Here is a 67,193-nt window from a genome sequence, read left to right as displayed (position 1 = left end):
GCAACTGCCGCTGATACAATATCTCAATAGTTGTGCAATGTTCATTGTGTATTAGATGTGCAATTTTCGTTGTGTATATGAAACTTGTGTATATGGACTGATGTATTTTCTTTTTGTCATAACTTTTTGAGGACGCACGCATTATTATACAACAGGGTCTAGAATGGACATCCTTGTCGCACACCTATATTATATTAATACATTTTCGTTTTGTGCCGGAAATACACGTGTAAAGCATGTATGAACAGAAAGGATGTATGGCACAACTAACTGAATTTGTAAAATGAACGCACTCTAAAATACTGGTACTGTATTCCTTGCTATTTAGAAATCAATTTATTCTGTGTAATGCCATAAATAGACTTGTCCTTACATGTGAGTACCATGTACATAACGTAACAATGACAAAGTTATGCAAGAGAACAAATAGTGTAGAATTGTAAAAGACAAAATACATAAAAAGTCTAGATACATAATTATGACACAAACATACGTAATTATAACAAGTATAAAATGACACCCCAATGTTTTATGATGAATTTTGTTTCTTTTGACACAAAGGTTCCACTATGCATAGAAATTATGCATTAGAAGTCATTAATTGTGGAGAAGTCACATACAATATATTACAAAAAACAATACACATTATGTTGTTTTATTGTTCAGTAATTGGTATTCATAATGTTGTAGGTCAATGTGGGAAAACTGGAGTCATTAATCACGAAGGCACACAGTATAATCTTTAGGTCGTTTTTACCTACAACGCGTGCTAAAAAAGGCCGAATGAATATCCAGAATCTGATTTAAACTGCGTAAAAAATTAAGATATTTTTCAAAGCTCAAGACAAATTTATTTGCGTCGTGACCATCAGTTTTGATGCAAGGACTTCTTTACATTCTATAAGTGTGTAATTATTTTGTCAACTTTGTATTAATATTTGTAATACCTAATAAATCGTTGAGCAAAATAGTAGACCTAGGCGCCTCTTATGTAGGAAAATGTTGTGAAAAATGTAAATAAATATGTGTAGCCAAATGTAAATCTGGAACCCCACATTTTTTCGTCATATGATAGGACAGTACTTAGACATTATTGATTAAATTGTTATTGTTGAGAAAGGGAGGAATATATAATGACTTTAAGAATTAATATTGTCTATGTTAACTACAAATTGAATTATATGCATGTACGGGTAAACATGTACGGGTAAACTGGACACATAGAATGTTTATGTCCAGTTTACCCGTACATGTTTACCCGTACATGCATATAATTCAATTTGTAGTTAACATAGACAATATTAATTCTTAAAGTCATTATACATTCCTCCCTTTCTCAACAGTAACAATTTAATCAATAATGTCTAAGTACTGTCCTATCATAGTCATTTTTTCCCTCTTATCGCTTGTTTTTCTTTTCTTCAGTTTTTATTTGTACACATTTGTAGATCGTTTTCTTCCTGTTTTCATGGTTAGCCCTTGTATCAGGATTTTGATGTTACTGAACTGTCCCTATTTTTTATACTTTTGTTTTATTTTTCGAATATATAGTTGGTTTACTTTTAATGCTACTTTGACTGCAAACATTATAATTTATTTTCAGAATAATATGTTATTTCGGTATATTCCTCTGCGCACTTATAGCGCACGCCAATGAAGGACCTAGACTTTGAGTCAAGGTTGTTATAGAGTTAACAGGTGAAGGTTTTTCAAAGGCACCCGAAGATGTGATGAAATGCGAGAAATGTGCTTCCATTACGGAATGGTTTAAATTGGAGACCTGTGTTGAAAAAAGTCCGTGATGACATCTGCAGATGGGTATACAAATGGGAACAGACTGTCTGTATCGTAGGGAAATACAAAATGTACAACATGACGAAAAAAGGTGGGGTTGCAGACTTTTACTTACCAATGCATATTTATTCACATTTTGCACAACATTGTCCAACAAAAGGGGTACCAAATGCCGAGATCTGCATTTTATGAGAACTATTACTTACAATACATGTACAATACCCTAATATTGTTTTTTATCCTGAAATTAAGGAGGTAGACCTAGAGTAAGGGAAATAACTCTTGAAATCAGTGATATGTTTGTATCATATTCAATTTCACCAAAGCCTATCAGGCTTTAATTTTAAACAGAACGAAATCAGTCCAAGTAACTTCGATGCTTACATGAAATTGATGTAGAATAAAAATGCTGAATACAAACATAACAATGATTTGTAAGAGTTGTGTTCTTTACTCTATGCCTATCTCCTTAAAAGAGATGCATATGTTTTTAAATAACAAAAAAATAGTTCACATTTTGACCCACCGAATCGATGTTATATTGTTACGCCGAATGCATGGGGATATTCACTTTAATAATCATGGGCGTGGCCTAAAAATGTACATGAACAACCTAAATACATAACAGCTGTTCGACACATCTGTATAATATGTAGAATATGATTGTGGAATACATGTAAACATAACTATATTCCACTCTTCTGTTGTACATAAAGTGATTTGTGTAGTAATCAATCAATTTTAAGTTTTAAATAATCAAAACCTTTCATCCATAACGTAAGTTGTACCTTTGTAACACCGGTTTGAGCGACTTAAAGTATTTTTGTTTTTTTTATAACTTTTTTGCGCAATTATTGAAAAATTGCTTATGTGGTGCTTATGTACGTATAATTGTTTCTAAACATCCAGTTCTATCCAACTGAAACAGTACAAAATCTGTACAAGATCTGCATAATATATATAAAACAGTACAAACTTCTAAATTTACATGTATATTTTCGGCGGTCATTGACCTAACACTGACAAAGTCCTGACACTTTTTCGGCATAAATGTTCTTTTCTTATACTACTATGTATCGACTGACATAGGACTATGAAACTAATTCATGATTTATATCGAAGGAAAGGTTATTGGCGGTTTTTTTTGGAGATGTTTTTTTCCCAAATATATCTGAACTTCTTCCACGATCGCGATCACGATGCTAATACAGCAGTATCGAAACAATATGCCTGCTTAGTCTCAGATAAAATTTTCTACCTAAACACAAACTACGTAGATGGATAAAATAACCTATTCATAAGGACGTATGCACTTGCCAATTTATTTCTGTTGTAGAGATTTGATTTGCATTATATCTATATCTATATCTATATCTATATCTATATCTATATATATATATATATATATATATATTAATATATATATATATATATATATATATATATATACAAGAATCAGTATATATATATATACAAGAAAACAAATAAAAGATAATTTCAACGTCAATACATGTGCTTTGACTAGGTCAGTGAATGTCACTCGGATATAGCACAGAACCCGTACGCGTGCAGGCAGTAGTTTAAAAGTTTGGGCCTTTATACATGTACAAAGTCTTTGAACTATGCTGACAATCATTTAACACAAGGCGTATATCTATGGTAAATATTTCAATTAATGTGTAGAACATCGTTTCAAAGGCAATCCTTCACGATGTAACACGTCAATTTAACAGCCCTCGATGGATGTTCTCAATTCCAAAACAAACTGTTTTGTAATTAATTCCGGTCCGGAAGTATTGTCAAAAAGTGACAACATTTTTTCAATGTCGTGAAAAAGTTTGATGTTCTAGAAAATTTATGTTCGGGAGTGTTGTACCACCCTTAGAAACATATGTCTATTTCAGGTAAGTGAGATAAAGGTCCAGAGTGTCATTACCGAATAGACCAACTTCGTATGTAAATCTGGTGATTAACATAAAATTCACGCAGTAAATTGCCTCGTTTAAGATTTCCGTCGAGAAATGCTATATTTTTAGTAGCTATGTGATAATGATAAACCGGTTGGGACAATTGTAAATATTTATATGTATAAAAAGCTTGAAATATCATTTCCTCTTCAGAACGTCCTCTGTCAGAATTCATAATGACATGGAATTACGACACACAGGTTCATGATACGTATAAACAGAAGACTTAATATTTGCAAGCCACACAACAGTGCGTGACGGATCCAGGGGGTGCAAGGGTTTTTCACCCCTACGTTTTCTTGCAAATTTTGTCACTTTCATGAGTAAAATTGACAAAAAATGGTAAATGATTTTAGGAACACCAATTGGCACTCATCCTTTTCAAAGTGTCTAGATTCGCCCATGGAATAAATCTTACATGGGCATTTACTGTGGTTTTGCTTTTTCGGAAATTGAAAAATTGAGGCATTATAACAGTAGTTGGATAACATATTTTTTGAAATTAACACATCAATTTTCATACAGAGAAGAATAACTTCATACAATATAAGTAAGAGCTACAACAAAATTACCGAACACTAATCCGATTCATAATCAAGTCGAGTGCAAAATAAATCTGGCAAAATATTACACCATCGGAGCAGCTGGTACCGCAATGGTCGTGACTTGGTTCAGACATTTCAAAAGAAGTGGTGAGTTAAATCTAGGTTTTACAGCGCGCTAATCCTCCCTCTTCCATTGCGGCGTGAATATAAACGATATTACTTAGAGTCATAGTTTTCGCTAAAAACGGATTGACTTTTAGCGCAAAGAAAATACTCAAAGATGCACAAGGTTAGAATTTTAAAAACGCCGTGTGTGCATTTTTTATCTCTCGTTTTGAATAGTGTTGGCAATTCGGTTGACATAGTAATTACTTCCTCCAGATGATGACATGAATGCCGCATTAATACTATATTGGTTTGCGATTATGCTTTAACTTATAAAAATAATCTTGTGAAAAATTGACACAAAATGTTGGTTAAATAGGAAAGACCACTTAAGTTTTTTTATTTACCGGACTTGAAAACTTTTCTCAAACACTGTTATACAAAATCAATAAGAGCGTCTTTTTGTGGTTAGCGACCACTAGGTTGGTGCCACTGCTGGTGGACCAAAGTTCTCCGAGGGTATACGCTAGCTCTGTAATTAGACCTGTCTAACTGATTAATATCATAGATTATATACCTAAATTTTAAGTACTTGTATTGTAAAATTCAAAATCGGTTTAAAACCGAAACTTCATCCCGGCCTGTACTTATTGCATCTTGCAGAAATTTCCAGAGAATTGTTTGGAATTCATTTTGGTACTAAAATTACAATATTAGATAAAGATCTTCCTAATTATTGGGTTCTAATGCTGCTGATAGTGGTTACTCAATGAAACACATACACAGCATATATCAGAATGTCCAATATTACGTGTAATATGAATGGTATTTGTATTTTATTATATTCCAATTGTATTCGATATGCTTTTTACCTGCAATTTTATCAGAGTTATAGAAAAACCTTGGAACAACTTTGTCTTGGGACTGAGTGCTGATTGTTTCAAACTGTCCTTGTATCTATAATTTATTATAATATAAATATGCAACTAACTAACCTGACATTAATTGGTTAATTTAATCAAATGACTGCTCTCTTCTATAAGAGAATATTCCCCTACCAAAACAGAAGTGATAGAATGGACAGAAGTTGTATTATAGCCCCCCCCTCCAATTAAAAAAAAAACTAAAAAAAAAAACAAAAACAAACAAAACAAACAAACAAAAAAAAAACAAAAAAACAAAAAAACAAAACAAAAAAACCAAAAAAAAAAAAAAACCAAAAAAAAAAAAAAAAAAGAAAGAAAGAGAAATATCCAATAATGATAAAGGTCTTATTAAAATCGGTCACTCCGTATTGATAAGCTACTAAAGTGACTGAAGCTTCGACCAATCAGATCACTTGAAATTGTAGATTCGAGAGTAACACAAGATTTGAAGAAATTCTCAAGTTAAGAAAAGGTGGCCTGATTATTGTGACGAATTTTTACAATGACGACGCTGAAAGGGAGAGCCGTTTTGCCTCCCGCATGTTCCTACATACATGTAATATAGCGGAACGCGTGCTGCTTTTTTGCCAACATTACAATCCTTCCAACAAAAATTAGTCCTGAACATTTAGCTGTTATGTGTATGATTAATCATAAATAAAGTTTCTACTTCAAGTTTAAAATGCCACTTTGTTCTGATGACGTTGACTTCGGAATGAATCACGTGGAAAGCTAATGGTGCTTTTTCATTTTTGAGACTAAAGTACTGTACATATCACAACCCATTTATATCAGTGGGACGAATAACTTATCAATCAAATGACACATTTATTTATGACATTTTTTTAGTTTGTTTTCGCTTTGTCATTATGTCCTTTAAGACTGAAACTGCAATCTAAAACATTTGTTTCTACTTTTAGCTTTTTATTGGCTATTAATCAAAATAAATATTTTAGTTGACTTTCACAAAAAAAAATTGGACAAACATTCAACAAAATTATTATGTAGCACAAAACGATGATTACACGACATTTTCAAAAGTGAAGTGCTATAAATTTAATAATGTGAGCTTTACAAATTTTTATATCGAACCAGTTACAATAATGAAGACATCGTACAAATTTCTAAATTTACATCGATTCAAAAACAAATATTTATGTGGATCGTCTCTGTCTCACGTTTTAAGGTTTTGTCGTTGTATATTCAAATTGCGAAGTCTCTGAACTGTCCTCCTGTTTTGCTGCTCATAATTTATTTTGTAGATATCTACCAATAGTCAATGGTGCCCAACAGTCATACAAAGTTTTCAGAATGAGCTCAAAATATAACAGCCATATTAGTGTGAAATGTACTTTGACCTTGGATTTGTTCATTTTACTTTCAGCAAAGTCATCGATGCTTTCGTTTTCTTTGAAATATTTTGTTATCTAATGAATAATATATGTCTGCTCATAAATCTTATATTCTTTGATATGTCATGAATTGACTACCGTAACTACTACTCGTTAATCTTTTTAGATAAATTAAAGGCATTGTACGGGGTGACCTTGACGCACTCCATAAAAGCTCCATTTAAATGGCTAAACAAGTTATTGTTTGTAACTTCAAAATTATTCATACTCACATCAACTTCATAAAATGGTAATTTATAAGTATTTGTGATTTATATTAAGAAAGAAAAAGATAATTTGATGTACAGCATTCGTCTGAATATTTGTTCAAAAGGAATGGAGAAAAGAAAGGAACATTTGATTCGTAAAATCGTATTCCTATAATATTTTTTAGATTCGTAGACTTTAGTGTTTTAATGTTACAGTAAAATAAAAATTGTTTAATATTCAATGAAATAAAAATATATATAGCATGCATAGTTTATTGTCTACTGCGAACGGAATTTCTGTTTTACAAATAATTTGTACTAATTACAAGTTTTATTTTACTGTAGGCAACACTTTCAACAGATCAACACCTTAAAGCCTAGAGGTGTTATTTTATCTGTGCTTGTCGGAACTATAAGAGTTGTACTGTACTTTTCCTTTACTTTATTCTCATAAACTATAAACAGTTAAAGAGAAAAGATACACATATTGATAATATTACATAAAGTGCATGTGTACACAAATGTACATGTAATGAAATTAACCTGGAGGTACAACCTTCGTTAAAATTATCTTCACAAATTTAGCTATATTTCTAAGTATATCAATACCCTGTAAGGAAAGAAAAGTTTTGCAAATTTCAAAGTATTTGCATTTGAATGGCAATAAACTGGTAAGAATTGTTTTCTATCTTTTTCGAAAAATTTACATATCATAACATAATGGTACTCATCACCAATATCATGTGAAGTACACAGTGTACAAAATCGATCTTGTCTGGGAATACCTTGGCATCTTCCTGCCTCAATTGGTAGACGATGGCATCCAAATCTAATTTTACAAAGATATTACATCAAATAACTGGGTAATTCTACCAAATATTTTTCAAAACAAAAATCAGATTTATACAAACAATAACAAATAGTTTTTGTTGAAATAGATAAATTTGCTGCCCACGTTTGAGTAGATTGATCTTTCAAACGTTGCAAAATGCACTTTTCTATCCAAAGAGGATGATAAAAATTTTATGATCTCCAAACATTTGATAAGAGCCACAATGATAAAATAAATTTCTTTATAAATGAAATCCACTTATTCTCGAAGCCATAATCACTTGAATATACAAAGAGTAATTCATACAATATCGTAGAAATTTTATTTTCGTCACCATTTAGTTAACGATACCAAAACTTAATCATTCTTATTTGAACTGTCAGAATATTTGAATATCTTCCTAATTCACCATAAACAATATTGCTTGGTGTTGACGGCTTCCATTTTAAAATAATTTTACAAAAGCGCAGATGCACCAAGTTCCAAATCCTCAAAGCCCCAAATTTCAGAACCATATACTAATATAGGTAAAACAGCTTTATCAAACATATCAAATTGACATTCAAAAGACAAGTTATGGCGTCTGCATCTCTGCAGAAAAGTAAACATAGCTTAAGTAACTTGTTCCTTCAAATACTGTCTAGTAGTATAAAAGTTTCCACTCCTGGCAAAAAACACTCCTAGATATTTATAATTTTGACTACTTCTACTCCTTTCAAGTTAAAACTTATATAATTTTTTATTCTATCTCTTGCAAATATCAATATTTTGGTCTTGTTTATATTAAATTTAAGCTTCCATTGGTCACAATAACTTTCACAAATATCAAGCATAAGTTGTAAGTCACTATCAGATTCGCTAATAAAATAGTATCATCAGCATATAATAAAAGAAGAATTTTTATATATACATTTATTGACAATTGAAGAATATATCTATGACCGTTAATTTTTTTCATCATTTTGACAAAACTATTATTCGGTTAATAGGGCAAGTAACAAGGTCAATGAAGTCCATAAATTATGTGACCTAATTAAAGAAACTTAATCATTTTCTGACAAGTTACACTGAAAAAAAGCAGTACATATTGCAAACCAACCCATCGTTAAACAAGAAGACACATGTTTTACAATTAAGAATATTCATATGAATTTCAGGCTATTCACCTTTTCAATCTAATCCCAGTAAATTCTATATTATATACAAGATAAGCTTATATACGAGAAATTATAAAATACAAGTAGATTGTATGATATGGACAACATTGTCAACCGAGTTGTTGTCACTAGACCTTTATTTAGGAGATGCAATGTAACTGTAATATATTTGAAATTTTGGAGACGTCAAATGTTGATTTGATTGCGTTGAATTAAGTTATTTTTAGTTATTTATTGCGTTGAATTGAACTTACATTATTTTAAGTTATTTATTGCGTTGAATTAAGTTGGCAGTAAACGTAATTTGCGATTGTCAAATCCTTTAAAGATGCCTTCAAATCTTTAATGACAATACAGTCGTCACCATTATATTGCAACTATCCAATCATTTTAAAAATAATAGAAATAAGATCATTCTACGTAAACATACAAAAGTTAATAACTTACATTGTTTCATTAGAATTGAAAATATATACTCTTCTGATGCACAGGTTTAGATTATGTTTGAAGTGTATGCAAAACAGCTTCAGAAAAATGTAATGGTTTCAAATCATTAACACAAGCAGCGTTAGAACAAAGCAAACAGCTTGATAGAGTGTCAAATATTATTTTGAAGCGACAAAAAAAAAAAAAAATGATAACATTCACGACACATTTTAAGTTGTTTATACCGATAAGATACACCAGACAAACTAACAATCGAATAAAAAAATGTAAATAAGCAAACAAAGTTTTATGCTATTGAGTGTATGAAGCCAAATCACCGTTTCCTATTAATCCAACAGTTTAAAAAAAACGCAAACTCCAGAATTATCAGTATACACGTATTTTATACGCATATCTGTACAATACTGTTATTGCTATGATTTAATCCAGCATTAACGCCTTTACATATTTTAAACTACCTAAGGATATGTTTGAACAATACACTAGGTGTTGTCTAAAGTAATGGCGAACTTTTCATTTAAGTTCGTGTTTTTGATAAAATGTTTCCTGGTAATATTTTACATTTGTTTTTCATTCTTCAAATCATGCTTGTCCTCTAGGCAATGATAAACAATGGAATCACATTCCTACATTTTACTAAATTATCCGCCCTTTCACTTACTACTAGTCTAATTCATTTTTTGGTTGCTTCAAATATTGTAAACATGGGTTATTGATTACTTCACATTGTGCTGTTTGTTTAACGTGTAGTTAATTGGAAGTCTAAGGGTGGGTGTTGTTTGCGGAACTGGACATTTACCCTTTCGGAGGACCTGTCGGGTTTGCAAGTGCTTTAATTTGTAGTTTTATATGTATTTGTGTATTTTTTTGTTTGCTACATTGTTTATTGAATCGTCTGTGTTTCCTGTTTTTCAAGTTACGGTCATGCACGTGGAGTCTGACTTCTAAGAATTGTCTTTCTACGTTTGACGTTTTGGTATGCTTTTGTCGATATTTAGGAAAACTAACATCCAATGTTATTTTATATTGTGATATATAGAATAAAGTAAGCATTTTCTATAATCAGCTTTTTCCAATTTTTCAATTCTTATTCATTTCATAGATAAAGATGATTGGTTGATTCTATACTGTAACAAGTTATGTGTTCCTAGGCAACCTCGTTGGATGCATCTCTTGTGACATTTCACGGTATATTTCAAAATCATTTGTATGGTTCAAAAAGTGTTTTAAAATATTACAATGAGAACACGACGGAACCAAGCAAATTCTGTCAGCGATAACAATCTTAGAGAAAAGAAATCTGGATATGGAATTTGCATACTTGAACCAGACATCAGTGTTTTTTCTTCAAATTAGATCAAGCAGTTTCATTTTGTCATGAAATTTTTTGAGGAAGACATAAGGTTAGGGACGCAACTCTTACAAATGGCTGGAAAGTTTGTATTCAGCATTTTACATCAATCTCATGTAAACATCACAATAATTTGGACTAATATCATTCTGTTTCAGATAAAAGCTTGATAGGCTTTGGTGAAATTGAATATGATACAACCATATCACCGATTTCAAGAGTTATGTCCCTTATCCTAGGTCTACCTCCTTAAGTTCATCAATTGCATGATACGGAAACAAGCAAGCATATTTGTTGTGTCATAGTTGCTTGTTAAGCAATCGCTTAAATAGACAGTTCTTATAAAACAAAGTTACATTATAAATGAAGTCATGTTGACATTATGCTTTCGCAGATCGTGACCTGTGTTGTGTAGTTATTAGTACTTTTGCCATATTTCATTAAGATCTATTTGTTTATTCATTTTCATTTGAAGCATTAAACATGTCAGTCTAAATATGTATGGTTGATTTCGTGTGCATAGGATTGAGTATTTCGTGAAAATGTTCCACCGCAAATTTTTTGACATTTAGTTAAAAGAGACAAATTTAATGCTGACCCATATTTTCCAAATATTAGCTAATAAATTCAATCCATTTGCAAAGACGAACAAACGGTCAATATTTGAATAGTATGAAATAATTATATATTGTTTTGTTTCTCAATTACTTCGTTCATACTGTTTCTTGTCACCATGTTTAAATGTTTCACTGGTTTTGAATTCATTAGTGATTTTAGTTTAAAGATTTATTTTTAAACACTGAAAAACGTTGATTGGTAATATATAGTTTGTCATAAAATTAGTTTGTTATGCGTTTCTGAGTCTTGGGTGTAACTGGATTTGTCCTGAAAATAAAATGAAATAAGTAAATGTTAATTTGTTAGTCATGATCATTTACACCTTTGTTTTAGACAAAAACAAAACAAAATATGCGGAAGTATGAAGAATCATTAGATCGATAACGAATACCACACAAAATCAAACGTGACATGTAACTTTTGTCTGCAGCACTGTTTTTAATTCATAGCAAATATTTTTTTTTTATTTTAACTATCACCTAGATTATAAAACTCATTATAAATCCCCACAGCAAATGGAAGTAGCCAGTTTCTTTATTATATAAAAATATATGATACATAGAGCGTATGTTACCTCTGATGGTATGGGTTTCATGTGTTTACACGATCTTAAAATTTAACCAATAAATCATGAATGCTCTCCGGATATGTTTTGGACAAGCGTAAACCACTATAATTAATTTTCTTTACTTAGATGGTATCTCAAATGATTAACCGCACTTAATTCATCAACTTCATAAATTCTACGAATTAGTTCACCGATTTAACTTTGTAACCACATCAACAATATATCACGAAAAATCAATGGTGTTTTAAGAATAAAAATAAAATAAAATAAAATAAAAAAAACAAAAAAAACAACAAGAAATAAAACAAAATGGTTTACCAATAGACCAACTTGCCCGTTTTACCCTCTTTTATGATTTCATTTCAATTTATGTGTGGGAAATACTCGTATCACGCTGCACTAAACGGCAATTGTTGACGGTGAAACAACATTTTCTACGATTTGGTCGTTTCATATATTTCTTACACAGCAGCAGATCTGCAATATCACTCCATGGACGATGAAATAGGAACTAGTGAAATGAAAAAAGTGTCGTTGCGTTTGGTTGTTGTGTGGATGCCTATCATTTACATTAAAATCTGATTGTTCGCAACCGACGTTGTATTGGTTCACACGACACCACAGTAAGATGGACAATCACTAGGATTTCAAATGTTGTAGATGCCAAAAATATACATTGAAAGTTAAAAAAAATGAACACTAACATGTATGATATATGGTGAACTAGGTAGAATACTTATGTATATTCCTATTAGTGCAAGATTGATTGGTTTTTGGGAACGTATTATAAATGATAAACATGAAACATAAAATTTCCTATACTTTGTACAGCATTTTATACAAGTTAAATAAAGAAAATGTGTATCACTCAAAGTGGTTAAACTGTATAAAAGATATTTTAATTAAGACTGGTAATATTCAGATTTGGTATGATCAGAATGTAGATGTAAATTTTCATTTATCTAAAAAGGTTAAACAGTCATTATTTGAGATTTTTGTTGAAAACTGGAAAGATCAAGTATGTAATTCCTCTAAATGTTCTAATTATAGGATGTACAAGATAACTTTTGGTTTTGAAAATTATTTGACTGTATTACCACAAGATTTATTGTATAACTTATTTCGACTCAGATGTAGTAGTCATAAATTGCCAATTGAAACTAACAGGTTCTTAGCCATTGATAGATCTGAACGAATATGTAATCTTTGTAACAGACAAGAATTAGGTGATGAATTTCATTATCTGTTCAATTGTGTTTATTTTATTCAAGAAAGATGTAGATTCATGTCATCACCACAGAAGTTTTATGGTCGTCATCATGAGCTCGTGGATCGTTATGGTGTGTCCATCAGCACAACGGGAACTGATTTATTCGACGGGTCATAGTTTTCCTTTCCTCGTTTGTCTACCCCGGACTTGACTTTTTATGAGCAAATCGACAGGTGTTTCTAGAAAAGCAGAGGACGCTTACCCTACCGGTGCACCTGGTCCATGCTCCCAGTTTTTAGTGGAGTCCGAATAGCTCATTTACTTTTGTTACTTTGTATGTATGATTTTAGTTACTTTATGTTCTTTGTTGTGTATGTCTGTTTTCCATGTGTGGTCTTTGTTACTGGATTAAATTCTTTTGATTACCGCTATAACCTTGGTTCCCTTGATTACTCTTGCCAAACTACATAACTGACAGTCCAAATACTATTAGCTATAGGGAAATAATGAATTGTGAAGATAAGTTTACTATAATAGGCCTTGCCAAATTTATTAAGATAGTGATGTCTTTATTTAAATGATATTACCTTCCTGTTGTGTTCATTCATTATGTTCAACATTGTTCATAATTGTATATATGTTTATTATATACTACTATGCTCTTAGTGAAATAAAAAAGTTTCAAAGTTTCAAAGAATGTCAAGAAGTAACAATATTTCAAAGTAATCATAAGGAAACAGGTTTTTGTAACCCGTGAAAGTAAAGATCGCAAAAATTTAAATCGCTTATAGGAGGTAGACACCGGGTAAGGGACATAACTATTAAAATCAGTGATATGTTTGTATCATATTCAATTTCAACAACGCCTACCAAGCTTTCATTTGAAACAGAATGAAATCAGTTCAAGTTACTTTGATGCTTACATGAGATTGATGTGAAATGCAGAATACATACGTTCCAATGATTTGAAAGAGTTCTGGAACTAACTATATGTCTACCTAATGAATAATATGTGCTTGTCATTATTTTTTGTTTTTTTTTCTCTCAATAATTATCTGTTTTTCATGTCTCATGCCCCTTTAAATTCCATTCTTTCCAACTGACACAAATAACTGTTAAATATTATCAAATATATATGCTATCCATTAATATTCATAATCATTTAATTAAAAAACGAAATTTGTATTTTCGCACTGCCAATATTGATGGAAGAATATAACAAACCTTTCTTCGAATTTTGCTTGAAATAATCCACATGCTATTCCTTGAATGTTACACAACAATTAACTATACACTGTCTGTCTAAATATTTCACATTTTATGGATGATAGCGTCATTGGGAAGACCCCTATCCAGACAGTCACGTACGCCACTTGCTATAGACATGTATGCACATCTGTTAGTTAACTGTTAACTTCAATTATAACGACATTATTTGATCGGGATTAACATTTTACATGAAACGAAATATCTTTACTGGTTTTTATTTAAAAAAAAATGTTTGATTTTAAATTCGGTTATCCAATGCATAAACGCAGTGTAATGATACATGTAAAACCCAACTACACAAACAGGAAAGAAAAAAAAACAACTGCAAAAAAAGAGACAAGGAAAAGCAACAAAGTCGATTGAACAGAAGAAGATACAAAAAAAGGAACAAAACAAAACAAAAACAAAGCAAATCAAAACCAACAGACAAACATACAAAACGAAATGAAAACATAAGCAAAACAAACAAATATAAATACAAATCTGAACAAACAAATACTAACCATTATAAAAGCCTGCAAGGCAAAGACAAATCCTAATTAAAAGAAAAAAAAACTATTCTTTCGACAGTATATTTGAAAATCTCGACAATTCAAGACACAAGTTATACATACAAAAATTATTAATTAGATCATTTCACTGAAGACTATAATTTAACGTTTGCTGGTTTTTTTTTTGTAATTAGTATTACTTAAATTAGTTACCAAAGATTTCAACACCGCCTTGTTTTAAAAATTAGGCATTTCCCATATCGATTTTAGTACTACTGAAAGCATGACGATGATATAATGTTTTTTTTTGTTTTTTTCAATCATACCGTAATTGCAGCTCGTGTTTTTTTTTTCAAAACCATGCTGTAAACGGCCACTTGATAATGCTACATGCGTTCCTTTCTTGTGATAAATGATAATTATAAGACGATGTACATACCATTTGTCAAACTAAACAATGTTGAAAATATATTTTCTACCCTTTTAATGGCTCATTAAGTTGTTTTGAAAAAATGTTGACATTTATATGAATTCTTTTAACTAATGTGGTTTGCATTGGAGCCATAAATTGTACAGTTATAGAGGAAGCATACAAAAATGGAACTCTGAAACATTTTATTCGCATTAAGTAAAGAGTGACCATGACTTGATGAATGAATGTTTTAAAATAGTTCTTGTAATTGTAATACTGAAATATGTCACATGTACATTATGAAATTTTTATCAAAGTACAAGTAAAAGCAAAGAAGCTATAGTAAAAACGAGTAATATGATATTTAGAATAAAACGGGGACAAATTATAAACTAAGAAAACAGTTAAAACAGTAGTGAAAGAAAATTAGTGTTAAGAAATCGACAAGAATTTGTATTTTTGACAGGTGTAGCGGTAAGGTAAATCTCTGCTAAAAAAAAACAAAGCAAAAAAAAAAAAAAAAACAAAAACAAAAACAAAAAAAAAAAACAAAAACAAAAAACAAACATGTAATACCAAATCCGGGTTAAAACGAAATATGAAAACAACATGTATGTTAACATTGTGAACTTCTATTTTCAATTTGGAGATGGTCACATAGATAAATAATGGACGACTTCATCAAACCCTTCCGGAAACAACTTATTTTCGTAACTTTGTACGCCCATGTTACAATAACGATACTGGGTAATTAGATTCTAGACGATAAACTAACCTACAAATATTAAACTCATAACATATTTCATGAGTGTTGTGAATAGCTATTTGTGTTTTTACTTCTGACACAATACAAATGAAATCAGTCAGCATTGATATAAAGCATCGAGACGCAGAACGTATTACTATTTGTCTGTCTACCTCACCGAAATGTAGACCCATTTAATGTTGCACATAAAGTAACCCTTATTTGTAGCTATCACACTTGCCAATGTTTAGAATTACCGAGAAACGATTACAGATTAGACTGCCATTGATTACTTGCTTTACTTTCATTTCAGTATCTGATTTGTATATAGTGTTGTGTAAATAAATGTACAGGATGAGTGCTGCGGTGTCTTCATCGCGGGGAGACACGTGATCTTCGAAGGGGAAATATGGTAAATCCACCCCACCAACGCAAAACAAGAGTTGAAGATAAATGTTCGTAAGAATAAGGTTGTTGTTTATTTTTGTTGCATTGTAGTTGTCACTTCTTGTTTTGTCACGATGCGCAAGTTGAATATTGGGCATTAATAATTTTGATAGTATTTCATGTGCCTACGTTTCTAGGTTTGTTTTAACCTTTTAATGTCACTCGAGTTAGGCATGATGGTATTAAAACTATTAGGATGAAACTGCTGTAGCCAATGGCTATTTTTATCGAAACACTTTTCTAATTGTGTATTGTGTATTCTAATTGGGTATTAAAGGTCGATCAAACCTATTACACGGAGTATTCATTTCTGTCATCTTGCAAAATCATACAGAGTATATCTTTTCAATGAGCAAATAGTGTTTGAAATGACGAAAAAAGTTAAGGAGGTAGACCTAAGGTGAGGGACATAACTGTTACAAATCATTGGAACGTTTGTATTCAACATATTACATCAATCTCGTGTAAGCATAAAAATATCTTGGATTTATTTCATTCTGTTTCAAATGAAAGCTTGAAAGGCTCTGGTGAAAATGAATATGATATCAGTGATTCTAAGAGTTGTGTCCCTTATCCTAGTTCTACCTCCTGAAGTTGTCTCTTAATTATTCAAAACGATTTTTGGGGCAAAAACCTTTGTATAGTGATTTAACAAGTTTAATTTTAAATTGTAAAAATCCCCCGTTTTGATTGGCGGGAATATGTTCTATAGAAATGTAATGCGAATTTTATTTGTTTTTAAATTAAAAGAAGAAAAAGCTAGGTGACCATCAAATTCCTTTTATTTAAATATACAATAAACAAGATAACTATATTTTATACATACTTTTAAAGAAATTTTATATACCAATTTTTATTAGTAAGCAAAAAAGTGAAAATTCCACACAGAAGCTATACAATTTCGTAAAAAAATGCATATTTGTAGGCTTAATTATCTCGAAATTTAGTTTGGTGTGCTATGTCTTTAATTTAAAGATTTAAAGTTTGTTCGCTCAAGGTCATTTTTGAGGAAAATGTATCTACTAAAAGTATTGAATATAATATACCTTAAGTAGAGATTTCATAAAAATGATCAACGAAAAGTTTTACAGTAAAAAATTCTTATCACATTTTCAAATTAAAACATTACATATCAAGTATGCTCATACGTCATATTAATTAAAAATTCATACAAATTGGACAAGTAAATTTTGAAAACTTAATTACGATACGTTTAAAGCTGTTTGAAGACACAAATCCTGCTTAGAATAATTAACAACGACGCCGAAAAAACAGAACACATGATATATCTGAACAATGGTCAAACCCTCATTTTTGATGTTTCATTAGCGTGCAACAGACTTTGGCCGTAAGATCCTGTCAATGACGAGTGCTAGCACTCATGTCCAAAATGTGTGACCATACAATGCAATACAAAATTATCAATTAATGAGGTAGACTTAGGGTAAGAGACACAACTCCTACAAATCATTGGAACGTTTGTATTCACCATTATACAACAATCTCATGTAATTATCAAAGTAAATTGGACTGATTTCATTCTGTTTCAAAGCAAAGCTTGAAAGGCTTTGGTGAAATTGAAAATGATACAAACATATCACTGATTTCAAGATTTATGTCCCCTACCCTAGTTCTACCTCCTTAAAGTAGCTCATCTAACAGAGCATGTAATATATATATACATCCCGATTATTGGTTTCATCGATCCATGAAATAGCACGTATAAAGCCAATATCTAACCTATTATAATGATATGCACAGTAAATTTAACTACTCTGGTTTTAATAGAGCCTTCCTGTTAAAGAGACAATGTGTTATATAAAGTGTGAGAATGAAAATGATATATTGCCAAAGCTATTTGAAAAAGTTAATGACATGGGAAATGTGTGTCTTCAAAAATAGTATCTACATATATTTATTCTTCAAGTTTTTGAGGTCAAAAGTCAAGATCGAAGGTTATGACCCCGCCGTAAATGCAAGCACTTCATAAATTACAGAAGAACATTTGGTTATAATTCGTCTACGTCAGCAAATTATAACTGAATCCACGATGAAAACAAGTGTTTTTTTACCTTGGTCTACTGGGTATCTAGTGTGTCAGTAATTACCTTGGTCTACTGGGTATCTAGTGTGTCAGTAATTAAAATATTTCAGATGATGTTAGACATTGTAAATTTTCGGTCATTTATTAAAGACTCTGAGCAGTATATGGTGTCCAGGTAAAAAGTTTCCTTGCATTAAGTAAAAAGCTTAATATTTTATTTTAAATGCTTTAATGTACTACCATACTGTCACTATGTTCAAAGCATTGTTTCATGTATGCAATTTCGACCTCGGTTCTAAATTCTATAGGTCTTGTATGTTAAGGTACGAGAGCACATTTAATTCCCCTTGACTTTTCGTTGTACGAATATAGTTCCTTTTTTTAGTGTGTTTCTTCCTGATTTTTTTCTTTGCTGTCATAAACTTTATTGCTTACTATTAACTGCAGAAATGTGTAGGACAAGGATCAAATTTACAAGGGATTTTTTTTTCATTCTGTAATTTTATGTAGAAGTTGTGATTTGGTCCTATGAAAGAAGGTCAAAATTTAGGACATTTGGTAGTGGTCACTTTTCATGTCTACGGGGTCTCCGAAACAAAGTTGCTAAAAATAAAAAATGATGGTGAATTTTTCTGGCACTCATATAGAAATCTGCTTTTATACATGTTTCCATATTGGTAAAGTTTGAATGAGTTTGAAGCAGTGGAATTTTTTTATATCTCAAGATGGGTCTGTTGAAATGCACTACGAAATTAATTGTGTCCTCGTACCTTAAGTGTAAGTATTTGTAGGCGAAGAGGGGAAAGCAAAACACCACCGATTTAATAACATAATTTCATTCAAGGAAAAGACTACCATTTGATCACTGCGTCGCAGGATTTGATCAAAAATATTTTAATAGAATATTAGAAAAATGAGGTTTTTAATAGAGTTATTTGCCCTTGAAATGTTAATTTTCAGTGCATTTCCATGAAATTAAAACTCAATCTTGTCTTTTATCATTGATTCTGATGGTGCCAAATATTCAAATTAAACTTTCATAATGATGGGTTTTCATACCATGTTTCACGCTCTGCCTGATTCTTTCAAATACTGACACTAAATAAAACAACGATTTACAGTGCAACCTGTCTAAACCAAACCTCTTTTGTGTTAAGGTGTTGAATGGTTTAAGAAAATGTTCGGTAAACAGATGTTCGGTATGGTTTACACAATGTACTGGTCTATCCCGGGTTCGGTTCAGACAGGTTCAACTGTATCACATAGACAGTGGGAGTACAAAAGATGTATTTATTAAGAATATTTAACGATCTGGAAACTTATGTCTCCAACAAACAGATTATATTTTTGTTGTTCAAATAAAAGTCGAAAAATATATGACCCGAAACCAAATGCTGACATTTTATAGGTCATTGTTTTACAAGAAACTGAGTATTTTTTAACCAAGAACTGATATTTGCTAAAAAAAATTGTAAAGAGACCAAATTTAGCCTCATGTTCGTATTTTCAATTACTAGAAAATATTTAACACATCCGGCCTTTATGAAGTTCCTGTGAAGAGCAATGCGGTAAATGTAAGAACATGACATGTGGGACTTCATAATAATCGGTTATAGGTAAAATCATCATAATTTACTCCGTTATGAAAACAAAAGAAATTTAACATAAAAACCAAAACCAGAAAAAAAAACAAAACAAAAAACAAAAAACAAAATAACAAAAAAAACCCAAAAAAACAAAAAACAAAATCAAAAACAAATAAACACACACACAAAAAAAACACAAAACAAACAAACCAAAACTAAAAACAAAACAAAACAAGACACTGCTCCCCCCCCAAAAAAAAAAAGAGTAGAATGCCTTCACATTTACACTATGTTACAAGTAAATAGCACAGAGGATGCTAAAATTTTAATGTTAGTAAAATATGTCATTGTTGTACTACATGTAAATGTGGGTTAAATATACATTATATAAAACACGTGTTCTATCACGCTAATTGTTTAAAAGTTTTATTTTAGGTAATTTTTGTGACAGTTATGACAGGGAAATTTTTTCAAGAATATTTGAAGTTATATTAAATTAGGGCTGGAAATTCTAGAGTGATTAACACATTTTGCAGTAGTTTAACTCCTTCATATTTTGAAAGGTTAAAGTTTATGTAAAAGTTACCGTATCTAAAAGGTACTTTCTTGTTGCCCTACAGGGACGGTTATATATTAAGGTTAAAAGACATTTTTATCTAACTTTTTGGTATGATTTTAGGCTTTATCTATAAGGGATGGAAACATTGGTTCTCAAATAATTGATTAAAAAAATGCACGGCTATGTTGTTATATGGCTTTTGTCTCGTCCAGCAGGAATATACGAGACTTACTATAACACAAACTTTGAATATGCGCCTAATGCATACGTCATTTGCACAACGTCACTTTCGACAAAACGATTCTGATGAATTCATGTTACAGAGCATATTAGAAATTTGAATGTATGGTAAACAATCTTTTTAAAATATTTATAATAATAATTTAAGGCAGGCAAAACCTGAAACGCTCCCGAAGAAGCTTGACTTTTCATTATACTTTTTGAGGCTTGGTCCGAAATGTCTTTGGGTAGAAATGTGTGGCATTCGTAAGGAGTTATGGGTTTTTGTAAAAATATGTTGATTGTTTGGCCATATCAAAGACCAGAATTTGATTAGTGTTTAATCATCGAAGCTAGTGAATGTTATACTAGACCTGTTCGGTTCTCTATCACATTCACCATTAACCATACTAGTATCCTCTACATACAAAAGATGAAGGGCATCACTATACAAAATATCTAATCACATTGATTTCAAATCCATCGAAAAGTTTTGTCAAGATTATTTGAATTCTGGTTAAAGAAAGAACGCATGAATTCCGAATAGTTTCAATGGTTCAGAACAACTTAAATACGAAAGAGATTGATTGGTAATGGGTTAACGTCCTGTGGCAGATATTTACATTTAGAACAAATGACTAATCGAACAGACCCTGCTTTGAACGTCCGATACGCTGAGCCGAATTATTATTGTGGTAGCTCTCAGAAGCTACAACCCGCGGGTGGGTAGATCATGCCACCCAGACATGTTACTCTACGTCCTTTAATCCCGCCTGCTTTTGCAGGGAAAAAGTGAATACAAAATAGTATAGAAACGAAATTGCACAAAAAAGTATATTGATTAAAACTGAATAAGGAATAAGCATCAGCATGATTTAAAATATCCAATATCATACATACATAACATTTGAGAAATAACAAAGTAAGGCAGAAATAACTGAGAAATATGTGCCAATCGGAACTTCTTAGCCTTTCTAGTTACGCAGAAGAAAAACCTCGGAGGTACTAGGCGAACGAATGTATACGGATTTTGACCGATCCTATTCTAAAATTATAGTTTTATTGGTTGAAATTTTTACCGTTCTTTTTTCACTTAGCTCCTCGCTTCGCGCCAAAATTCTTGGCATGGTTATTGTTCTTTATTTCTAGTGATATCTAACCAAAATTTTATAGCGTTACCTGGTGAATAGAACTACTTTGAGTCGCGTATGACTACGATTCCGGCATTTTTTTTTATAGAAGAAATTCTCCATTCTGCATCCGAGATTATTTTTGAGCGGAAAGACCGAGTAGTTTTGATTGAACTATATGCTTTACATTTGTTACAGAATTACTAAAAGTAAACCGCTTCGAAGAAAACTAACTTGACTTGACCATAATGATAATATGTAAGTTGCGTCTTTGTTTTAAAATTCAAATCATACATAAATTATGATTTGTAATTTTAAGTTTATATGAAACACACACATACACATACATATATGTAGTTTTACGCCATCAAAAAGAGAATAAAAGATACATTAAATTGTGTTCTGTACAAAGGAAGACAACTCAAATGTACACCTATAAATCAAACAAATAAGAAGAGGTAGAATTAATTAACAAGGAAAACCACAAGGTTTATTTCACATAATTTGTTCTTAGTTCACTTCAGTTTTGAGTTCAACTTTGTATATGCTTATTTTCTGCCAAATTGCTGAAAATGTGACCTTGGCATTCTTGGTCTACTATTTCTAACTACGTCATCAGAAACATTGGAAAACGTCATGGAACTTGTGACCTTTGGTGACGGCTTCATCTTAAATACTGCAAGGACTACGAAAAATGTGACAGCTGCTGCGACCAAGGCTCCACCGACGGCAAAGTAAACGATATCATTATTCTTATCGGATTCCTATAAAATGAACAAGAAACCTTTCACACTGAGTATAACGTCATATAGTAGTTAAACAAAATTGAAATCAAAATAAATAATAATTTCATTTGGCCTTAGAAAAATTGGAAATTTTTAACTATGTAAGACAAATATTCTTAGGGGTAATTGCAAGTTTAGACTATTCAAGTACCTTTCAATTTGGTATTAATAGCGTTATTCATTTCAATGGCCTTGTCCTGTTGAATGTTACAATGTTCATTTCTTCCAGTTTTGTTTATTTCTAAGTCATAGTGAATAAATTATTAGTATAAAAATGACAAAACAAGACCCACAAATTCACTTACACTAATAGCAGATCTGACTGGCTTTTCTGGAATAATAGTCGAGAAGGAATGCCCATTTGTGAAGTCAAAAGCGACTTCTGACTGTAGTAGATCTTTATTAAGGACAAACAAAGTGAATTTAGGTTGACAACAGGTACCTCTAAAATACAAAACAAAATTAACATTAAGAAAACAGTGCATTTGGACGATGGAGATGGACGGGCCACACTTTACGAAAACCATCAATAAGTATTACACAACATGTCATAACGTGGAACCCACATGAAAAAAAGGGAGAGAGGTAGGCCCTGCAATGCTTAAAGAAGGAATGTAGATGCAGACATGACAAAAAAATGAAAAAAAACTGGAAATACTAGCACAGGACAGAGTTGCATGGAGGCAGGTTGTTGGAGGCCTATCCCCTGGGAAAGGGAGGGGGGTAAAAGACCTAAGTAAGTAAACAGTGCTTTCCCCCATTATTTCAAGATATACATTGTTCGTTTAATGTAATAATGGGAGAAAAGTTTTTACATTGATGTCAGTTATGAACCATCACATTATATAAGAAGAGTATTAACTGAATCATGATATAAATGCAAAATGTCGAATAAACTTACGTCAAAAATATTGAGTAGTTGAGGCTGCTATTGTGCATGTCGATGCCAATAATCGGTTTTGTGTAGAAAGATTTCAGTTCTGAGGATGTGGAAACGATTGCCGAGACGTTTAAGACCTCTGTAGAGCAGTTGAAGTAATTCAGACTCAATGGATGACAGAAAGGGCTCCGTTTAGATACGACTATTTTTGGAGGTTGTTTTGCCTGCATCTAAAACGATATTTCAATGTGGCAGTATGGGTACCCGTTATTTCAGATTTTGATGCATTGATTGGTAATATCTTATTTATATTTAAAATAAACAATTTAAAACATAGGGTTCAGACCATATGAGTATTTGCCATATCGTTCGTTCGTATCTGATAATGGAAATCATTGTCCTTTTATCGCCAACACGTTTTAATCGTTCCGCACTGTTGTAACATGAACTGAGACAATTGAATATGTGGAGAAAACAAAACTGCAAGTTTAGTAATGTTTGAAAATATTTATTTTTCTGATAGAAAAATGACTTTTTCAGCCATGGGGCCGGTTGCACATTAAATTGTCTGATTCAATAGTACCATAAAGACTTCTTGCTGTCGTTGGATTTCTGACCCATGAAGCATTAAAACACTCCTAAGGATTCTGAAAAAAAGAGTCGTTCGTCATTTAGGATAATTGCATAAACAATGCTTTCAAATTTTAAATATATCGAAATTAATATACACAAACAAAACATCAGCAAAAATACTGACAATCAAATTTCGTCATCACTTGTCAATCGTGTATCCTTGCATTTTTACTACATTTAATTTCCATAGAAATAAAAGATTTATTAAATTTCTTTCCGTGGTGAAAAAGGAGTAAGGGATGAGAGATGGGCCACATTTGCGTAATAGAAGGAATAAATGTTGGAAGGAAGCAGGAAGGACGGACGGACGGACGGGCCGACACCCCTATCACTTTATCACCCCCTTTGCAAGTGGAGTATAACTACTTAAGACGTAAGACTACTTACAATTACTGACAACCTACACTCACATCTCAATAGAACTGTTTGAAAGACATGTAGGATGGGCCATCTTTTGCCACTGTGAACTATGATTATTTTTAGGGAGTACCTAATGTCATCTCTAACATTTAATTTGCTCGCTTAAATAACTCGTGATTTATTTTGATAAAAGAAGTAAAATATATAAATTTAAACGAATGTTATCCATATGTTTCATGTGAATAATTTCGATAAACATAGCTTCATCAACAAAACTCTTTATCACTAAGATGCTTTGAGTTTGATATCAGAATGTCCAAAATAAAACGTTTAACTGGCTTTATAGAGTTGTTTCCACTAGGCATTTTGTACCCGTTACATTTTACCTCGTCTCCTTGTTTGAAAAAGTGGAAGCAATTTAATGAACTGCTCAGCAATAGTTTTACTAAAATCAAACTATTTTTCTCTAATAGTAAGCAGCCTGAACCATGTAAGGAAATGCTGAGTAAAATACTTACGTTGATTTTGAGCTGCCGCTATTAGGATGAATTATGACAGAAACTGTAACAGTTGCCCCTGCATTGACGGTGACAGATTTGATAGTATTGACAATACTAGCGGAGTCGGTCACATGTAAATCAAAAGTCTCCTGATTCGGTCCTAAGTTTGTCACGTTGCATTTGACTTTATTGTCTTTGCCAACATACAGTACATCTGTACAAAATCAAATTTTAAGCCTTCATTTTAATCCATTCATAAAATAAGAATAAATAAAAAAAATACACTGTCAAAATCGTATTTCTTTACTTTTATTTTTACTTTTTTATTTTTTCGTCTTAGTTTTTTTTGTCATTCCGTTGTGAATAAACAAAAATAGCAAAAGTGAAGTTTAAAAAAAACAACTATAAAATATTGTTTTTATTCCAACGCACGAAAAATCTTTTTTTGACATAATCCGCCAAATTTGATACTTTAAGAAAAAAGCGAATATGTTTTCATCCTTTAAAAAAGAACACCATTAATAACATATAGGATTCTCGAGAACAAGAATTGCAAACAACTACAATTAACGTCTTAGTTGTCATTTTTGATGGTAAAATCCTTACAATTGGGGATTCTAATGTTCCAGTGTGTCAAAATGTATCATTACTTTTAACAGGGATTTATCGAAACAATTTCAACCGTTATGAAAAAAATATATACTACTTACCATCCAATGTAACAATATCAAGAGTTGCTGATGATGGTTTTATCGTATTTTTTGATTCACGTCTGAATTTATTTCCACTTTCTATTCCCTCGATTGCAACTGTGAAAGGCTGCACAGAAAGTATAATAGATTATATCATATATATATTGAAATCATAAACCATTAAACAAATTAAAAATCAAACACACATTTGAGAATGAACGAAGGAATACGAATGTCTTAATTTCAAAGTATGAAATATAGTAACAAAAGTTTGAAATCTTTGAAAACATTATATCCTCAGTGACTTGCGTCTAATATGTAAAAATCTTTTTTACAAAGCTTTTTTCTCACTCATTTTAGGATAGGAGGAAGAGCTAGAATGGTACATTTGTTTCCAGAAGATTTTATAGAACATTAAACGGCTAGCCATCACGTTCAAAGTTAAAATATGTATTAATGTAGTATATACAAACTGTTACACGGACGTCGTGCTAAGAATACCCCTACTCAGCCATTTCAGTCAATGCTGGGAAGGGAACAGACAGTAAAATCCGGACAGTATAGTCCCAATTTAATTAGTGGGGTATAATATATCAGAACAATCTAAAATTACTACCTTGTTTGGAACAGTAATACTACCGATCCCAATTCTTCTTCTACCCTGTGTTGACTCTGTGACATTGATACGAACAATTTCTTTTCTTTGTCCATTAAGCAGAATAGCAGTTGTCAAAGTATCTGTGCTGTGTAGATCAGAAACTCTCACCATAAGCTTCAAGTGTTCACCTACATGTAAAACATCAAAATCAAAATGAATAATAGTCAGCTAAAATTTCGGTAAATTTATTTCTCGCTGATTAAATAAAAGTAAAATGGGAGACAAACATATGGTATTTATTTGACGTTAAATCATTCAAGGCAATGTGCAACGAAAACTTCGAGACCCGAAATCTAGTTTATCGTTTACTATAATTATCGGAATAAAATAAATATTTCAAAGGAATGTTAAACCAACAGATTATTTCTGTGCTGGAGAACTGAATGTAGACAGGGCACAATTTTTTATGATTAAAAGTATGGTTTGACGGCAAAATCTTCTCAGCCAGTTTTATCAAAACAAACAGACCAGCAATTGGGTTCCCATAGACAGTGAGTAGTGAGCCGTCATCTGGTTTCAGTAGCTTCTCGGTAAACTCGATGTCTCCTTGTTGTTTAACCGACACTTGCCAATTTCTTGAATTAGCATTTTTTAGTATCCATTTGCCAGGAACAGGACTCTACAAAAATAAACAGTCTACTTGTAAAGAAAGAGTGTAAAATATAAATGCCACTAGAAGGTAAATCATATCTGCTATTTCCGGTCTATAGATTTTAACATTATTAATATATGACCAGACTAGGTTTATATAACTGAATTTCGAAGATAACTCATTATTCAAATACATCGGACAACCCAATTATCAATCGCTGAATGGTTGATCTTGAACTTGATCTTCAAAAATTATCCCACCGTGCAAAATTAACCCAATATTAAGTACTTATTTAACATGTTTTATTTTAAAAGAGACGACCTATACCTCTGTCTTAATTTAATAACTTTACTTCACGGAAGTGTTAATCAAAATTTGGAATGGAGGAAATGTGATTGCACTGCTGTTAGTGATAAGAACTAGATATATAGCTCCTCCAACAGAGTGCATCAGCGTAATTATTAAGTGTCATGTTCGGTTACTTTTCAATCCGATAAGATGTGAATTTTATTATAAACTATCATGTCTCATCTGTGTAAAAGAAACATCATATCGGCCAATCAAATTTGGAAGACAAACGTAAAACTCCTGCAGTGATGATATTTACAATGGTGACATATTTATTTATAGCATAGTTTGAGTAGTTCATATAAAATTAATATTTTATTTAAAAAAAATAAGTACTCATATTATAACCTATCTATACATTTGTGTAAAACGTTGTACTGTTGAAATATAAAAACACTGTTTTAAACATAAGTCTGCTTATTTTTTTTACTGAATTTTATTGTATTGTTATTTCAACTATTTTTACGCAACATTTACATATTTCTCTTAATTACTGTTACCCATTCACACTTACGATGACACTCATTATGTATGTGCTTCTACCTATGTCATTGAAAGAACTTTTTCCAGAAAATGTTTCAAGAGTTCCTGCAATGCAAAACAATTTGATTGTGAATGTAAATTTGACAAGAAAATCTGATTAAGTCTAGATGTCAAAAGACGAAATATTCACTTCAGAACATTCAAGAATAATAGTGATATTATAATAATGTTGTGTGTGTGTGTTGTGATTTTCCTACTGGCATTAAACTTGCTTACATGTAAAGCGATCTTTTATGTGCGGTTTCATCATTTTCAATTATTAATTTATTAAGTGTTTATATTTGGACATGCTATCTATGTACAATTAGAGATAGTCGGGGTGCGCTTTCATTTAATTTGCTGTATTACATACCATCAGGTTTATGAAGAGAGTGTTCAGGACTTGACGAAGCTCCCTTGATTTCAACAGTGAACGCCGATATTCTACTGTCAACTAAGATCTCCAAATCTCCACTTGACAAGATTGAACTGTATACATTAACATAGGTGATAGCCATATTTTTCTGCAAATATGTAATTTGTTCATATACTCATAAACTAAAACAGCGACATTAAAATTTCGATGGTTGTGTGAAAGATTTCTCACAGCTCATTAACACTTAATACTTTTTATCTCCGAATATTGGGTAAACTAAAGTCGTACGTAGCGGAACATGCTCTGCAGTTGTGACGACGCTTTTTGGAACACACACTATTCCATTTCCACAAATAGACTAAGCAATGTGCCACAGGGCATGTACGAATCGATTTTCGCCAAAACTATTATTTAACCGTTCTATGTTTTTGTAACTACATTTTTGTCGTGTTACCTCCTTTTTGTCAAGTTCGAAATTTTGTTACTGCTATTGTATGTGTGTCCCGAATTATCGTCTCCCATGGCGTAAACAGTTTATGTGCAGTTCGTCCTACATGTTATAAAGTAGATGTATTATTCAATTATTCTACGTCATGAGTTTAATAACTGGAGGATATCTATGTTAAACTGGCCTTCTCATTACACACAAATTTAAAGAGAAAGATTGATTATCGCCTTTTTGTTATTAATCCCTTTGATAATGCTATACGATAAATTTCAATCTCACACCGAAAAATAGCCCCGAAAGGAAAATTTGCAGCGGTTATATTTAGGTTAAGAAAACTGAAAATAAAAGAAAACTAATACCTTACACTCCTGCAAAACAGAGTTAAGCATATTGTTTAATATTTTTTTAACTTGCGTTAAAAAATATTAAATAATCTAATATTATGTCTGTTTTCCGTGTCTGGTCCTCGACCCTGGATTGCATTATTTTGGTTGCCGCTGTAACCTTTGTTCCCATGATTACTCTTTCACACACAGTTCAAATAATATAAAAGTCATGTAAACATATCTTTCTGTTTTCTTGTGGTAAAATATTTTATTGTTTAATAATAAACAAACATTTATTTATCGCAAAAAAAACAATGTTATCAAACTTCGCTTTACTGTTTACCTCTAGCAAGCTATCCAACGGTTTTGATATATCTCTGTCTGGTACAGGGATGTACGTTCCACCAAGACTTGCAAAGAAATTTCCGCTACGTTTCCTGCGACGATCTGAAAGAAAATTTCCTTATCAAGTTAACCCATAACATTTTTTTCACATTACTTGTGAAATGCATTTACTAACAAACAGTAGAATTTTATTTTTAAATTTTAACTGAACTCGTGATATTTCTTTAACATATAGCAATTGTGTCTTCAATATTTTTACTGACAAAATGCAAAACCGATATTTTAATTTACTTATCATATCATCTCTTTCATTTTGTGATTTTGTGACATTTCAAATTTAAATTCCCATAAACTTTACTTCCGTTGCACCCGGTTACAACCTACGTTGACTTGAAATGCATCCTGATCCACTACCACCGCCGTTAGTCGAATTACTTGTATGACTAGTGGAATTCTGTAACTTTCCGTCGCATTGTCCAGTTATAAAGGACACTAAATGCAGATTTTTGGTTTGAATGTAGTTCATGACATCAAGGCGTAGTCCAGGATCTTTTGGGTCTGCATCAGTGAAGAGAAATACACATGATCCATTTGCCGCATGCTTCATAGCTGAAAACCAAGTTCAAATTAAAAACCTCACAATTAGAGAAAGAATATAATTATAGAATAGAATTTTTGATCATACACTGACTGAACGATAGCTTTTCAGAACCTTGCCAGGGACGTTTTTGTGTGCCTAGTTTACGAGATGATAAAATATTAACATATAAATTCGCACCAAAACGACAATTCAAGGCCAGCATTTCTTATAAATTATTTCAGCCATGAGTTATCCTGTACTAACTACGTTTACCAAATTTCAAAGGGTGATTAAGGGAGCAATGAATCCAATGGTGAAACAATAATTTTGGGACGATGACTAAACAGAGAACAAAAACACGCATCACACATGTACAAATATCTTGAAACAAGTTACATATCACATACATTGAAGTAAAAGTAGATGCGAAACCTTAACCCCTTTGGGAGCATGGACCAAATGCACCAGGAGAATAAGAAGTATTCCCTAATTGGAGTTAACATTTAGGAAAAACACAACTTTATCTAAAAACACAATGTCTGATAATCTTATACAGTTAAAAGCAAGTGATTTTTAAACTTGAGCATGTACCGAAATGTTCCTTTACGCCATTTAATTTCCACTGTTTATTCATTTTTCGAATGAGTATTAAATACTCTTCATAGAATAATGAATAAGTCTATAACGTCCTGGAAATCTAGCGCAATGTCTGTGTGAACGTACATCAATAGTGATTAATTAAGTCTGTCTGGTCCCATTGAAATCCTTTGGCCTGTTCTTAAATTTCAAGAGTGACAGACTTGAGACAGTCATCAGTTATAGAAAGGTAAGAATCGTTTAAATAATTGGGAGCATGCATGTATAGGTTTGACAAATCCGATGACGCAGAAAAAGGTTTATATTCAATGTTCTGCAATTACATTTTGTATATTTTGTATACCCTACCGGTGCACCTGGTCCATGCTCCCAGTTTTTAGTGGAGTCCAAGTTGCTCATGCTTTTGTTACTTTGTATGTATGATTTTAGTTACTCTATGTTCTTTATTGGGAATGTCTGTTTTCCATGTCTGGTCTTTGTCCCTGGATTACATTCTTTTGATTACCGTTATAACCTTGGTTCTCTTGATTACTCTTTACTCTACTTGACCTATGTTGGATGGTGATTTCAGTTCGTCTTAATTTAGTAAATGTTTGTGTTTTGGAACGGGGATGGGGTTAGGTGGGCAAGGCTGCGAGCCTATTATTCGCCTGTTTTTTGTACATCAATGAGTAGTTTGGTAATTGTGTAACGCAGATTTCGAAATTAGACAAAATCTTGCAAATTACGGAACATTCATTTGAAATTACGTATGACGTATTACGATTTATTGGTAAGTACGTCAGTCTACAGCTGGTATATTTCAATGAATGTGGGAATGGTCTCCTGAAACGTTAGTTATTAGTAACTTTGGGTAAAATTCAGAGGAACTTTGTAGTAACTCGTGTTGATTGTGTTTTGGTATGTTTTTGTAATGTAAACCGTCGATATATTGTTATTATGTTAATGTTTTAATTATGATCTTCCTAAGAATTTGAAACACATGTAAAGCATATCGAAATTTACAATATATATAAAAATGGTATGTTTTGTATCCATCAAATCTAGGAACATGACATCATAGCTACAAGTGAATGCTGTGCAAGATTTTTTTTTATTTTTAAAACATTGAAATAAAAGAAAAGATGTATCAATTCACCTGTAGTTAGACCAGACATGGCGTATTCAGGACAATCTCCTCCACCGTCCACGGTCAATGCATTCAACCAATTTTTCATGTCTTCACCATTTGTTGTTACTTGGTAAGTGGTTTTAGACGCTGAAAAAAGAATCCACATATATTAGTATGCCAATGCACAAATATGGTAACAGTTGGAAATGTGACTTGTAATAACACAGACTTACAGCATGGCATGACTATTCAGGTATACTTGCAGGTAGTGGATATCACGAGTATGCAGTATCAATAGATACCAAATAGTTACCTTAAGTCACCTAAAAGGAGTTGGTAAATGAGCTGATCATCTGACCAACAAATAGTGTGCCTACATATTTGAGACTGTGGGTTGAAAAATTTTTCTACAAATTGATATGCATAAGATGACAGTTTGCCGACTACAAAGCTGTTGTTTTATTCTTTTATTGTGAATATTTCAAACATACAATTTACAAAACCAAAAACCTAATTAGAAAACCTAAAAACAAAATACAAAAAATGAAACAATAAGATATTAAACAAAACAAAACATAAAAACAGAAATAAAATAATAATAATAATAATAATAATAATAATAATAAAAACAATAACAATAATGTGGTTTTAGATTTCTTACCTGGGTCATTAAAAGTTACCAGAATGTAGTTCGCCGGAGAAAATCCTGGCATCTGAGCTTTTGTGACAATCTCAACCGCTTTTTGCCTAACTTGAAATATGTCTGAAGCCATTGAACCAGTTGTGTCTATTACAAACACCATTGACACAGTTGGGTCGTTACAGTTCACGCATTGTTGGGACTGGTGGGTTTTTGCCTCGAAGCCAAGAAGCTTACCGAACAGGACGTATCCAAGAGCAGTCAGAAGAGAGGTTTCTAGATACAATAAAGGAATAGATTCCAGTTTCATAATTAGTATTTATCTGTTCAGTTTGCGAATAAGAAACATGTATAAACTATGAATACAGATTTGTATCTACGGAAAGGTCATATATGAAACAAATGTAGTTCAGATGTACTATATCGTAATTATGTTTATTGCTAATTTTTACGTTTCTTTACTTTTATTACATAACAATATTTTGTGATATTTCAATTAACAAATGTTGGTCTTTTTTTATTAAACGATACGACAGTAAACAAGAAAAATATGAAAAGAAGTCAGACGACAGATTTGGTACACATAACTTTACCATTTCTAATCAGAAAATCAACCGTTGCTTCAGTTGCCACTGTACCAGCCTTGGAGTGTAGATAGTAATGTGGTGAGTTTAACGGGGATGTCGATTCTTTGTTGATACCTCCAGTAGCTGGTAGCAATCGGCTACTATCCTCTTTTCCCCCATGGCTACATTTACCCTGCCCTTGTGGCCACTGTTGGTCTATAAATCATTTAAAAATACACATTAAGAACACCTGCATATTTATCGTAACATAGCTTAAACAAAATAGAATAACAATAATAATCACCACAATCAACTCTTTAAATGATTGCTTGCAAGCTGCCTCTATTTAATATTGTTTTTGTAGAACACCGCATACTAATGGGAAAGAAAACAGAAAAAAATCAAGGTATATTTTTCCTCTGTTGATTGTGTCATACTAGACAACAACTCATCTGTTGAAATATATTGTTTTTCATCCCAAAACTAGCACAAAAATTGTGCTAGTCCCTACATATTTCACGACAGTACATGTTTAAAATAAAAGTAGTCAGTAATTAATTCAATTAGATTATATTTGAGATAATCTCACCGTAAGGCTTGACTCCAGATCCATTTTTCCAGTCAATATATCCACTGGTCAGTACATTGCTAACCAACAAATTGTCTTTGCATGTGCCATTAGTTCTGAAATACATCCACCTGTTTTAAAGAACACATCAGACTGGGCCTTAAGATAACAGGCTGTTTATAAATTATTATTATATAGATAGCAGTGTTTTATTGAATGTTCCCAGTGAAATAAATTTCGATAATTCACACTGTGAAATAAATACTGTAATATCACTCTCGGACTTCCTTCCGCCAAAACTTCTCAACTTTGAAATCAATCCGCCGTTTACAAAATTTGAAATTTATGTTGAAAATAGCAACGAATAATCGAGGAAATCTATATAAAAAGTATTATAATCAATTGGTTATCGTGAATACCCATAATACGATCACTCATGCCAAGGACGCAGTTAACAAGTTCCGCACAATCGTTAAATCTAGAGATTCTTCGGCACTCGTAATCATATTTTGGTTAATCACTCCTTCCAATTAATTATTCTATTATTCTTCCTTTGAAACTGGAATTATCCGTCATAATTTTTGTTAAGCTACTAAAGAGGTGGCGTGTTTTAGCACTTCTAACATAGATGAATGTATATATCAGGTTTTGAAAACTCATGATCAGTTCACTATAAGTATTCTTATTGAGGTTTAATATGTCTTGTGCACTCTGAATGCTGGTAAAAGTATATTTAGTATAAATACTAGAAGCATGGCCCAGGTGCACCGGTAGGGTATGTACTATTTATACATACGTTCCGTTAACAAGTGTACAACTGTCACAAGTCGGTTGGTCAGGTCTTGCCATCGGAAAGTCAATAGTACTATTCCAACCTGCAATATATCACTGAATTATAACACGTATACAGTTCTTATACAACACACCATCCCCCTATGCCCCATTCCTCATTGTCGCCATCCCAATTATCCATTGATAATTTATATTATGTAAATTCTTCAACAGTTTAGCTGTTATTTTTTTTTTTATTATAATTTAATGTATCTGTTATTTTTTTTAAATTATTATATTATAATTTAAAGTATTTCGTCATATCAATAAATGTTTTAGATCTAATTTCCTCATCCTCATTCTTCCAATTAAAAATCCACATCGCTCCATACTCCATCCTCACCCCCATCCATCCCCATTCCTCATTCCCCATCCCCCATAGAATGGGAATCCCAGGAACGATGCAATATGAGTACTTCAAATCAGATGTACAATCACACGTGTTCTTCTAAGATCAATTAGATGCCATGAGAATTATCTACCTAGTTAATATAAAAAAATACATTACTTCTCCAACAAAACATTCATGATAAAAATTGTACTAGAAATTGCTTTTCTTTTCTACTTATTTTCTGATTAAACTCGAATCAAGTACAGCTACAAGCATTTAAATTCTTCAATATTATCAATAAATTTCAAAATGGCAGAAATGAAACATGTATTTCCTGAGTGTAACAGTGAGAAGAACAAAATGTCATTAAAGAGTGTGAATTAACAAATACTAGTATTGAGATACCAATTATACTTATAGTGAAAAAATTCTATATGCTGTACACGTTTTCAAGGATTAACCCCTCATCAGCAACATTAGATTAAAATACACAGGAAGATCTAAAATATTCAAAATAGTATACAAGAAGTATTAAAAAATCTTTCGAAATAGGTATCTAAATCCATCACAGAGAGGTTCTACCATGGAGAACTCAAAACAATTAATAGTATTCAAGAAGTACTCGAAACAAAATCTTTTGAATGAGGAAGCCAAACCCACCATAAAGATGTTCTACCAGGCATGAAGCCTCAATGTTTCCTTATGTTAGAAAACACTTAATCAGTATGTGTATAGCAATTTATAATATGAATGTACCTAAGGAGTGTAGAACACCTTTTCCCATCTCAATCCAGTTAGTATTGGAGTAGAAGTCCTGCATTGTATAGAGAAATTCTCCTACTTGCATCCTCACGGCGAACCAGTCGACATTCTTATCCTTACTCAAGACATCAATAGTGGTCCTTTTTGAAAACAAATATCTAATTCCTGAGGAGAAAAAACATGCTCGTCTATTTCCCCGAAACATATATAAAATCATGAATATACAAAATAACTGAAATTAACGTGTTTGTTTCTACCGACATTTAAATCCGAGTAAACAAAGAAAGATTGTTCAAAATATAATCACAATTGACGAAGTTTATGCAGCGATACTTACCTAAAAAAGTCATTCATCGTAAGAATAGACAGACCGGACAATACAGATTAGGCTTACATTTTCATCCTGATGGGGTTGTTGTCTCTATTACATACATGTAAACTCCAAACTTATTCTCGTTATATATGTACCCAAATTAAAAATTTAGAGTAACTAGAATATATAAGTCTCGGGATTTTTTAAAACATAGATCATTTGCAGAAAAATACAGCTAACATTGAAAGGGCACCTACTATATGGTTGAAAATGATCAACGAAATGCCTTATTTTTTTGTTCATTGACATTATGTTTTCTTTTGATCATATCATTGTATACATCGGTCTGATCCATGTGACAAAATATTTTAGAATCCTTATTATTTTTTTTCTTAGTTTAAAGAAGGTTAGAAGTTGCTAATGTAAAATAAAAAAAATAATCAAGTGCAGTCCGTTTTCCAGTCAAATTTTCAACTTCTTTTATCTCGATAACGAAACATTTTTGATATTTTTTTTCTCAAGACAATTGGCTACAAATTTATACCAAAGGTTTAGAAAGATTTCTTTTTTAATTTGAGCAGCGGACATCTTTAGATTTTGCAACATATAAGTGGAATAAAAGTAACACTAGATTAGAGTAATACCTTCAACAATCATTTCATTGTTCATTGTAAATTTTGCCGACATTTTTTTGTCATTCGAAGCCTTTTCGATGCCTTCAATGACTGCGTCGACTGCATTATTAAATTTCTGCTCAGTTTCTTTCTCTGAAATTCAAACAAAAATCTATGCGGAAATGCTCAAATTCGGTATGGTTTACAAAATGACCTAAAATTGAAATTAAACCGATTTTTTTTTCGTCTATATCATTTTTCTATAAATAAGAAGCAGTTTTAAAGTGATTTCCACTTCAATAATTTGAATATACTTTGCTTCTCCTTCTCCACTAATGTTTGCATCATATATGAATGTCATTTATTTTGTTATAGAATTTCGGAATGTCATTCATTTTGTTATAGAATTTTGAGGTGTAACATAAACAATATACTAGTAAAGCAACTTTTATATTGACCATAAAGACAAATGAAAATATATGATTTCAGGCATTATTGTCAATCATTCATTAAATAATCACAAAACATTCTTCTATAGTTTCTAAGAGTAATCAAGGTAACCAAGGCTATAGCGGTAATTAAAAGAATGTAATTCAGGGATAAAGACCAGACATGGACAACAGACACACACAACAAAGAACATAAAGTAACTGAAATCATACATGCAAAGAAACAAAAGCAAATGAGCAACTCGGTTAAAAACTGGGAGCATGGACTAGGTGAACTGGTAGGGTAAGCGTCCTCTGCTTTTCTAGAAAACCCGCCGGGTTGCAAATGAAAAGTGAAGTCCGGGGTAGTCGAAAGAGGAATGGGAAACTATGACACGTTGAACAAATCAGTTTTTTTAGCGCAGATGGATACACCGTAACAATCCACGAGTTCATGATGACGACCATAAAACCTTTGTAGTGATGTCTTCTCCAAACTAGTATTGCAAAAGTTTTGAATTTGTTTATATACTGTCAACCGTGAAATGTTTTGTGGTAGTTCAATTTTCGCTATATTTGCGATAATATCTGTAACGCGAAAATAAAACTGTCGTGAATATTTTTTTTCAAAGAAGATCAATGTACTGTAATTTGTGGGAAAGAGCACGAATTTAAAATTGCGCGAAAGTAAATTGATCACAGAAACCATGAAAAAGACGCAAAAATGTCCCAGTTTACAAAAGTCGAAAAGTCGATTCTTCATAATTTAACACAACCATGTTTGTTATTATATTTAAATAACAGAAAAGAAAAAAAAATCAATTAACCGAGCCAAGATTAAAGTAATTATACATGTATTAAAGACAAAAGAAAGACGATAGCGGAATAACTTTCAAAAGTTTTTGAAAAATGTTTCCTTACCGTTTGAAAAGTATTGGGTTAAAATTTCCTCAGTCGTTTGATTTTCCAGATTATAATGTCCAGGTTCCAAAATATTTGAAATGTAATAAGCAGCGGCCGTTTCCAAAGCGCCTCTTGTTATGTTTGCATGAGTAAAGTCCACATGGTTTTCGTAGCTGTTTGTTTGAAAACACAAAACTTCACTCACTAAGTTATTATATATCAAAACTGCAAGCAGTGAGTTTAAAAATTGCATCTGCATTCTGTTGCGTGTCCTCAATTACAATGAACAAGATATATTAGTTTTTGGTTTTATTATCAGTAATCTGCCTTTCTAATTGGCCAATGGACATGCTCGTAGCTATTGGAAAAACAAAACAAAATATAGAATGTGCAATATTAGCGATTCATGTTTGATACGGTATTGGTGAATAATTTAAGACAATTTGTCCTTATCATGTGATAATGTAGTGATCACAAAAGCTTATGCGAAGTTTGCAGTTTATCAATGAGTCAATGAACTTCAAATTCGATTTTTTTTTAACTGTCTCGATTCATTATTTTGTTTAATTAACCTCCATTCAACTGTAACTGAGTTCAGTTGAATAAAGTAATATATTTAAGTAAGCATAAGTAAGCATAATTTTGAAGGGATTTGAAAATGGTCTAAATGTCACCAATTACCTTCTCCTCCTTATTTGTATGCGCTGAAACATTTCTTTTCCCCTTTTTGATTCTATCGGTTGTTGTGGTAAGGTTTTACATGTAGTATGTAAATTAATCCTTGAATGAGTTTATAAATTATACTAGCCCGTGGTAGTTCAAAGTAACATGAGATGAAGAGAAGGGACACAAGGAAACACACTAAGTCATATTTATTTTAAAGCGATCTATAGTAAACATTATATACATCACGAATTTTGTAATTTCCACAATTTCAATCTAACTGTATACGATTGACGGGATTACCTTCTTCCCGTATATTGTTTGAATATTTGTTGGCTAAAATGCTTTCAACAGTAATGGAAGATGACTCCGTTTTTATTTCCGTCTCTTCGATCACTGATAGAACCTATGCAAGAATGGAAATATATATGAATAAGAAGTACACTCAGTCTGGTCATAAATGAATGTGCATATTATTCTTTCACATGAACCTCTTCAAAATACTAAATAAAAACGATTATACTTGGTAGTCAAACTGGCTTATCCGGTCATATAAAACATCAAAACATTGCATTTAACGCTATTTAAAAAAGATAACATTTGTACAAACAAATGTAACCTTTAACTTGAGAGGTATTAAACGAAAGTACGAAAAAGTCAAGCACCATATCACTGACAAATTGGAGTCCAAGTTTTTTTTATCTAACACCATAAAAGTAAACATATCAAGATGGAATTGTTTGATAACTGCATGTATACGAGTGGTTTCGTATCTTGTGTTTATGTAGACCATGGATATACGTAATTGTGAAACAATTTAAAAACACATATACAGCTAATTTGTAACCTTCCCGTTTAAAATTTTAGTCTTAGTGACTTAGAAATTTTATAGCAAAATAGCCGTTCTAAAATGATTTGAATCATAGTTTTAATCATAATAACAGGACGCTTACCCTACCGGTGAACCTAGTCCATGCTCCAAGTTTTTAGTGGAGTCCGAGTTGCTCATTTGCTTTTGTTACTTTGTATGCATGAGTTAAGTTACTTCATGTTCTTTGTTGTGTATGTCTGTTTTCCATGTCTGGTCTTTGTCCCTGGATTACATTCTTTTGATTACCGCTATAACCTTGGTTCTCTTGATTACTGTTTTAACACTCAAAGAAAATGGCTTTGCTTTTTTTTATAACATGCATTTATCTAAACCTTAAGTTTCTTTAAAAAAGACGTTGAAGTTAATTATAGGCAAAACTAAGTTCGCAAGTTGTCGACTCGTGTTGCACCCCCCCCCGCTTCCCTCCCAAAAATAACAGATATTTCTAAATGTTTGTTTAAAATCAAAATGTTAGAGTTAAAGTTAAGTTCTTTATTATATGTAAAAACTAAATGGAAAGGTTTGTCAATCGACCAAGTCACGAATCAAATTCCCTAAAACATGTTGAATTTCCATTGCAAAATTTGTTGCACTTATTTTTTTGCGCGAATTAAAAAACAAAACGCCATTATTTAATTTTGACAGACCAAGATAATGAATATATTCACAATAAACATCCTTATCAAATTTGGCATTTAAGTAGTAGTTTTTGTAAGAATCGTGCAAATTCCGTCATATGTGATACATCCCAAAAAACGGCTTTACATTTTTATTTTTGTTGATAAGTTTGTAGTTCTTTCAGATGAAATGTATAATTATTCATTCCAATCTGTCTGCTCTTATGAGATGATCACATTGAAAATTCAACAAGTTCTATTATATTAAGTGTCATTTACAAAGGTATCTCTCAAAATTTTGAGTAATCTTATCTGTTATGAACAAAGGTTATATGAAAAGCAACATATTAATTTCTGCTTACTATGACATTTTAAATAAAATATAGTAAAAAATAAAAATATGTAGGCTTTCCAATCATGAATCACATTTTGTATGATTCTTATCTGGAGTGCTACATAAACACGAATTTTAAAGCTTTAAAAAATTGCTGAATCGCGGACCCCATTTAGTATCAGGGTGGAATACTTTCCGGGAATTGGACCAGGATTAACTTGGTGCACGTATTAATGGTATATAAAAAAAGAAAACCAAAAGAAACAATAAATACTGGTTTAAAATTAAACAGCCAGTTGTATTTTGAAGAAAAAACTATGAACGACAAAAGTCATTCTGATAGTATTTTTGTAGGAAGAGAACTCTCATTAAGTTTATCAGTCAAAATTATACAAACGCAACTGACAAAACTATAAATTTTAAAGAGGTGTCGGAGCATGGTTCTGAAAATTACCATTCTTTTCACATTATAGTTGAGAAAAACCAATACCAATGTGTTTTAACAAACTCCCTACTTGACCTGACCGTACCATACATTTGATATCAATGCTTAAGACATTAAGTGGTTTGTGATTGTTTTATTCAATGTCAATTTCATTTCAACATTTCAACATTTTCTAACATAATAGGATCGGGTTTTGATGAGACGAATTTTTCTGTTTTAAAAACTTGCCCTTTCACTTTTCGCACTTTTTAAGCAAAGATGTTTCTACGTATATCGATATCAGGTTTCCTTGTAAGACAGGTTTTTACATAACCATTAGACAGTATTACAGCTCTTGAATGGTGTAAACTTCCCATTGTAAAAGTTTCATTTTATTCCACTCATTTATGTAGAACGGATACGAGATGGGTAACCCATGTCAGGGTATGACCAAGTTCATGATTGATGATGACAGGCCAAATAATTAAGGAGAAACTGATCAGTGATGGATATCCAATGTCCCCATATTCATAAATAATAAAGTCCATGTTTTATGAAAATAGTGGAATTAACTATTTTGGCGTGTTAAAAACTCGCTTGACGTGCTTGATAGGCATGTCCATGTGGGATCTTTCGAATCTATTCAAAGTTTTGATTTTTAGCTTTATACACTACATTTCCACATAATCTCATATAGCAAAAATTCACTTATCTTAAATCAAATGGTCATTTAATAAATCGGGATATGAATATATTTGTTCCAATTCTTTTAGATCATTTTTAGTAACGAAAAACATAAAAAACCATATTAACTGGACTTTTTTGTATAAGCTTTCAGCACTCGAATTCCTATTTTCATACCTGGTCCATGCTCCCATTTTTAGTGGAGTCTGACTTGCTCATTTGCTTTTGTTACTTTGTATGTATAATTTTAGTTACTTTATGTTCTTTGTTGTGTATGTCTGTTTTCTATGTCTGGTCTTTGTCCCAGGATTACATTCTTTTGATTACCACTATAACCTCAGTTTCCTTGATCACTCTTAAAGAAACCATTTATTGTCAAGTTATTGGAATTTCCATGAGGACCTATGGTGCACCACTTAGTGCGAACCTCCCTCTTTCTGTACTGTTACGAACCACAATTTATGGCTAGAATAATGACCCTTCCAAACAACATTGGTAGAAAACTGTAATAACACCTTTAGACATTAGGAATATATTTTGACTCTAAACAATGATAACTTTAATATTAATACTTAAGATATATCTCCCGTAGGACTGTCTGCGAATAAAGCAAATATTGATCATAAATATTGTCCGTTTCTTGATCTTAGTATTCATATCGATAATGGTAAACTTAATACAAAAGTTTACAATAAAAAGGATGTAATTTCATTCCCTGTTGTCAACCATCCGTTTTTAGATGGTAACGTCCCCATGTCACAATCATAATTTATGGGGTTTACATATCACAGTTTGTTTGATTTGCTCGTATTTGTAACAATGTTTCGGATTGATGAGAATCATTATAATCGAGAAATTACAACATCAAGGTTATCGATGTTAGAAGGTCGTAAAAAACATTCCCATTTTTTTTCAATTGATAAAAGGAACTCCCTCTTAAATATAGATGTACTTGTGAAGGATTTATACATGCGGGTATCTCTCACCATTTGTTTTATGGTAATACTCTACACAAAGAACGGAAACCTCAATACTCATCCAATAAGTTCACTAAACCGTTGAATAGGCTCATTCGTAAAGGATATAGTTAGGATATTGTTGTCAAGTCGTTAATGATAGCAGTTTTGACATTAACATCGATTCACTCATAGGGTCTTATATAGCAATTAAATAACTACACTTTAATGCCGTTTTTGGTATGACATGGATTGTGTCCTTATTATATGACTCATGATGTACCGAGATTCTCGACCCCCGCATGGGAAGAATTAGGATGGATTTTAGATACGATGGGAAAGTATTTTTTTGCAGATTAAAACTGGTCTGGAGCTGGCATGTCAGTTAACTGCTTGCCGTCCTTATTTTGTATATTGTTGCAACTTATATGCAGTTCTTTATTTCCGTTTGTAACAAGGGACTCAGACATTTTTACCTGAATTTCTAAGTGTGCTTTATTGTGTATTTTTTCCACAGTGGCCTGATTTTAAAGGGGGAGGGTTGAGATCACACCAAAGTACTTTTATCCCGCCATGTTTTTGCAGATGTCAGGAATTTTAGTCTCTGTAAGTCTTATTTCGTTTTCACCTTTAGTTTATTTTTTGTGTTGCTTTAGTATATGGGGGGGGCAACTCTTTTGCTGTATCTGTGTATAATGATGTTTTTGAGCCAGCTGCAGGCTGCCCTGTGGTATGAGGAATTCCTCGTCGTTCATTGATGACCCATGGGTGGCCTTGGGCTGATATTTTCATCCTGGTGGGCTTCTCACCTGACATATACACCCTACCTATTCTCGTTATATCTGCCATGTGAACCCCCCCCCCCCCCAAAAAAAAAAAAATGGATTAAATTGTGAAATTGGAAGTGTCAATAACAGAACAATTTAGGTACATTGTACATGCATATAAAATTCCAAGTTAATGACCTTAATGTGAAAACAGCAAATAAAGACCATATACTTATATGTACACAATGTTAGCATACATATGGTAAGTGATAGAATTGAAAATTCAGAAAATATCTAATAGCACTTTATTGTGAAAGTCAGTTTTAATAGAACATCGTAACATAACATACATAAATGTGTATTTCACACCTCAATGCCTCCTTTATATGTAGAATCTACTAAAAAAATCACTGTAAATGAAAGGCTGAATAAAAAATTACACTTGCTTGTATCATTTTCAACTTCTTATGTGAATATTACTTTAATATATGTATTTCCTACATCAAAAATTTTCAGTTTCTAAAATTTCTTAATGTGGTAAACCTAGGGTCAGGGACATAACTCTTGAAATATGTGACATATTTGTATCATATTCAATTTCACCAATGCCTATCAAGCTTTCATAGCTAGAATGACATCAATCCAAGTTACTTTTGGTGCTTAAATGAGATTTATGTACGATGCTGAATACAAATGTTCCAATGAGTTGTAAGAGTTGTGTCCTTTACCTTAGGTCTACCTCCTTAATTGCACTATAAAATATGGATAATATTATTATTCCCTGCAACTTAGTTTCTAAAAATCAGTTGACATTAAGTGCAGTCTTAAAAATTCTTTACACTGTACATTATATCAAGTTGGACCATTTATGATTTTAGCAAGGGTAGAAAATCGATCTGTCCCCAAGTCATTCCATCCCAAGTCAATCCGTCCCCTGATTTTTCTGTCTCCAAGTTGATCTGTTTCCTCTAATAATTATATTGCATAAATTTATGTGGGCACAAAATTTAGGGTCATAAACCGAAACTTGTTCTTTAAAGCCAATTTTATTTATGACTACAGTCATCACATTTTCAAGGTTACTTAAGTATCTAAACATGCTAAATTCAAGAAACTATGAGGTTTTGTATCTTTTTTCAAAGATAAAGAAACGTTTTGCAGCTGTTTCATTTACACATGTATACATTCAAAAAAATTTTGATTATAAACAAGTAAATGGACAACAATAACCTTTTAATGATAAAAAATAACTTAGATTGACTGATTACTTTTCATTTTGCAATGTATTAATAATCATATGTAATTACTGTAAACTGTACTCATAATAATATAATATGAACTATAATCTATTCATTTTCTAATTGTAAAATTTAAGAAAAAGACATATACAAAAGGATAAGATAATTTATTTTCAATATTCATGTTTAATATTTTAATTGTATGAATTCATAATGCATAATGCACTGAGTGAATGACTGGGATGTATAGACTTTCAAAAAAGGGATGAATCCACATGGGACGGATCGACATGAAAACTTAGCCAGTTGTTTACGAAGTTTCAAAAACTTTATCTTTCTTCATGTTTACAATATAACAGTCATAACATTCCAAATAGTAATCAAATCAAAGAAATATTTTCAAACCAATTTTTTAGATTTGAAGCATATAATTATTTATATTTTAAACACTTCAATATTATATGCTATGATACATTTTGTTTCTGTATGCCATAGAACGGTAATTGATCGATCTTTATTAATTCTTTGATTCTGAACATTTTTCTATCATAGTTTTTAAATTGCAGTTATATAGATTCATATAAAAAGTTTGTCATGAAAACTTCAAAACTAAAAAATGCATTTTGGACACATAAATAAACATTAATGTCTTTTCTGTGTCATGAATCAGATTCAAATGATTGTTCACTAGCTGTTTTCTTGAGACTTTTACGGAGCTGTAATTTTTCCTGACCCTGTCTTCGTAAAGCATTATTTAACCGTGTAGCACCCCACATCCAAAGTGACTCTGGTATGCTCTCTGATATCCATGACTACAATAAAAACAAGTACTATCTTTAAAAAAAAAAAGAAAGCCGACACAGTTTTCCTTTTACTTATAAATACCCTACATATTATTCAGGAAATAACACATGGCACACAATTTCTACTTTCGAAACATTTTTTTTTTCGAATGCCACTAAGTTATGACTATTTGGCCAATCAGGAAACAGAACTAGGATCAGGTGACTTGCGTTTCCATGGAAGAGAGTCTTTAAGGTCAAATAGTAAAAAGCGAAAGTATACCAACTGTGTCGAAAAGTTTTTTGAAAAGAATTCAAAATATTCAATCAATGACTCTATAAAAGATGAATTTAAATATTAAGTGACAGTCTTTGCAAGAATCATGCAAAATCTTAAAAATGTGATACATCCCAAAAAAGGCTACATATTTTTATTTTTGTAATTAAGTTGTTTTATGGGTCTATACTATGGAATGTGTAATTATTCATTCAAATCTGCCTGCTCTTAGGATATAACCAACATTGAAATTTCAATAGATTCTATTGCATTTTAGCGTCATTAATTTTGAAATCTACAGTGCATTCTATATAATTTTTATCTCCTAAGCACATGGGTTATATGAAAAACTGAATGTAAATTTCTATTTACTATGGCTATTCAAACAAAATATCAAAAATAAAAATATGTAGGCTTTTTACCCATGAATCACATTTTGCATGATTCTTAGCTGGAGTACTACTTAAATTCTCATTGAAATATTGTTTGTTGGGGTTTAACGTCCGCGCAGCAATATTTCAGCTATATTCAGACAATGAACATGAAATGGATGACAAAATGAACATGAAATGAAAAAAAAAAGGATGGGTCACAAGGATAATAGGGTCGACAAATTTTGATTGCCACTGGAAAAAGGGGGGATGGGTAAGGTAGGGCAATTTAGCCTCTTGTGGCGGAGCGCAAAGGTTCCTACTCCTATCGAATACCACAACAGAGTTCTTAACGTGCGAGGAACGTGGCATCTTTCCCAACACGGTGCACCACTATGGTTTGCGGTCAGGTTTTCCATTTTATAGCCTGACAACCCCAGCATGTAACACGCCAGGGGTACCCCATTCCACCACCTGGGGCACACATCCCAGTTGCTCTGTGGGCAGAGCGCCCTAGCCCCCGGCTAGGGTTCTGAGCACTATTTAGTCGCCTTTTACGACAAGCTTAGTGCTGCTACAGGTCTATTCTTTTAACACCCGGACCTGCACGGAGCTTCATTGAAATAAATCTCTAATAAATCATACTGTAATCATATTATTTTTTTTGTGGATCCTGCTAAGTGAACATATTCAAGAATAGAAATTTTTTTGGTTAAAAAAAAAAAGGCTCCCAGGTGCCTGAATTGCTCACCTGGTTTAATTTTGTCTTTCAATGGCAATAACTCTTACAAGGAGTCGTCTGACAACTTTGTTCCCTGGAGATTTTAGTAGGCCTTATAATAAGGATCATTAAAGCAATTGAAAGAATTTGGCTAAACCAACAGTTATGGAGAAATGAGCAAAAAACCACTGTCTGACCCCTATGTTCTATTTTTAGTAATGGCGGCCATGTTTTTTCAACGGATCATTAATTACCACATCAGTTCTTTGTAGGATACCCCAAGAAACATTCAAAGCAACTTTGGTTCAAATTGGTCAACAGTGTCAGAGGAGAAGAGTTTTGAAAAATTGCTAACGACAATGACGGAGGCCAAGTGATGGCAATAGCTCACATGGCCTTTGGTCAGGTGACCTAAAAATGAATAGTCTTATAATAATTTCTAAAATAGGCATTAATGGAACATTAAGTGGTACCCTGCCACATAATAGTGAAAAAGATAATCAAGAGACAGAAATAGGTGTTTGACAGGTCTGAAATCAGAAACCACGATACGAATCCCATATTTGATGCTGGATACAAAAAATAAAGAAGCTTGCGATAAGTAGTTGCTGAGAAAAATGTTATGAAAATAATTTGAGTGCTAGTTCATGCATGGTAACTCAAACCTCAGCCTTCTGATTTTATGATTGACACAAATAATTCTTAGACTTTGAGAATTTTTTTCTAGTTTTGTGACACCAAGTTCAGGTTTTGTATAGAAACTGTATTTTTTTGTAAACGAAGTGTTTCTTCTAAGTCTGGAAATTAATTTATCAATGAAAAGTTTTCAATAAAAATGCACTAATTGAGAGTGAAACGGATAAACAAGAAGGATATTTCAAATATCTATTGTTCCTTATCATTCCTTATATATTATTTACACAAATCTGCAAAATATGTTGACTGTGTCACCTTCTTTGTCAAATAAATTGCCTGATACAAGAAACAAGAGGCTCCCAGGATCCTGAATCACTCACCTTGTTAAATTTTTGTCCCTAACGAGGAGTCGTCCGACAATTTAACTCAATAAAAATTTTGTTTGGACTTATCATAAGGATCATTTCATCAATTGAAAGTTTCTTTCTATCTATTATAGTTTTCAAGATATTGGCAAAAAACTGCTAAAACATCATTTTCAACCCTTCAAGGGCAATAACTCTATCAAGAAGCCATCTGACAACTTTGACCCTCTGCAGACTTTTGTAAGCCTTATCATAAGGATTATTTCAGCAATTGAAAGAATTTGGTTAAACCTAGCGGTTTCGGAGATACATGTATATGTGGAAAACTTTTGTCTGACCTCTCTGTTCTATTTTTAGTAATGGCAGCAATGTTTTTTTCAACATGACAACAATCCCAACATCAGTTCAATGCAAGATACCCCAAGGAACATTCATACCAAGTTTGGTTCTGATTGGTCAAGTAGTGTCAGAGGAGAAGAGTTTTGAGATATTGTTAATAATGACAATGACAGATCATTATGATGGATGCCAGTGTGATGGCAATAGCTCACCTGGCCAGGTGAGGTAAAAATCAATTCAATGTCATAACCATATGTTAGTGGTCTTTCACAACACAAATAAAATACAAACCCCAAATGTTCCAAAAATGTTTGATCTGAACTTAATGATAATTTTTACTAATTTTTTATTTCAATCTTGAACATCTAAATATTAACTGTCTTACTTAACTTAGGTGTGTTTGAATATCATATCACTCCTTAGGTAATTAAGCATCATTCCCTTTAAGAATCAGGCAGTAGGTGAAACATGGTATTAAAAAAAACACCATTTTGATAATGTTAATTTGACTATTTGCACCATCAGAATCAAGAAAAACAGACAAGATTTTCCATATCATGCTGGACCATTTAGTTACAATTTCAATGAAATGCACTAAAAATGAACATTTCAAGGGCAGACAGCTCATTTTTCTAACATTCTATTGAAAAATTTCTGAGCAAATCCATTATGATGCAGGGATCAAATAATGGTCTTTTCAAATAGAAAAACCATCCTTGAGTGATTTTTTATTGTCAGATCTATGGGGTTTTGACATGCATGTTTCTGACTTTTCCCATGATTTAGCCTGATTCTTAAAAGTACTTACACTTACGTCAGTATATGTAGAAATGTTTGAATCTTTATCTCGATTGTTCAGTTAACTACCTGATGCAGTACTTCAGGTGATTTTCATTTAATCAAAGGAAGACTGTATCTTATCCTAAACATCACTACAGTATGTGCTGTAATTTTTTTCTTCGACTATACCTGTTTGATCATGGTTCTCATGTGTATTTTTCTTAATCTTTGTCTAGTGCTTAGATAAAGCTTAATATCTACATACCTGTATAGTATGGGGCCAGTACCCTGAAGTTCTACTACTGTATCCTAGTGTAGAAACAGCTGATCTAGCATAGTCTTCTGCAGATGGTATCAGTAGACTAGGTTTCGACAGTGTTTGACTGTATCGTGTCATCCGCGTTGCTACATAGAAAGGCATCAGTGATTGGACAATTACTCCAGAATCTTTATATTCATACTGTAAACCTCTGGCAAAATAATCTAGGAAGCTCTGAAATAGAAGTAAGGTATAAAAAAATCATATTTAAAAATTTTACCACAGCATGCAAATTACAGTGAAAGGGAAAAAGTATTCTAACAGCAATCAAAAGAATGTAATCCAAGGATAACATCAAGATGGGAAAAAAGATACACAACAAAGAACATGAAATAAACAAAAACAACATGTACAAAGAAACAAAAATAAATAAGCAATCCAAACACCACTGAAAACTAGAAGCATGGACCAGGTGCACTGGAAGGGTGAAAGTGCTAAGACAGGCATCTAAACTGAATAAATCAGTCATTTTCTGAAGTTGTTCTATAGCTATAAATACTAGTTTCAGTGTACTGTGTAGTTGTTTTTATTTTATGGTTTGTTTTTTTTTTTTAGTTTAAAAAAAAATGTGTTATAATTTTATGAGTTTTGGGGAAAAAATTAAGATTAAATGCAAAAAAGTACATTTTTTTTCAATCTTAGGGTGGGGGTAGTCCTCTTCTCTACTTTCTGTATTCACTATTGACTTAACTGGCAAATTATTGTAAGTGCTAACAATGCAATACATTGAAAAGCATTTTCAAATATCCATCATTTTGACAATTCAAATGTATAGATTGGATGTAATTTAGGGATGTTATTAACTAGACGTTACAAATCTAACTTGTTGGTCATAAGCTAAAATTTTATTTTCTTTCTAACATTCAATATCATGTCCAAGACTTTATAAAGAATGTTATAATTAACATGAATTCTTAACTATTAGGTTATTACTTCACCTAGATAGATAAATTATAGATACAGGTGATTTATTCTACTGAATTGATAAGGTAATAAAAGGGGTAAAGCAATATAGTTAAAAAGCTATGACTACATATACACAGGAAAATTTTTTTTACATGATTTTCACATGAATTGCACATGATTTTCAACTAAATTGAGCAAATAAACTTCGTGATAAATATCACGCTAAATTCAGGTGAATCGAGTCTTCACTTGAAATTCACGTGAACGAATAACATGAAAGTCGTGTTAAAAGAAAATTACATTAATTTCATGTGAAGTTCACATGAATTTCATGTGAAGCTCAATTAACATGAACATGAAAAATATTTGCCTGTGTATAAGTGATTACAAACAAGGGTGTGATTCTAAATTTGACAAAAGCTATGACTACATGTAAGTAATTACAAATAAGGATGTGATTCAAAATTTGACAAAAGCTAAATAGTTCCTAAGCTATAAAAAGACATATGTTTTCCAAAGATATGGCAATAATTAAATGATTGTGAATCTATGAAAATAGCTATATGGCTTCCAAAAAACTATCTGAACAGCTATGACAACAACTTGCGATTCCAAAGCTAAAATGACAATGATTTCCAAGCTATGATAAACGACTACTGATTCCAAAGCTATGACAAATGACTATTGATTCCAAAGCTACTATATCTATCTAATAGTACTAGCATATTCCATAATATTTCATAATAATTAAAAGCTTTGTCAAATAATTATGACAAACCTCTGATGGAGACAATTTTGTCACAACAAAAAAAAAATGGGAACTGTTCCAATTCTATCATCCATAAAACACCTAGGTTATCAGAAAGCAATGACAACACCTTGGTTATCATAAAGCAATGACAACACCTTGGTTATCATAAAGCAATGACAACACCTTGGTTATCATAAGGCAATGACAACACCTAGGTTATCATAAAGCAATGACAACACCTAGGTTATCATAAAGCAATGACAACACCTTGGTTATCATAAAGCAATGACAACACCTAGGTTATCATTAAGCAATGACAACACCTTGGTTATCATAAAGCAATGACAACACCTAGGTTATCATAAAGCAATGACAACACCTAGGTTATCATAAAGCAATGACAACACCTTGGTTACCATACAGCAATGACAACACCTTGGTTATCATAAGGCAATGACAACACCTAGGTTATCATAAAGCAATGACAACGCCTAGGTTATCATAAAGCTATGACAACACCTTGGTTATCATAAAGCAATGACAACACCTAGGTTATCATTAAGCAATGACAACACATTGGTTATCATAAAGCAATGACAACACCTTGGTTATCATAAAGCTATGGCAACACCTTGTTTATCATAAAGCTATGACAACACCTTGGTTATCATAAAGCAATGACAACACCTTGGTTATCATAAAGCAATGACAACACCTTGGTTATCATAAAGCAATGACAACACCTAGGTTATCATAAAGCAATGACAACACCTTGGTTATCATAAAGCAATGACAACACCTTGGTTATCATAAAGCAATGAATACACCTAGGTTATTATAAAGCAATGAAAACACTTAAGTTATTATGAAGCAATGAAAACACCGTTGGTTATCATAAATCAATGACAACACTTCAGTTATTATGATACAATGACAACACCTATGTAAATATGAAACTATGACAAGACTTCAGTTGCTATAATACAATGACAACAACCATGGAAATATGAAGCTATGACAAAATCTATGAGATTGTTATTTAAAGCCATGACCTATAATAAATTTCCATGCAGTACTAAAACACTGACTACACCTATATCTAACCGTAGTAGCAGCATAGACTGTCATTTGGGGCGTTATTTGTGTGACGGAGCCGGATGACACCATTACTATTGCTCCTTTACCCCTGTAACAGATAATCAGTATTGTCATGCTAATATCAGCTGAATACATATATCTAATTTTGTACATGTGAAGGATGATGCATTCAGAGCATCATAAATACAGTTTCCATAAGAATCATGCAGAAAGTCAAAGATAAACAGCTCTGGAGAACTCTAGCTTCAATATCATTTTTGAATACATTAATTGTTGACATATTTGGTAACTGTATAGTTAAAAGGACTGGTAATAGGTAATTCTATGCTATTTCAAGTTTTGGCATATTAGCCAAAGATTTACCAATTATGGAAACAAACGGGCGATCCAGGATTTTATGAAGGGGGGGGGGGGTAATTACGAGAATCAGTATAAAAGGAAACCTGATTATGACATATTTAACATGATAAATTGCTGTATTCAATACAATATTTAGCAGATTAAGATAGTTCCTTGTTTTTTTCCTTTGAAAAGGGGGGGGCCTACGCCCATTACACCTTCACCTAGACCAGACCCTGACAAATACCTTATTCAATCATTTTTATTGACTTTGGAGTTTTCAGGAGCTGTTAATATAGGTAATGTATAAAGCAGTTTTACTTACATTGGCCTGATACTTTACATCTGGTTCATTTAGTTGCAAATTTTGAAATTCAGTATTTTAATAGGTAAAATCTTGTGTGTAGGACCAGACATAAAAATATTTCTGTTTGTCATATCCTAAAAAAATATGGCTCAGTGGGAAGGAAAAATATTTTTTTTGCCCAAATCTGAACTTTAATTTTTTTAATATAAGTAGACAGATTTGTATTACAGTAATATTGCCACTACCAATACTTTTATCAATAATTCAAAACAGCTCAGAAATGCCAAAAAAAAAAAAAAAAAAAAAAAAAAAAAAAAAAAAAGCTGGGTATCAACTAGACAAACTGTGAGCAATGCTCACTAACTTTATACCTTCCACTCCCCAAATAGATAACATGCATCTTTTAACATCCATAATGATATGGGATAAAATCTAAACTAGCAAAGTGCACAATGAGAACATGTAATTAGGGACTTACTTGAAGTTTCTTTCAATTCTATTCAGAGGGGTAGGAGGAGTAATGGATAAGAGATAGGTCTCCAACCCCTGTATAACTGAAGGAAGGAAGGAAAGATAAACAACCCTATCACTGTGGGGGTATAAAGCAAGATAAAGAGAGAGAGAGAGAAAAAGACTGATTATACTATGAAAGTACTATTACTTGTGGGGTACCCATTTTCATGGATTTCATGGGTAGGCCAAACCACGATATTTTGGTTCCCAACGAAAAGGAGACTTCCATTGATGTGAAAAATGAAAACTTCCAAACCATGAATTCAAAAATCCACAAACTTGTGTTTTTCCCCTAATAAACAAAAATTGGTATCCACGAACCAAAGTACTTTCACATGATATGGTTAGAAAACTGTGATATATCACACCATGAACGATGTGATATAAACTAGTGATGTGAAAAAATTGTTATTGCTGTTGGTTGTATTATAATTGTGTATCATTTCCAAAAAAATAAGACCTTTTCAGTAGGGGGTATTTGATAGGTTGGCCAGGCTATATGGCAAACAAACTAAATTTTAATTTTACTAACAATCTTAATTAAAACATACATGTACATGTAGAACAGAATGTCTGCTAAAAGAAAATACTTTAAACAAAATATCAAGTAAAAATGAATATTAAATTATAATAAAAAAAAGGTATACTATATAATTTAGAAATTTTCGATTTTCTTTAGAACCTTATCAAATTTCAAATCAACCAGACTAAAATCAAATTTTCAAAAAAAGAAGTACATTTGATCAGGCCCCAGTAACTTTACGAACTTCAATTTCTGCATGATTCTTATAGAGATTAGTACTGGATTTTAATTGGATGACATCACACCTCTAACCTTGGTCGCAGCATACGCCGTCATTTGTGGAGTGATTTGACAACTTGACCCTGATGCAAGCATGACTACAGCACCTTTCCCTCTAAAACAAATAAAAAAATGTGGCTGATAGTGCTCCACACTAAATGCCTTCATGAAATTAACATAAAAATTAGCAATTTCCAAATACCACTGGTACAAAATTTATCTTCCCAAGGCTTGTCCTTAGGCAAATAAAGGGAACTGGTTGCTAGTTCCCATACTGAATGCCTTGATGATATGTACAGCCCTTGAACCGGTCCGCACAACGATTTGACGGATTGACGACCAATGACTGATTGATCGCTGACGGACTGATGACTGATGACGAGTGACCGATCTGATCGCTGTTTTGTTATGTCAAATAACGTAAGATCTGTTTTAGATAAAAGAAATGTAAAATAAAAGTATAAATTGATGTTTAAATCTATTACATTATGTAAATATGTGTGAAATTGGCATAGAAAACAACAAAAACATAAAAATATATAGACCGCTCTGTGGTCACATGATGCGATCACCAGTTAAATGGATCGGTTTGACATATCGATGACTGACTGGAAACTGATTAATGACTGATCACAATTTTTGTTGAACGGATTGGTTCAGGTACTGTATATATCTATAATTTTTATATAGTAATAAATATTTTCATGTTAATTTCAATAGAAAGAACAAGAAAACAACTAAGAAATATATCCTTGTCAGTCTGATTAAAATTAGACCTTGCGTTTTTTTTATTTTTGATGTCTGCAACAAATAAAAATCGGAGGGGCTAATTTTAATTAGACTGATATCCTTGTATTTGCATGGAAGCTATATAAACATTTTCAGAATAGAATCAAGGCTGCTGGATTGATAATAAATACTGGCTGATGAAATATATGTCAATTAACAATAATTTTTAGAATTAGTGGTGGAGTAGAAAAAAATTCCAAGGTGAGATGAAGATTGAACTAGTTCATATATACAGTTTTGGTTGGTATCACACACATATTTATTATGATAGAATTAATTCATTATTATCAACTATCATTATAAAAGAATGAATTGTATCTATAGAAACAAAAAGAATGTCAGAAATATTTATCACTATATAATAAAAGGGTTACTGCATTTAAAATGGCGAATACAATCCCTTGATGAGTATAGTATTGCACTCACAAGCTCAAGCAATGTATCTGTTTGTAATATAAATGCAATAATCATATAAATTATATTCTCCATGATTTGGCAGGATAGGAAACTCAATAAAATTCTAGCCAGTCCTGAATACAATTTTCAATACATTTACTGTATGGCTATATAGATTTTTGCTAAAAATTAGCCAGCCCTGTCAAAAAATAGCCAGTCTCGGGCTGGCCGAGAGGCTACTCTGGATTTGGTTATTTTATCTATTCTTACTGTGAAAGTACTATTGTTCGTGGGGTGCCAATTTTCATGATTTTCGTGGGTAGCAGATTACGAAATTTGGTTCCCAACAAATAGTACATTCCCACAGATGTGTATACTAAAAACTTCTAAACCCCGAAGTTAAGAATCCACAAAGTTGTGTTTCTTCCCTGATCCACAAAAATTGGTATCTACGAATTAAAGTACTTTCACAGTATATGGTTAGATAATTATGATATCACACCATGGACGATGTGATATGAACTAGTAATATTAAAAATTTGCCCTTGCTATTGGTGTCATATTGCAGATAATGTTTCTAATGTTGTTCCTCTGACACTTAATTGGTGACAGACAATGACTAGAATTTCCACCATGACAGATGCTGAATGACAAACGTCTATAATATTCCCAAGGAATCATAGAGGAAATGTTCAATTAACTTGTGTGTTCAAATAACTGCATGATGTAAAATATCAACTTGTGTTATTTATTACTAACATAATAACAAACTCACCAGGGCTCATTTGTTACGATGCTGAAATTAAATAACTTCAGTTGATATTTTGCAATATTCAACTTTCATTCATAATGAAACCTATAAATATAACAGCAATTTTCAATGATTTTTCAATATATGAATTAGAGTCAAAATAAGGTTGTTTCCTATTGCAAAAAGCATGATAATTTTCCCAAATTTCCGCCTAAATTCCTGATAATGGTTTTTTTTTACATGGCATATTGTCCAGTCCGGGCTCACCAAATCAGGTGAACATTTTCTATTTCTACCTTTGAAAAACTCCAAAATTCACTTTTCCAGACTGTTTCACTTCTGATTTTTTTTTTGAAGCAAAGTGTCCATCTCAGGACTAATGTAACTAGCTGTAGGATGCAATATAACTGTAGCACTAATTTACGAATATGTTTTTCCCAAATTGAAAGGCAGAGCCAGTATTTAAAAAAAAGTTGTAAAATCAATGATTTTCATATGACATTATTTATCAGCCCAATGTCTCTATATCAGCCCAAGACTAGGACTTCACCTCTCCTACTAGAAATGATAAAATAAATGTACTAATAAATAATATGAAAACATCTCAATGAAATACTACGAGAGAAAAATTATTCCTGTGGTACCAATTTTGTTGGTTCCAAGTTTTTAGCAAACCACAAAGTCACAATACCAATTGAAATATAATGAATAAAAGCGGGGACGCATATAGGTCTAGAATTCTATCCAATCCTATTCATCATAATTTATGAATAAAATATGCTAAAACTAATAAAAGAGGAAGATGAAGTCCACACTGTATCAAAACTTATCAAGAAATTTAACAAAAATTATAAATGAAAAAAAAAAAAATGAGATAAGTTGCAATCATCATATTTTGATTCGATTTAAAAACAATTAAGAGAATAAGTCTAGGTTAGCTGGTTTTAATTATAAAGCACTATAGAACTTCCAATTGTACAGTGAAATTAACTCCAGACTACAATCTTTTCACAAAAGTTTAATATGCAATAAAACAAGAGTTACCTACCTTTGAACCATCTGTGGCATTATTAAATGTGTCATCTGTAAATAGAAAAAAAATATCAAAGTCACATGGCAATGATTGATTTGAAAAAGTGTGAAAGTACTTCACAAAATTTGTGGATACCAATTTTTGAGGATTAAGGAAGAAACTTAAGTTTGTGGATTCTTTAATTCGCAGTTTTGAGGTTTTCAGTATACAGATCAATGAAAATCTCCTTTCCGTTGGTAACTAAATTTCATAGTTTGGCTTACTCATGAAACCCCCAAAAAATTAGTACCCCACAAACAATATTAATTTCACAGTACATACAAAATGTAAGGAGTCAAACATCGCTGAGTGCAAGACTACAGAAAGAATCTGAGAGAAGACACCCTGAGTTGGCCATAAAAATTTGTAATTTTCAAACATCCAGCAATCAACCTTCTTTTTTACATGTACACTGTATGTTACTTGATGGTTAAATATTTAATTTTGTGTTTGTAGATACATTTAAAGGATAGATAAGGAACAAAGTTTATAATACCTAAAAAGGATGCATGAAGCACCAAAAATTTTGCAATTAATATGGCATTTGCAATGCATGATTTTTTCACAGTTATTCCACTCAATGTGACATTACATATACATGTAATTTACATATACATTGTACATGTAGGTAAACAAAGGTAAACTGGCACTTCCAATTCAGGAAACATTGTTAAATAAACCTCATTCAATTGAAAATTGAAAGATTTTTAAAGTACCTGATTTTGACCTCAAATACTGGTGTTTGAGATTGAAGCTGGAGAGAAAAAAAACAGATATTAAGTGCCACCGATCTTTTCTAGCATTTCAACCTGACATTTGAGTATTGAAACCCTACCATTCTCTTTTTTTCCATAATACATGTAAGTGGATATAAATTAACTTACCATTGTGGCTGCAGCTACATTTACATTAACCAGAGACCAAAGTTTCTGAAATAAAATAATCAAATCTGATTACTCAAATTAAGAATTTATAGACATGCTTGGTATTATTGCAAAAAATGGATATGAAGTCAGACTTAAAATATATTTCTGTTTGCCAAAGCCTGATTATAATTAGACATTTTGTTCTCCCAAATCATTTCAAGCATGAACTTTGATTTTCACAAGTTATTGCTTGATATATCTCACCACTACTATTATACAATAATTAAATGGTAAGTACAAATATAGGATCATGAACAAAATTATAGTCTCATAATAAAATTTTAACTTGAGTATACTTGTAATGACATGTACATTTAAGTAGTTTTTACTGTCCACATGTCAAGGAAGCCGGTAAATGCATTTAGTGGCTTATTTTGACTATCTAATCAAGATTGCTGATGACAGATCCTCGAATATTTCTGTTATGAGATATCTGTGAAAATGTTAGTTAAAAATCTACTAATTTCATTAATAAAGAGCAGAGCTTTCACTACTTTTTAAAGTAGCCATACCTATAGCCACAAATAAAAGGCTATTTTCCTAATAGCATGATACAAATAGCATGATACAAATTTTGCTAAAGTAGACATCTTAAACATAAAAAATTGACAAAAGTAGAAGGAAAAAATCAACGCCTACTGCCTTTAAATGAAAGCCCTATAAAGAGTGAATTAATATCACTCCTTGTTAACAAGAGCTAACAGTTCATGAAATAAAAACCATGTACACTGTAATATGTATGATAAAGTGTTCATCACCTGGCAAAATCTGTACAGTCCCTAAACGAATCCACGCAACGATTCGACAGTTCGATGACTGCTGACTGATTGATTGATCACTGATGAACCGATCTGTTTTGTTATGTAAAATGACGAATGATTCGATAAAAATAAAACAGATGTAAAATAAAAGTATTAATTGATATTTAAATGTGCCACATTATGTTTATATGTGTAAAATTGACAGTTAAATCAACAGAAACTGTAAAATATATTGACCACTTTGTGGTCATGTGATGCGATCACCAGTTTAAAGGATCAATTTGATTGATTGATGACTGATTGAAAACTGATTGGTGATCGATGACCAATCACAATTTTTGTTGCACGAACCTATTCATGTACTGTATCACATGCTATGTCATCCTTGATCAATATCATCCTTTGGGCCAATGGCCCTCATGCTGATATAGATATCTTGAGGTGATACAGCTTGAGACCAAGATTTGTCTATGAATTTCACAGTGTCCAAAACATTGTTTTGGGGATTTAACCCCATCCATTGTATGAATTACAGACTTACTTCAACAGGTACATCTAGAAAAAGCTGTGGGAACTCGTACATGACACCAACATTGTTTACTGAAAGTAGAATTGACATTCTTTCAATGTAAACTTAAAAAGAAATAGTGTTCAAAACTGAAACTGGAATAAACTTACAAAAGCTAACAGACACAATTATAATGTATGCTTCCAAAAGGAACCTAATTAGTATGAAAATTCAAAAAAACATACAATGAAAATCAAGAATCTAATACATATGTACATCATTGGCCCCTAAAAAATTTTACCAGACGGAAGGGAAGTGTTTTCAGCATACACATTTTTTTCCAACTCCCTCATCATAATGGTGTCACAACATAACAAGTCCCAATTTAGATGCAGATTTGATTGGAATAAGCAGCTGATACTAAATGGGGTTATGAACTGATAAACCTCAAAAAAGGTTCAACTAACACGACAGGGTCCCAAATATGCTAAAAGATGTACAGTATTGAGAAAATTGACGCATAAAAAAGACTAGGATTTTAAACATGTACAACCCATTTATAAGAAGCTGCATATTAAGGTTCTAAATTGTTTCTATGACAAGATATGATCAGATATTGAAATTTTGAAGACCCTATAAAAACTACTAAACTATACATCAAAATGGAAATTTTAGTGTATCATATTTTCTCATTATTAATGTTGCTGAACTTTGCATGACAAAAAAAAATTACAAACTCTAAAAACAACAACAAAAGAAAAACTAGAGGTAACGCACAGTACACTACAACTAAAGACATAAGAAAAAAATTAATTTCAGCAACAAAGCCCTTGTGAGTTCTTGCGTCACATTTTTTTTGCAACTTGATAGTATAACATCCAAAGGAGTTACAGTTCTGCAGCTTGAAGTATACCATAATTTGTCTGCGAAAATAAACACATGTAAATAGTTCTGATAAGGGCTTTCAGAGTCCAGTAAATATGAATATACATGTAAATCCAAATATTGATTTGAAAAGCCCAGATCTATGTAAGAACAGCTTTAAACTTACACCATGATATTTGACTTAATATTGTATAAATTAATGCAGTTGTGTTTTCAGTCACATTTACCAGGGTAGGAAACTCACTCAAATTCTAGCCAGTCCTGAATACAAGTTTTCAATATTTTTACTTTATGGTTATATAAATTTTTGCTAAAATTAGCCAGCCCTGCCAAAAAATAGAAATAAATAGAAATAGAAAAATAAAAATAAACCAAACATTTAGATAAGTGTTGTGCAATTGATTAAAATTGTCACCTGTCTATCGATCACTAGTGGTTTGTGGCGACTGACCAAATTGTAATTGATTGTTATATACCCTATGCTAAAACAGGCCCTATTACAATTAACATGATTTAGCATAACTTTTCAAGTTTTCATTTTGATATGTACATATGTGTATTTTTTTAAAAATCAACAGATATTTAAGGAGTAAGGGTAAGGGAAATAACTCTATCTTATTCAATATCACCACAGCCTTTCAAGCTTTCCTTTGAAACAGAATGAAATCAGTCCAAGTTACTTTGATGCATACATGAGATTGATGTAAAATGGTGAATACAAATATTCCAATGATTTGTTTGAGTTGTGTCCCTTACCCCAGGTATACATCCTTAATACTTGCTCTCTTTTATATAAATAATCATTTTTTTTAATACTACATGATCATGTACAGAATTCTATAAAGCAACATTTCTACTTCAATTCCATTCTGAGTGAAAATGTTGATCAGTTGAGTAGAGTTGATGAAAACTGTAATGGTTTAATATTCACAGCTTAAACTTTGATGCTGATGAACAAACAAAGTTCTCAAAAAGTTAACATAAAGAGTGTCCAATGAATTAGAAAGATAATCCGTTACTGAAAATCTCAATCAATAAACCACATCTAGAAGGTAAACCTACTGATGTGAGACATATTGATCATCAGAATACAGTGAAACTTCTCCAAACCGGACCTTCAGAAAACTGGTCTTCTCTTCAAATGGGCCATTTTCAAAAGTCCTGGGTGATATACCTTAAAACTTGTGTTTTGTCTTCAATAGACTGGCCACCCCCTAAAACTGTATATCGGTCGGTTTTTCACAGTTTTAGTTACATATTTCAAATAAAAAAATCTCTCAATTCCGGCCACCCGGTTATTGTTCACTTGTAATAAATGTGTCAACAAAACTGTAAATGATTACGTAATATTACGTAATTATTAATTTATTCACTGACCAGTTTGCATTTCATCAGTGGACAGATGATAATTGAAGGAGACAGTTGTTTAAACAACAAATTTAATCCAGACATTACATTTTGTCACTGGTTGGAGGTTAATTGGTGTGTAAACACGTCAGGCAACTGGGGTCATTTAATAATATGATCTTTACGATCTTTTAACTGTCAATTAATGTCACCTGCACCCAAGCCAAAACAACATAGGGGTGAAATTATTAGACTTTGCCGATAGTTAATTTATGAAAACAATACAAATAATTAATAGTATACCACCAATAGCCCTGTGATCTTTAATACACATTCTTTCAAAACCGTGCAAATTATTTTGTCAGCAGTCCGTTTGTAAAATCAAATCATTTACAAATGACGCAAGCTTTGAAATGTAATAAAAGGCCAAAAGTTTTGAATTGGCATTTAACATATCTAGACCGACAAACTGACAAGATATAAGGTTATAGAACACACTAATAGAAACAGCTCTTAGAATGAATTGCTATTTTTCACAAAACTGGCCATCCCTATAAACATTTTTTCTTGTCCAAGTGATGGCCGGTTTGGAGAAGTTTCACTGTACCACAAATTCTGATGCCCCAATACTTTCTGCTCATTGTTCTATAAGAACTCCAGAAAAGTTTAAGTGAATAAATCTTTTTCATATTCAAAACATTGACTTCGTTTTTTTAAATTTTGCTCAAAGGGAAGTAACTTTCCAACACAAAAGACTAATTTATTTACTGTTCAATTAGCTCAGTGGAGAGCAGTAGACCTCATATTCAAATATCTAACTTATTGGAGCTATGGTATGTACTTGGATCCTTTTTAATAACTTTTTTTTTCAAACCATTTAGCTACCAAAGTGAAAATATTTTAAGTTTCTAAGAAAAATGTTCACTGTTACTCCCCAATAAGACCGCCTACCAGGTTGTCGTGTGTTGGTGGGTTACATCCCTTTGAAAAACTTGCTTTAATGCCTTGCATTCTGAAACTATGAAAAACAACTATTGGAACATGTACACTTCCATGTCCTTAGTGCTTTATCTATAAAATAACTTATATTAATACCTAAAACACCAATTTCTTTTTCTTTGATCTCGTTCCAGATTCTATCGTAAATTTCTTTTCCTTGAGCAAAGTCGACAGCTATGGCGCACGTTTCTACCTGGAATTGGTCCTCTGTAACAGATTTATCAGAATAATACTACATATTATTACAAAATATTATACCTTTAAGGTTTTTATTTTTTAATTTCTTTGGTATAACTGCCGGTCAACTTAACATCATATGCACAGGCAGCAAATCATATGGACTACCTCATTTTTAAAATAAGAATGTGACGTAATAATATAGAAGTTAGGTATGTTTACTCTATGAATTATCTAGTGTAAACTATATACTAGTAAAGTACTTTAATTTGTGGATTATGGAAAAAACACAAGTTTGAGGGTTCTTGAATTCAGGGTTTTGAGGTTCTCAGATTACAGATACATTGTAAGTAGTATTTTCCTTTCCGTAATATAAGGAACTAAATCTAAATTTCGTGGTTTTGCCTAACCAAAGAACATTAGTACTTTCACAGAAATACAGCAAATATTTTATGCCATTTCAGGTCATATTGCAATATATGGACTGTACGGTTGTCCCCCCCACCCCCCCCCCCCAAAAAAAAAAAAAAAAAAAAAAAAAAAAAATTCAATGGACCTCAGACATGCTGTGGTCCATATAATAGTTTTGGAAGACCAACAGGTCCATATATTACCATATCACCCTCAGCATCATGAACTATTTTCCAAGTAGTTAGTATTGGCTTGTTCATTTCAAAAGAAAGACAAGAAAATTGAACTTTGCATTAAATCCTTGTAGTTAAGCAAGTTAAGAATGTACAGTATCCACACAAGCAGAAAAGGTTGTATAAAATATTCACCGTGTTCATTATTGTTTACATGTATATTATATAAAATGTACATAAGACATATCTTTCTGCTCTTTTAAAAAATGTTTTTTTTTACAAAGAAAGCACTAGAGAACAATATTTCAAAGGGAGACAATTCAAAGATTTTTTTTTAAGAAAACACTAAAAATTAAAATGGTTTTACAAGGTTAACTAATGGTATATCTGCTCTGTTCAATATTGGCTATAATTTTAATCTTACTTTGTAAACATTTCAAGCAAGCAAGTTTAGTAATAATTTTGAATTCCTCATGTGCCATCCACCTTTACATATCTCTTTGATTTTCACATTGAAAGGTAATTAAGTTACACTCAATACAATACCAATTTCTTTAGCTGCTTTATAAAGCTTGTTTTCTCCTCTGCTGATCAATACAATGTTCAATCCTCTCCTGGCTAGTTCTTTTGCATACGCCAAACCAATACCTTCACTGCTACCAGTTACAACTATTAAAGTATAAAAGAAGTTTGAGAGTTTCTTAAAACAATGTGCAACAGTCTGTTTAATTCTGCAGCTTCCAACGTTTTTTACTGTATTTTCATGCAAGATACAGATGTACTCTCTTTAATTTGCATCTCTTAAAAGTTAAAAGTTATGATGTAAATTGTTAGTTTACATACACGAATACATGTACATCTACATGTTTGTTTGCAAAGAACTTATAAGGTAAAGATGAATTTGATTTATCATCAGTAATTACATATACATGTATAAGTCAACAATTAGCATAGCCATAAACTCTGAAGAGCTTTTAAACTGATTGCAGGATTTTTTTACCATTTGGTTAAATGTATATTATGTATTTATGAACAAAGTCAGTTTTGTTGGGAGGAAATTAAGCCCAATGTTCCAAATAGGAAAATATGTGAAACCTCCAAATTAGGATAAGTTCTTGGAAACTTAGAAAAGTACAAATGTACATCATGTACATTTGTAGATGTGGGACTAGAACTAACAGCAGTGATGACCTACGTGCAGTGATTAAAGGTCAAGCAGTTTCCACTTGGCCACCTTGTCTCCAAAATCAAGTTTAACATAGGCTGTGTAATGTATGCAAGGAAATGCAGAATAAATTAACTTTAAATGTTGATTTCTAATCATAAGCCATATATACATGTATACATGTAAATTGATACATATGTGGAACTTTGTTATGTGCTTTCAAATGTAGCACTCCAGCTAAGAATCATGCAAAATGTGATTCATGGCTGGAAAGCAAACATATCTCATTTTTGATATTGTAATTGTAATAGTAAACAGAAGTTAACATGTGTCTTTTCATGTAACCCTTGTTCTTGGGGATATAAATTATATAGAAAATACTATAAAATTCAAAATTAAGGGAGATCACTCTGTAATGGACAACAAAAGACAATAGGAACTGTTGGATTTCAATGTGGATTATCTCCTAAGAGATTAGAATTAAATTGAATGATTAAATATTTCATCATAAAGACCTATAAACCAAATTAATAACAACAATATGTAGCCTTTATTGGGGGTGTATCATACAAAGTATATTATGGAATTTGCATGATTCTTATACACATGTATATCTCCTGTCCTTGGTGATTACAATACTTGTATACCAGTAGTATTAACAACACTAGAATAAAATTTTGTTCCAGTATTGTATTTTCTCCCAAAAAATCTGACAATACTGGAATGCTCTATGAATACAAATACCAGCCTAATTATTGATATTAACATGGTGATCATCCAAAAATTGAACATAAAAAAATAGATGGAATTTTGAGTAATTCATCATTATTTTATCATGTTGAATGACACAAGCTAAAAACAGAATGAAATGATATAAATTTGAAGGGATCTCCAATAGACCTATTTCATATTTCAGACTTTGACTTCATTTTGAGAGGAGGAAATAACCTTCCAACCTGAAAGACTGGTTTACTGTTCCATTGGAACCTTGGACAAAAGTAGACTTCAAACTCAAATATTTGACTTATTGTAGCAGTGGTAAGTACTTGATTACTTTTGAAAAATTATTTTCAAACAATTTAGCTACTTACTGAAGTTTGAATAGTTTAAGTTTCAAAGTAAGATGTTTACTTTTCTTCCTTTCCCCAATGAGAATGCCAAACAGGTTGTCACGTGTTGGTGGGTTACCTCCCTTTGAAAAACTTGCAAAAATGGCTTGCATTCCGTAAATATGAAAAACGACTCAGCAGTGAGTTGCTTTGTTTCCTTTATTTCCCACAGACATGCCTGCCTTAGACAGGGTGCAAATACATGTACTTAAACTCAGACATAAGAACAATCACACTACTGTCAGCCCAAATTTGAATTTCTCCACTCTCCACCGAGGAGGTATTTTGAGTGGAGTCACAGAGTCTCCACTCTCCACAGTGGAGACATCATTTCAAAAATGGTTATTTGTTGTTTCCTTTATTTATGACATATTATGTGTACATTTTATCATACTTAAGGGAAACAATATCAGGATTGTTATTCTACAATGAAAATCAGACTATTTTATCTTTCTTGTAAAAATGACTAATTACTATGACAAAATGTATATCTCCTGTTCATATGAATTATTTTTAAAAAAAATTTTCAATAGATGTTACCTATAATTTTTTGTGAGATACATGTATTATGTTGATTGGTCCTTAACTATTTGGTTTTGATACTAGATGCATGTACTTTAACTCTGGGTTTGTCTAGGGTTGTGCTACCATTTATCTTCGAATGATAAATGGACTAGCAGGTTGATCTGTCCCCAAAGTTTATCTGTCCCAAGGTTTTTCCACCCCGAAGTTGATTTGTCCCCTCTAATAATTATATTGTATAAATTGGTCTGTATAAAATTTAGTGCCATATACTGAAACTTGTTATTTACTGACAATTTTATTTAGGACTGTAGTCATTACACTTTCAAGGTAGGTATCTAAATTGTAAACTAAGAAATGAAAAAAAGAAACTGTCTTGGACTCTTTGTACAGTGCTGGTACGAACTTCAAGAAGTGCACCTTCTAACTACCAGATTGCCAAGATCTGACTGGTACATAAAATGTAAGTTCAATGTTATGTGATGTTATAATTTTAATATAATATGTAATGTATCATGCTCTCATGGTCCCATTCATATTATAATTGCTTTTCGGATTTTGGGCTAGTATTATTTTTTTACCAACTGTGCCATCGGTGGTGGTCGAAGCAAAAAATTATCACCAGCCCAAAATCCCAAAAGCAATCACCAAATGAATGGGCCCCTGAGGGCATGATACCTTATGTACATTATCGCGAGTGCCGCAAAGCGGTGTGAGCTCTATGGTTATTATGTGTATTTTCTTAATTTCTAAAAATCCCCAATTAATTTACAAGACAGATTTTCAAATAGGAATATTGATTTGGTACTGATGGTACACGTATGGTAAAGCTCACGGTACTCGCTTATTCAGGCAATGCCTACTCCATATTATCAAAATTATAATTATGCAAATGTACCTGCCCAACTTCCAAAACGTTTTCTAAAGTCACCAATAAAAGAAAGTTTGGTCAGCAAGTGGTCATTTGCTACCTTACATAATCCTGCTACTACTTGAAGAGACTTCCTACATCCATACAAAACTCCTAAAATTGCTAATATATCTCTGGCATTTGAACAAGTGCGTTCTAAATCTCTGAGAAGAAAGTCGAAGTGGTCAACTGCTGCCATTCGGGATGTTGTTTCCACTTTGGTATACAACTCGACCAATGTGAAGATATCTATGACCGATAAAAATATTAAAACGACATATACACAATTATTCACAAAAACGGACCTTCAATCAGTTAAGCAAACGTAAACGCTCATTCTCAGTTAAAGAATGTAAAACTTATGAACGAGTAATAAAGGGAACTAAGGTTATAGCGGTACATGTGTAATCAAAAGAATTTAATCCAGGGACAAAGACCAGACATGTCACATGGAAAACAGACAAATACAACAAAGAACATGAAGCAACTAAAATCATACATACAAAGTAACAAAAACAAATGAGCAACTCGGACTCCACTGAAACATATGGTTAAGACAAACAAGTATGTACTGACACTACACTCTCAAAAGAAAAAAAAATAGTGGACAACCATAAATCTGTGTTATCCTCTTTTGGTCTCTCTACAAAAGACGATGATTGTGATTTACCTGCTATGTATTGGATTCCTAAATTCCACAA

General features: G+C 32.0%; 2 protein-coding genes across 3 annotated transcripts; both read right to left on the bottom strand.

The window, feature by feature from the left end:
- Positions 1 to 20,430: 20,430 nt before the first annotated feature.
- Positions 20,431 to 38,001, bottom strand: LOC148610535 (von Willebrand factor A domain-containing protein 7-like). The gene is made up of 20 exons (XM_088595655.1): positions 37,750 to 38,001; positions 36,431 to 36,553; positions 35,468 to 35,638; positions 34,346 to 34,424; positions 33,571 to 33,665; positions 33,009 to 33,197; positions 32,437 to 32,691; positions 31,803 to 31,922; positions 29,872 to 30,096; positions 29,486 to 29,589; positions 28,366 to 28,516; positions 27,985 to 28,058; positions 26,999 to 27,149; positions 26,489 to 26,658; positions 25,891 to 25,999; positions 25,199 to 25,394; positions 24,271 to 24,334; positions 23,709 to 23,917; positions 23,113 to 23,251; positions 20,431 to 22,786 (listed from the first exon to the last, which is right to left on the bottom strand). Exons 1-20 carry the CDS (start codon positions 37,988 to 37,990, stop codon positions 22,571 to 22,573), a joined length of 3,081 nt encoding a protein of 1,026 aa, XP_088451781.1. The 5' UTR covers positions 37,991 to 38,001; the 3' UTR covers positions 20,431 to 22,570.
- A 5,337-nt stretch (positions 38,002 to 43,338) lies between these two features.
- Positions 43,339 to 66,736, bottom strand: LOC148610534 (inactive hydroxysteroid dehydrogenase-like protein 1). 2 transcript variants are annotated; one of them, XM_088595654.1, is made up of 9 exons: positions 66,481 to 66,736; positions 63,333 to 63,455; positions 62,122 to 62,232; positions 58,828 to 58,886; positions 57,484 to 57,528; positions 56,576 to 56,610; positions 53,625 to 53,706; positions 48,822 to 49,049; positions 43,339 to 45,097 (listed from the first exon to the last, which is right to left on the bottom strand). In XM_088595654.1, exons 1-9 carry the CDS (start codon positions 66,689 to 66,691, stop codon positions 44,945 to 44,947), a joined length of 1,047 nt encoding a protein of 348 aa, XP_088451780.1. In that variant the 5' UTR covers positions 66,692 to 66,736; the 3' UTR covers positions 43,339 to 44,944. The 2 variants fall into 2 exon arrangements, with proteins under 2 accessions (XP_088451780.1, XP_088451779.1); XM_088595653.1 differs by lacking the exon at positions 53,625 to 53,706 and adding an exon at positions 51,637 to 51,718 and having other exon boundaries at positions 66,481 to 66,732.
- Positions 66,737 to 67,193: the final 457 nt, after the last annotated feature.

The sequence above is a fragment of the Perna viridis genome, chromosome 8 (assembly GCF_037379345.1).
Source record: "Perna viridis isolate PV_CMFRI_1.1 ecotype Kerala chromosome 8, ASM3737934v1, whole genome shotgun sequence".
Taxonomy (NCBI): Eukaryota; Metazoa; Mollusca; class Bivalvia; order Mytilida; family Mytilidae; genus Perna; species Perna viridis.
This window is presented reverse-complemented; position numbering and strand designations above follow the sequence as displayed.

What these genes read in the sequence shown, in the direction of transcription:
- LOC148610535 (XM_088595655.1), bottom strand. Translation starts at nt 37,990, where the DNA reads ATGCAGATGCAATTTTTAAACTCACTGCTTGCAGTTTTGATATATAAT. An exon ending in AGCGGCAGCTCAAAATCAAC is followed by an intron (nt 24,335 to 25,198) that starts GTAAGTATTTTA and finishes TCTTTTTTTCAG; the next exon opens with AATCCTTAGGAGTGTTTTAA. An exon ending in GACAGCAAGAAGTCTTTATG is followed by an intron (nt 23,918 to 24,270) that starts GTACTATTGAAT and finishes ATATCGTTTTAG; the next exon opens with ATGCAGGCAAAACAACCTCC.
- LOC148610534 (XM_088595654.1), bottom strand. Translation starts at nt 66,691, where the DNA reads ATGGCAGCAGTTGACCACTTCGACTTTCTTCTCAGAGATTTAGAACGC. An exon ending in ATGTAGCTGCAGCCACAATG is followed by an intron (nt 56,611 to 57,483) that starts GTAAGTTAATTT and finishes TTCTATTTACAG; the next exon opens with ATGACACATTTAATAATGCC. An exon ending in ACTGGCCCCATACTATACAG is followed by an intron (nt 45,098 to 48,821) that starts GTATGTAGATAT and finishes TTTTTATTGTAG; the next exon opens with TCATGGATATCAGAGAGCAT.